The sequence below is a fragment of the Thalia democratica genome, chromosome 5 (assembly GCF_965202585.1).
Source record: "Thalia democratica chromosome 5, ktThaDemo2.hap1.1, whole genome shotgun sequence".
NCBI classification, from domain to species: Eukaryota; Metazoa; Chordata; class Thaliacea; order Salpida; family Salpidae; genus Thalia; species Thalia democratica.
In genome coordinates this window covers 47,701,151-47,762,098 of record NC_139169.1, presented here as the reverse complement: position 1 = coordinate 47,762,098, position 60,948 = coordinate 47,701,151, and the positions used below count along the sequence as shown (strand labels likewise).

General features: G+C 25.9%; 5 protein-coding genes across 6 annotated transcripts in view; 4 read left to right on the top strand and 1 right to left on the bottom strand.

Moving 5' to 3' along the window:
• The first annotated feature begins 317 nt into the window (after nucleotides 1-317).
• LOC145835670 (delta(3,5)-Delta(2,4)-dienoyl-CoA isomerase, mitochondrial-like) lies at nucleotides 318-5,542 on the top strand. Its single transcript, XM_082943361.1, has 4 exons — nucleotides 318-474; nucleotides 2,298-2,462; nucleotides 3,735-3,902; nucleotides 4,713-5,542. Exons 1-4 carry the CDS (start codon nucleotides 338-340, stop codon nucleotides 5,143-5,145), a joined length of 903 nt encoding a protein of 300 aa, XP_082799487.1. The 5' UTR covers nucleotides 318-337; the 3' UTR covers nucleotides 5,146-5,542.
• Nucleotides 5,543-5,667: 125 nt separating this feature from the next.
• On the top strand, nucleotides 5,668-16,645 carry LOC145837137 (uncharacterized). 2 transcript variants are annotated; one of them, XM_082944904.1, is made up of 10 exons: nucleotides 5,668-5,744; nucleotides 6,469-6,601; nucleotides 6,765-6,846; nucleotides 7,175-7,295; nucleotides 9,809-9,999; nucleotides 10,436-10,553; nucleotides 12,584-12,752; nucleotides 13,401-13,851; nucleotides 16,019-16,081; nucleotides 16,269-16,645. In XM_082944904.1, coding segments are annotated over exons 1-10 (1,386 nt in total). In that variant the 5' UTR covers nucleotides 5,668-5,687; the 3' UTR covers nucleotides 16,270-16,645. The 2 variants fall into 2 exon arrangements, with proteins under 2 accessions (XP_082801030.1, XP_082801031.1); XM_082944905.1 differs by having other exon boundaries at nucleotides 6,469-6,577; nucleotides 16,269-16,641.
• A 159-nt stretch (nucleotides 16,646-16,804) lies between these two features.
• LOC145837138 (ADP/ATP translocase 3-like) lies at nucleotides 16,805-20,106 on the top strand. Its single transcript, XM_082944906.1, has 5 exons — nucleotides 16,805-17,131; nucleotides 17,989-18,186; nucleotides 18,341-18,542; nucleotides 19,176-19,313; nucleotides 19,535-20,106. The coding sequence occupies exons 1-5, from the start codon at nucleotides 16,924-16,926 to the stop codon at nucleotides 19,728-19,730; spliced, it is 942 nt and encodes a 313-aa protein (XP_082801032.1). The 5' UTR covers nucleotides 16,805-16,923; the 3' UTR covers nucleotides 19,731-20,106.
• Nucleotides 20,107-32,731: 12,625 nt separating this feature from the next.
• On the top strand, nucleotides 32,732-37,814 carry LOC145836613 (zinc metalloproteinase nas-13-like). The gene is made up of 5 exons (XM_082944402.1): nucleotides 32,732-32,884; nucleotides 33,334-33,453; nucleotides 35,508-35,643; nucleotides 36,957-37,114; nucleotides 37,437-37,814. The coding sequence occupies exons 1-5, from the start codon at nucleotides 32,732-32,734 to the stop codon at nucleotides 37,812-37,814; spliced, it is 945 nt and encodes a 314-aa protein (XP_082800528.1).
• A 17,950-nt stretch (nucleotides 37,815-55,764) lies between these two features.
• The window catches only part of LOC145837182 (translesion synthesis protein REV1-like), a 25,745-nt gene continuing 20,561 nt past the window's right edge, over nucleotides 55,765-60,948 (bottom strand). The window contains exons 17-20 of the mRNA XM_082944950.1: nucleotides 57,972-58,094; nucleotides 57,465-57,630; nucleotides 56,884-57,076; nucleotides 55,765-56,544 (exon numbers count right to left, since the gene is read on the bottom strand). Of these exons, the coding sequence (XP_082801076.1) occupies nucleotides 56,313-56,544; nucleotides 56,884-57,076; nucleotides 57,465-57,630; nucleotides 57,972-58,094 (714 nt within the window). The 3' untranslated portion in view covers nucleotides 55,765-56,312. The remainder of the gene's footprint in view (nucleotides 56,545-56,883; nucleotides 57,077-57,464; nucleotides 57,631-57,971; nucleotides 58,095-60,948) is intronic.

Below are 60,948 nucleotides of genomic sequence, written 5' to 3'. Positions count from 1 at the left end.
TATGATGAATAAGTTTGATTTTTTTTATTATAAAATGTCGTTTTTAGCGTAAAATTATGGTCAAAGTAGACCTCTAATATAATATAAATTCAGTTTGATATTGGTGCAACATCATATTAGGTAATTACCAAAAGAATACAGCAACTACAACCTTAAAGTTTTAATTGCCAAAGTAAATTATTTTAAAAAGTTTTTAGCATTACCCAAAAATTCTCTTGAAATATGTTGTTTTGTTTTATTCCTATCTTATAGGTTTTTTTACTGTGTGTATAAAACTGCTTCTTAAAATTAAAAGATTGAAGCTTTGAAACAGATTGATAAGAAAGTAACTTGAAAAATGTACAAGTTAACATGTAATATGATTAGAAAAAATGGCCAATTAAGCTTCCAGAAAGCTTCAATGTCTTCTTATGACTATAAGCATTTATCAGTATCTATGCCTAAAACAAATGTTTTACATGTCAAATTTGACAGGTATGTTCTAAATAATTTATTTCCATTATCTTAGAACAAGTTAACATTTTTCAATAAGTTTGTGTAATTTATTATAGTTTACTTATTGAAACTGAACTTTAAAATTGTTAAACATCTACATCTTAAAATTATTACTCTAGCATCTAGTATTATAGTATTTACAAAATTGCTTAATTTAGTCTAAGCTTAAATAATTTTAGAAAACTAAAGTCATAAAAACAATAAAATACATATTTTTTTTTATTAGTTAGTTAGTTACTTATAAAATTTTATTTTAATTTAAACAAAATAAGCACATTACTTTAATCTTTTGTAACTAGTTTGCAAAAGAATTGCTTTAGTTTTTATATCTAAACATATCCTAACATATCCTAGGGTTTATCTAGAAAAGTATTAATTGTTTTACAAAATTTAATTAAAAACTTATTTATTAGGTTTTGTAAGCAAGTTTCAATTTTCACTATTTAGAAATGTTTCTTTTCCATATCAGTTTAAATATCTCAAGCTTAGCTAGCAGTTGCTATTTATTGATCTTGAAAATTTGAATAAGTTTTTGAGATATAAGACATAAGTGTTTAAAATAAAATAGGTCAATTATAAAAGGTTAAATTATAAATAGAAAAACAAAACTTTTTTTTTCCTTTAGTTTAAAAAATAGTTTTCATATTTTTTCAGTCTAATCTTATAAGAATCAACAGTGTTGTAAAAATAATTTCAATTTTTAAATGAAGTTTTTTTAGTTACTTTAAAAATTAAATAATTCTTCTATACTTATAGTCTTTAAATGCTAATTTTTCATGAACACTTTTTTCTCTTAAAGTTTTATCTAATGTTTTTTGATAAACTGATTATATCTCAAAAGTTGATTAAAATTTTTCTGTTTCATTAAAGTAGGTATTTACCTAGCATGATGTCGCACCAATATAAAGCTAAAATTGTATTATATTTGATGTCTTTTTTAAACATAATTTTAGACTAAAAATAAATGTTTTAAGACTAATATGTTTAGTCAAAAAAGATACTTTGTTCTAAACAAGCTATATAAATACAAAAAAAAAGTAAATTTATTTATTATAAATTAAACAAAGTTAAATACTAATCGCATTTGTTGTACAATATTGTAGTTGATATAAAGTATTGTATTGATAAAATTACTTTATTTTGTAAAATAAAAGCAATTAAATACTGAAGGTTTATTAGTTTATGAGAAATAAGTTTAGCTTTATTTATATATTTTTAAAACAGAGATTTTTAGCATAAATTTATGGATAAAAAAGACATCAAATGTAATATAATTTTAGCTTGAAATTGGTGCAACATCATGCTAGGTAATTACCTAAAAGTATTTATAGTAAATGATTTGAGTTTTCAAATAAAGCCCATTATTAATTTTTGCAAAAAAATGTTGAATCCTATTAAGATCTTAATAAAATACTAGACACTGATTTGTTTTTTTTGTCCTTCTTTGTATACTTTTTTTGTTTAGTTTTTTAGTTTTGTATTTTAATATTTTTTTTTACTTTTATGTTTGTCCATTCCTATTGTAAACACTTTCTTAAATAAATCTATTTTTATTACATGCAAATAAAATAATTCTTAATAACAAAAATTCTTGATATATTGAAACTATTTATTTAAATTTGTTATAACTAAACTTATTCATGCTTTAATATACAACTAGAAAACAGCCAATCATCATTTTAAAGCCTAAATTTTAAGCTGTTGATAACTATTTATTGACCTGGTTTAGAATGTGTAGCTAAGTAAAAAATTATTGGAAATTATGTTACTTTTGTAGCGATAATTTGTTTGATTATTTTAAGGGCGGATAAATTAAACTCAATGAATGTAGAAATGTGGGAGGAAATGTCTCAGTGTTTTAAAAAAGCATCAAATGATAGTGATGTCAGGTCTATTGTTCTCTCTGGAAAAGGAAGAATGTTTACATGTGGTCTTGATTTAATGGAAGCAGCACAGCAGCTTCCTAAGTAATTTATTTTTGCTTTGTTAAATGTTACATTCATAGCTGATATAAAAAATTTATCAGCACTGCTTTTTTTATTAGTTTTTTACTATTATTATTTTATAACTTTAAAAGAAGCAGCTTCAATACTAGATAATACTAGATTATTTAAATGTTTAAATCTATTAAAATTTGAATGTCTTCAGTACAGTATTCTTGTTAAGTAAATTTTTTTGTTTGATTTACAACAACTTTTATTAAGTTTTTTATATAGTGATAAAAATACTTGAACACGAATTTACTCTTTTCATATTAATTTATTTTTATGAATGACATATGATTTAAGTAGTTTTTAACAAATTAATAAATTTATCTTTTAAACAAAAATTTATAAATTTAGCAAATATAATATTATTTTGTTATTTTAATTAGATTGAATAATAATTCGTTTTTTTATATTACAAAATGCAGTTTTTTTTAATGTTTAATTGTTTTCTATGCTTGCTCAAATGTATCTTAATGATAGTCAAGGGAAAGATGTTAAGAAACAGCTTATAACACATATTAAGTTTCTTAAGTGAATAAAATCAACTACCATATGAAAATTATTACTGTAGAGTTTTAATTTTAAAGTTATATGTCAATAAAAAATGTTATTCATAATTCTAGGTAAATGATGTCAAGCCTTTAAAAATACTAAATTTAATTTTATTTAAATTAGATATGTTTTTATATTTAATGATTCCAAGACTAAGTAGTTTAAAAAGTCTAAGCTTTATAACAGCTAGATTTAGCAAAGCTTGGTTTTAATTGAATCTGTTTTAATCGAAAATTCACAACTGGATTTTATTTTGTGGACAAATAACAAGTGTTCTTTTAAGTTTTGATTATTGTATATTTTCTGTTAACGGTTTAAACTTAAAACGCATTAGTTACAACATTTTTATAGCTTTAAAAAAACATTATTTGTCTAAAAGTTGTGTAGAAGTATTAAGTTTGATTTTAACAGGTCTTTTACTCATTAAAAATTGTTTAAACACAGACATCATACAAGTAAATTACTAATAAATTATTTACATAAACAAAAAGAAAATTTTAAATTATGTTTTTAATTTGTCTTGATTTTTATCAATTCTTTAGAAATAATTTTGATTTTATAGGTGCCTACTCATTTTAAAATATAAATGAAGAATTAAAATATGTGTTTGCTATAAGTTGGTCATAGAAAGTTTATATATTATTTTTTTATAAAATAATTATTTAATAATAAATTAAAATAGCTGTTTTAACACTCAAGGAAACCAGATGTAGATGTTGCTAGACATGCGTTTCACTTATACAAATTTATTGAAGTAGCACAGGATAGTTGCACTCAAATTGATAAATGTGTAAAACCTGTTATCTCAGCAGTTCACGGGCCCTGCATTGGTGGTGGAGTTGATGTTGTAACTGCGTGTGATATTAGGTTTGTTTTTGTTTTTTGAAAACTGTACTGAAATTCTATAGTTAGGTTGCTTATCAAATAGGGATTGAGTATTAATTAATTTTTATTTAACTATCACTGTTACCCCTTACCCTCGGTCGGTAGCTTTTTTTTCTTTTTAATTAATTTATTTTTATTTATTTATTCATTTTTTTTGATAATAATTTTTATTAGAAATTTTATTGCTTTTATTTTTACTATCACTATTATTCCTTACCCTCGGTCAGTAACTTTTTTTTCTATTAGTTTTTTATTAATTTGTCTTATTTTTATTTTTTTTATATATTTTTATTTTTGTTTTTTTTACTCTCGTGCAAAATTGACCCTTGGTGCAAAATTGTCTTCGTACAAAAGTATCTTTGTGCAATTTAGTAACCTCGTGCAATTTTTACCCGTTCCTATTAAGTTCATTATAACTCTTATTTAAATGCCCCTACCTCCACTTAGATAACCAGCATTTACTAACTTAAAAAAAAAGTTATTAATAGTTAATGATTATATTTGTTGTTTAAGATAGTTGATAATAACACAAGTTTTTTATAGCGGTAACTATGACTTTAAGGTAAATATTTTGTAGAGAAAGATTTATGTTAAAATATTGAATTCGTCTATTTAAACAGTTATGAAGGTGACTAAAAATGTTAACTTACACTGCCTGCAATTTAAATATGTTTTAAAACTCTAGTTTGCTCATAAAGTGTTTAAGTTTGAACATGTGTTTCATTTTAACTAAAAGAAAATAAAACTTTTTTTCTTGAAATGTGTTAGCCAGTTTATAAATAAAATATACAGATACTGCACAAAAGACGCATTTTTCTCTGTCAAAGAAGTAGACGTTGGACTCGCAGCAGACTTAGGATCATTGCAAAGACTCACTAGAATAATAGGCAGTGACAGTTTGGTGAGGGAGTTGTGTTATACTGGCCGCAGAATCCACAGTGAGGAAGCGAAGGAGTGTGGGCTTGTTAGTACTGTGTACGATGATAAAGAAAAACTTTTGGAGGGAGCACTAAATCTTGCAGAGGAAATAGCAACAAAGAGTCCAGTTGCCGTTCAATCTATAAAAATAAACCTAAACTATTCAAGAGATCACACAGTTGATGAAGGTTTGCATTTCATGAGGTCTTGGAATGCATCTATGCTTCAGTCCGAAGATCTTATGAAGTCTGCCCAAGCTCTAATGATGAAAAAAAAGCCTAAAGACGTCACGTTTTCAAAATTATGAGACAAAAATATATTTTTTTAATTACAAGCATAGACTTAAGAGATTTTTTGCAATCTTCAATTAGTAGTTTAAATAGTTTTGATGCAATGAATAAGTTTACTAAAAGTTTAGACTACCTTTAAATTAAATCAATAATTTAATTATTTTTTTTAACATCCTTAAAAATTTAATTGTATCTACTTGAACTTTGCTATCTTTTGCATTGTATGTTTAAGTTGTTTTGATATGCAGCATAAATTTATGTTTAAAAAATATATCATAACAGAATTTAGCGATTATTTAGCATAAAAATCTGTATTAATTCATTTAATTTCTTTTTAGTCTACAAAAATGAAATAGTTTATATGTATTCTCTGTAATTGGACCAAAATCGTATAACTTAATATTAAAATTTTATCAGTTGAATAATTCATGGTATATGAATTACTAAATTTTACCAGTTTTATTCAGAAAAAAAATTGTTCTTTTTATTACTGAAATTTTAAAATACAATTTTATTGATAAAACAAATTCTATAGTGTCTGTTATTATTGTTAATTAAAATGGAATGGAATGAGATAGAAAAGTTAATACATCCCGAAGATTTCAATGTCTTAGAGGTAAGATGTATATAATGTATCAAAAAACAAACCAAAAAATTTTCTCAAGTATTTTGAAAATAATTTGTGATCCATTGGATTTATAAATCTGAATCAAGGTTTTGGAAAAAGACCATGTATAAATTACAATAGATCACTAGTTTAAAAAATGTTTTCTACTACTGAATTGAATTTTATCAGTTGAGTATTTTTATCTACAAAAGTAAAAATTTTTGAAATTTAAAAATTACTCTAGTTTCATATTGATAATCTCAACAGTCAAGTAAAAAAAGAAATTAGTAACTTCATTTTTTGCAAATCTTTTTTTAATCAACATGTATATTTCTAAAATTTTCTCTCTCTAGTTTAAAAGTTAAACATGTTTAGAAAAATATTAAACTTATAGCTTTTAAAAGCATTCAAATAGATAAAAAACTGCATTAGTTATATTTAAGATTTATAAAACTATAATTGAACTATTATAATAAAAAAAGTTTTTTTGTTTGTATTCAAAAATACTTTATGTGGTTAATTCATATTTCAAAATATTAAGAACTTTACAGTTTCTAAATAAAAAAAATATAACAGCACTAGAAAACAAATTTTCTTAACAGATTTAGAATATATTTTAGTTCTATGTGTTACGGAAACAATTTTTCACAACAATAATCAAGTCTAAAATTCTTATAAGTAAATGTTCAAATAATATTAGATATAAATGAGACTTATGTAATACAAACTTTAGAGCACAACCCAGTTCTCAGCTTATACGTTATCAGAAAGAACTCGAAAATCGTTCTACTATGCGTCTGGGAAAAATCCTTTTGATCACACATTGTCCTATTCATTAACAAGTATTATAGTTATTATAAGAAGTGGTGAATTAACGTTTTGTCAATTTCGTCTAGACCTTATGATTAATGTAAATAATTATAAATTGAAAGAATATAAGTAAAATATACTAAGTTATTTAATGGTTTTTGTAAAAAGTTTATTTAGTCTTTAAGTACATCATAATATTGTTTCATCATATTGTTTCAGAAGAAGCAGTTGAAACATTTCGTCGCTATGTTCCTAGAAATAATGGAAAAATTGGACCTTATTATGCTTCAAAACTAGTCAGGTTTTCACTTTTTATATTAATAAAACTTTTATTAGTATTTCAAAAGTATGCTTTCAGCACTTTTATTTGATATTAGTACACTAGTTTTATTAAGTCCGAATGAATAATATTTTTTTAAATAGTTTTTAATTTTATTTTACTTATAAACAGTACTTAAAAAAAAAAACAAATGATATGGGAACATTTGTAAATCACTGTCGTAAACAATAAGATTAATAAAATTTTATAAAAGTTCTATTTCTAGTTTTCAAAATCATCAAACTTAACTTTAAACTTACATTTAAGTTTAACAAATATTTATATATAAGTTATGATAAAATGAATTCAGGAATACATGTGTGTCTCCATGTTCTCTTTTGATGGCACTTATTTATGTTGACCGCTTGTACAAATCCAATCCAAATTATCTCACTACTGTTACTTCTTCTGAATTATTCCTTGTTTCTATGGTTCGTATTTTTCTTTGCAATGAAATTTTTCATTTTAGGTATATACATACGTAAACTTCTAAGTTTTTTTTTTCACTGCATCAGATAACCATCAACTGTTTGATAAAGTTTATTTAAACTTTGTGATTTTGTTTTAAAGTTCTTTATTCAGTTTTGTATAAATTAAATAGTTATTTTTCGTCAAGTTGATAAAATTTAAATAATAAATGTATAAACATAAAAAGGATTATAAAGAATTTAGCTAAAGATCAACAAGGCTAAAAAGGAAGTGGTATCAAAAATAAGTGATTAAAGTAGGATAAAATTTTAAAACTTAAAACAATATATTTTTCTGGAACGGGTCAAAATTGCACGAGGGGACTAAATTGCACGAAGATACTTTTGCACCAAGGGTTAATTTTGCACGAGTTACAGTTTTGCACGGAAGGTCATTTTTGCACGAGAGTAAAATAAAAGGAAAACATATACACCAAAAAAATTTAATAGATAAATTAGGAAAACAAAGAAACAAAAGTACTGACCGAGGGTAAGGGTTAGGGGTAACAGTGATAGTAAAAATAAAAATTAATAATAAAATTATTATTAAAAAAACAAGAAAAATTAATAAATAAAAATAACTTAATTAAAAAGAAAAAAAAAAGCTACCGGAAGAGGGTAAGGGTTAGGGGTAAGTAGTGATAGTAAAAAAAAAAAAAAACTAAAAAAACAACCCGGGCAAAAGCGTCTTCGTGCAATTTTGTGCCCTCGTCAGGGTTGCCACACACTCAGGGAATTCAGGGAATCTCAGGGAATTTTCAAACTGTAGAAAATCTCAGGGAAACTCAGGGAATATTGGCATTTTTCTTTTAGCTCAGGGAAACTCAGGGAAGTTTTGATTTTTTCTCTAAATTTCAGGGAAGTTTTTGAAAATCTCAGGGAAATTTTTTTCTAGATCTAGAATGAGGTTTAGTTAATCCAGTTCTAATATTTTGTTCAAAAGTAGTAATTTTTATTATTTAAGTGGTTATTTAGAATTTTTTTAGCCTTGCGGCTAGTTCTTCAATATTCTTAGTATTAACATTGTAGTTTTTTTAAGTTTTAAATTTATATTTACTTAAGTTATACTTTTTGAAAATTTTCTTTAAAAAAGTCACAGTTTAGACACCTTTTATTTTGACACACTCGATATCCCAAGCAAGTATAAAGATTTAACAAGAGTCCTTGAGGCTGTTTTTGTGCTTCACAATGGCCAGGCAAGTGTTGAACGGGGCTTTAGCTTAAATAAGGAAGTAATATCAACTAATATGGGAGAGATGACAATAAGGTCCCGAAGAATGATCAATGATCATCTATATGCAAACAGTCTAGAACCAAGCACAGTTGAACTAAGTTCTGAATTGTTAAAATTTGTAAAATCTTATAGGGCCCAATATTTGGCATATCTTGAGCAACAGGGCTTTGCTAAAAATATTCCAAATAAAGGTGATGCTTTGAGCAAGTTAGGAGAACAAAAAAGTAAACTTACAAAGCAACTCAAATGTTTGAATGAAGACTATGACAAATATACTGCAGATGCCAACAAACAGTCTGATTTAGAAGCAATGATAGAATTATTAGCAAGAGGAATAGCTGCTAAGGACAACGCAAATAAACTTGAAAATAAAATTAAAACTATTGATTTAGAAATTGCATACTTAAAAAAACAGTATTAAGATTTTTTTATTAGGTAATGTGAAATTGTTTTAAAATCAAAATTATGTTTTCAGTTATTTAAAATAGATTGTGTATGAACATCTAAAAGACATAGAAAAATTTTTAATTTTAGATAATTTTGTATCAGTTGTTAGGTATTAAGTTGTACTTTGATATGAGATATTTCTTTAGCTATTTCTTTAAACTTTCTTTTTGCAGGTTTTTTTACAATAATGTTAAGCTTTTAAGTTTTATTTACTGCATTCAGAACAGTTGCTAGGAAAGACATACAAGTCATAATGAAGTCATTATGTATGCATTTAAGTGAGTTCTTCATGTGAATTTATTATTATAGTATAATTAAATTTTGTCAATTAAAATGTCAAACAAATTAAACTTTATTCTTTTATGTAGAAAGTTAACTAACAAGTTTACACAAAGTTGTGCAAAAATTTAGTTTTTAATTTTTAATTGGTTTAAACCTTTTAAGATTGAGTTTTTGAAACCAGTTTTTTTCATAAATTTAATGCAGAAGCATACACATACAACCTTCCTTTTATTATTAAAGAAGAAAAATGAGAATGAGGTATTAATAATTTGTGTTAGAAGAGAAATTTTTTTTTTTAAGACTTGAAAAATACTCAGGGAAACTCAGGGAAATTTAAGGTTACTCAGGGAAATTTTTGGTCACTCAGGGAATATTTTTTGGCTCAAAGAGTGGCAACCCTGCCTCGTGCATTTTTTCCGCCCGTGCAATGATGACAGCTACCCATATTTTTTATGTTGTTGTCAGTTGTCAAATACTGTTACAATGAAAAATTATTGTGTTTAACAATGTACAGTTGATTGCATCCAAGTTTTTGTTTGATGAAGGAACTGAAGAGGGCACATACAACGACGAGTGGGCTGCTTCTGGTTGCCTTAGCAACAAAAAAGTTAAGGAGCTTGAAAGGCAATTTCTTGTTGCCATTAACTATAATGCATTTGTCACACGTGATCAATTTGACAAAGTGATGCAGTACATGGAGTACAAGTAAATATTATAGTATCTTAACAATTATATATATTTTTTAAAGTTTTTTACAAATCAAGTTTTAAAAATAGTTTTTAAACCATAGTTTTCATGTTTTCAACTAGACTTTTTTTAATATTTTATAAACTTAGAAACAAGTTTCTAATAGATTGAAAATAAAATTTTTTTAGACATGTTAGCATAAGTTTAAAACTTAACAAAAAACAATAAAACGTTTTCTATTTAGTTTTAAATTAAAAAAATGAAAGTATTCTTAAAAGTTATGTTTGTGTAAAAAAAAGGTTTACCCTTTAACCTTTAAAACATTTCATTAGTATACATGATTTTTGTAAATTAATTTGTGTTAGCTGTGAAACATGTAACAAAATCTTTAATGAGCTTAAGTTTTTGATTTTTTACTGATTAAAATAGTTAGGATATCTTATTAATCTTATAGAATAGCATTGAAAAACGGGTTAGATAGAGGAAAATTTACTTACACTGATCTGTATAGCTTACTACAAAGTAATTCTTTTTGTGAAAAAGTGAAGTCTGTGTTTCATCTATTTGTCCAGGTTGAAACTGTTTTAAAAGTATACAGTACTAAAATAGCATGTGTAGTTGTTGTAATTTATATAATATTATTTAGAATATATTTTACTTTATTGACAAAAAAAGTTTTATAATGACAAAGTTATATAATTGTTTTAGAACCTTGTTTATTTTAAGAATACTTCGTTTCTTTAATTAGAGTAATTTTCTTTAAATTTTTTATTTTCTTAATATTAGACTTGTAAAAACTTACTTTTATTAATTTTCTAAAGGTTATAAAAAATCTAAAGGTATAAATTAAGTTCTGTACTAAGTATAACTATAATACTTTTTTAATGGCTACTATCGATTGGTGAAACTTCTTAATTTCAAGTATAATATTTATTGCTTTCAGTTTGAAAAAATATAGTTTCTTTAGAGTTTTTACTTGGAATTCAAATTTATTGTATAATTACGAAATTGTATTTAATCTAAGCTGTAATTAATGACTCATATGGCAACAAGTTACATATAGTAGCTATTTTAAAAGTTATAAATTATAATTTTTAGATTTTCAAAGCGATAAAACTTAGAATTTTGTATTGATTTTCTTATCTGAGGTATTTTTAATCAATTAAATTAATCAATGTTAAACATTTTTTTGGAAGCTGATATCTTATGCTGTTTATAGTTTTAAAATAATATTTTTATGAGTAAAAAAATTATTCACAAAATTCAAACAAAAGAAACTATTTGAATTTTGTCTCCTAGCTCATCAGTAGCTGTTTCAAAAATAATACAAAAAATACAACGTCTTATTTATTATAATTGTTTTAATGGCCATACGTACGACAAATTTCCAATCAGTTTATTAACAAAACATAAATCAAAACATACATATTTTAATTAAAAGTTTGTAAGCAGATATCAAGTCACCAACTTAATCAGTTTTAAGCAGATACACTAGCATTGCTTGAGTGTTAAAATTATTCAAAATAAGATTTAAAAGCTTAGTTCCAATTACCGTAAAGTCCTTTTTTAAAAGCTAGGTTTCGGTTTTAGTTAAAATCTTTTATTTTCCATGTAACAATGAATACAGCCGTGTATTAAGTTAAATCTTTTTTTAATTGAGCTAAAATTTACCAACTTGCATTAACTTATACATTTTAAACTGTTAAATATCAGTTATTTTTCTAAAAAAAAAGTTATTTTTTATTATTAGAAGAACGTTTATGCCTTCTGTATTTCACTTAAACATAAAATTTTCGCTTAACACTCCCTCTGTACTCACTGTCTTTCTTACAGATGACATTTGTTAGTTAACAATAGCCATCGATTTTTTTTTGCAAATGCATTGTTTTGGTTCTTTAATTTTATCCAACAATTTACAGTTATTGCATATTATCTGGCTGTTGGCGTAAATATCGATTTTTTAACAGTTTTATTTTAGGAATTTTATGATACGTATGCCTCGCCAGAGTTTCGAAAAAAGATTTCTAGAAAGCTTTTACCTATTTTGTCTCAATTGTTAAATAATATAGTATAAAGTAAAGGATTTTGTTAATAATATTAATGTAGTAAAATGACAGCGTTGAGATATCAGAAGCTGAACTTACAAAACCAATTAACAATAATTTTTTTTTAATGTTGAATTGTTTTTGTTTTAAATAAAACATTTTATGTTTAGAAAAAAAAAACTTTAAAACTTGTATATATTTTGAAAAGAAAACATTTTTAATCCAAACTAAAAATAAGCATTATATATTTTTTTAACAAATGGTAAAAACTAAATAAAATAATAGAAATTGAGAACATCTTTTTACTCGTGTTCCCAAAAAAATTGTTTTGTTTATATAAAAAAACTTAAAAAGTAATTAACCTTTTATTAAAGTGTCTAAGTTTATTATATAATTATAATACTTTAGTGATGTGATGATCAACTAAGTCTTAATTTTTTTACATTCATTAATGAGTTTGTTTTGTGAAGCTTGCCTTGAATAACATAAACTTATTTCTTATTAAATAAAATATTAAAAATGTTTTAGAAAGAAGTAATTTATTTTTAATTATTTAGACTGTCGTCGCTCTAACGGCTGTTTATCTTACCACATTAACTGTGTGCCTCACTGCTTATATGGTGACAACTACATCGTTTAGTCAAAATGATACTGTTAATTCTTCAACTTCACTACCAGTCGTCAAGCTGCCTACTTTTGTCAACGATGTGATGCTTAAAAATCCAAGTAAACTTTTGATACTATAATTAATTTTAGGTCAAACTTTATTCTCTCAAATAAAAAAATATGTAGTTGTTTTAATAATATAGTTTTTTTACTGAATATAAAAGAAAACATAGTCATTTTCTAACTCTTTTAACAACTTCTGATCGTTTTTATTTTCATGCTTAGCTAGAATACAGGGTTGCCACTTTACCTGGAAACCTGGAATTTGACAATTTAGGCTAAATTAACCTGGAATTTGAGAAATTTTTATCAAAAAACCTGGAATTTTTAATAATTTTAACATTTTTAGTTGTGAAATTTTGATTTAACACAAAGAATCTATCATATAATTAAGATTTTTTGTTATCATCAAAAATTTTTTTTATTAAAAAACACATTTAAAGTAACTTTACAGTATCTTTCTAATATTTTTATATAATTTAACACAGTTTCTTAAATAGAAATTAATTTAAAACTAAAAATTGACCCAAAAATGTGTACTTTTAAAAACCTTGAAAAAATTTGGAAAACCTGGAAAAAAATTTGAAAAAACAAGTGGCAACCCTGTAGAATAGCACTTTCATATATAAAGCCATAAAACGTATTCTATTTCTCTTATAAGAAAAAATAAATTTTGTTAAATCCTCAAAAGTACTATTTATTTTCTAGTTGTCATGGAAAATTTTGAAATTGTTGATATTACTTTGAACAAAAACATTACCAACTCTGAAACAACTCCGGAAAAACAACAACTGAACAAGCTTAGTTACTCAAATGAGAGAAAATTACCAAAACCTACAAAAATCATTCCGACCTTATCTGAGCTTAGAATATCTGAAAATGATGTTTTAAATAGCCAAATTTCAGTTTTTACAGACATACCTTGGGAGTATAACAAAGCAACAAAAAACAAAAACTTGGTTTACCCTGAAGTAATTCCTCATAAAAGTATAAATAATCAAAATAAAAAGAATTCAATTGTTGCTGATAAAAAATCGTTAGCAAAAAGTCAGGCGAATGATTGTCCATGTTGTGTTTGCAGTATTTCAAAAAAAAGTGGTATTAGTGCATGTACTTTTTACTCTTCACATTTTTACACAAATACTTCTCTCGATGAAATGTTAGTTTATTTAGAATTTGTATATACCTATGTAAAAACAATAGTTTTACTTAACTATTTTGATTTTTTTATTTTTGCAACGAAAATAGCCATTAAATTTAACTTTTGTCGTACTAATTTTTTTAAGTTTTGATTTAATTTTAGTGAAAACTTTGAAAAGTCTTGGTTATTTTCTAAATTATTTTGTTTAGCTTTTTGAAATATATTAAAATTTGTAAAAAAAGATTGGAATTATTCTATTATTTAATTACTAAAATTGCATGGGCAGGGTTGCCACTTGGTCAGGAAAAGTCAGGAAATCAGGAAAAGTCGGGAGAAATTTAAAAAAATGACAAAAGTCAGGAAAAAATGAGGGGTTTTGAAAAAAAGTCAGAAAATTTGATAAAATTTAAAAAAAAAGTTAGATTTTGTCAGTTTAAATTTACAAAGTTCCTTGTTTTCCAAAGCCTTCAAATGGTAAAAATTAATTAAAATTCCTTTAAAGTCAGAAAAAAGTTTTAAAATTTTCCTAGAAATTTACAAAATACTTAATTTTATTTCCAATGCTTTCACCTGGTATAAATTAGTAAAATATCCTTTATAAAGCTTTTTAAAAGCTCCTTATATGTCGTTTGTTTATCTAGATACATTTTTGCTAGGAAATGCTAAAAAATTGTGTCTCTTTTCAGACAAGCTGTGTTTATAAGGTAATAATACAAGTATTTTGCTGATAGAGCTGCTTATTACAAACATCAATCATACACAGATGGTTTAAGTGATGTACTGGAAGTTTGATGATAGAATTCAGCATAAAACTGTTGTTTTTAAACTGTATTAAAATTAGATTGAAAGCTTTATATAGTTTCAAGTATTAGATTATGTATTTTAGAATAAGTTTGATTAAAGAGTTTGATTTAGAAAAGTCAGGAAAATTTTGGTAAATAGTCAAGAAAAGTCAGGAAATTTTTCTCAGCTTGATCAGTGATCAGTATGCATGGGTAATATGTTAGAAATTACATTTAATAAACAAAACAATGAAATCTGAATGCTTTGAAACTAATATCTAAGAATTTTTTAACTTCAAACTTATCTAAAGAGAGATAAAAAAATTTAATGTTGCTTCACTTAGTTTCTATTTTTTTATAGAAAAAAAAAAAAAGATTTTTATTTAAATAAATTATTGTTTTTTTTTAGTTTATTTCTATTTTATAAAATTAATGCTCAGTCGGAATTAAATTTTTAGTTTTTGACTACTTTAACTTCAAAGTTTTTTAGTATTTTATTTCAAAATAATAGGTTTTGTTGTGTATGTCGGGTTGTATCAGGCACATGCAGTTTTATACTGGGTACGCTTGAGCAAGTTTCGTTTTTTTTTTAAGTTTTACTCTACCGTATTTTATTTGTATTATGCCTAAACTTACCCTAATATTTTTATTAAAAATCCTAAACCCATTTAAGCGTATCAGTATAATGCTACATGTACCTGAAGCAACTCTGCCTACAGGAGGAAGCCCTAAAAGCAGACCATTAAAAGAATTAGAATCCTGCTATATCGGCTATCTTTACATCAAGAGCTAATTAATTCTGCAAAACCACATAATGGTCTATAAATATTTTTTAGTTCTTGCAACATATTTTTATAAAAAGATTATAATAAGCATTTTTTTAAATGTTTATTAGAAATATCTTCATTAATTAGTGAATTTAAAGTTTCTTAAAAGACTTTTTTTTTTACCAAGCAGTAAAACCATAGTCAAAGACCAAAACAAAATGGTTTATATCTCAAAAAATATTAAGTTTATATAAAAAACAAAATCACTGAATAATGAAGTCGATTCCTTAAAGAATAATTTTAAAAAATAATTAAAACATTAAGTTATTTTTTGAGATATGTTCCAAGGTCTAAAAAAAGCCAAAATGTCCCACTTTTTCTATGGGCTCTAGCACCCACCCAATTAACCCAAACTTAAAAAAAGATTATTTTATTTTAGATCTATCATTTAGCTGTTAAATTCTGTATAAAATATATATTATAACTAAATGACAAATAAATTATTGTGTTATTTATAAGTCCAGAAAAATGACTCAAAATTCTCCTTATTTTAGAATGATTGTCGTGAATATAACGTCAAAAATATTTTTTTGCTTATTTTTCGGCATATTTACTAACTAATTTAAACCTTTTCAGAGTTAAAGATAGCTTGGAATCAAAAAACTTTATGTTTGCTTTCAATGAACTAAAGATAACATAGTAAGTCGAAAACAAAGCTAATGAGAGGGTTATAGTCAAATATATACTAATATATTCAAAAATATTTAATGCAAATTGTTAAAACAAGTTAAATCAATTCAATAAACTAATTAGTATGCATAAAAAAGCTAGATCTTTTTGATTTAAAAGTAAGTAGCAATTATAAATAAATATAAACTATTTATAGATCATTTCGTTGGACAAACCATTTTGCATAGCGAAGAAGATAACAAAATCCTATAATCTCAAAACAACACTCTATGAAATGTTTTAGACGTTTTATTTGTTTTCATTTCGTTTTTAAAAACTAAAATGCTTTCGAAATCAATTTTTGTAATTTTTTAAACATACGTTTCCGTAATTTTTGTTCTCATCCCAATGTGCTTTCAAAATTATTAGTGTGTGCTTACACATCATTGAATAAAACTTTATTATGACTAAGATCGAAACTGAAATATTTTCATTATAAATAAAATTGATTTTTTAAAGTTATTAATAAAAAAAGTGAATATATTACTAAAATTTCGAAAAAAGTTTTCAGCTTTTACTTTTATTGATGTTTTAAACTAAATAAACAGTTATTTATAATTAGATTGTTTTAGTTTAATTAATGTCTTAGCAACGACTGTTTTTTTTTTTGTGATAATACTTTTGATTAAATTTTTATTTTTTATATGAATTTTCAGCTGGTTTCTTATTTTGAAAATATATAAATACAATTCTGTTTACATATGTTTAAACTTTAAATAAATCCTAAAAAATCTGTTTAGAAACAAATAGTTAAACCTTAGTTTGTTACACATTAACCTTTTTCTATTCTAATTTCCCGTCTAAAATACACAATGGATCGGTCCGACCAAACATCAATGTCGTCGCCAATCAATAAGCAGCCTCTTCATTCACGCATGAACAATTTCGGAAGAGACATGATGATGGCTGGAGTTGGCGCTTCCATTGCTAAGACAATAACAAGCCCAGTAGAAAGAGTGAAACTTCTGCTTCAATTGCAAGCCACCTCCACTCAAATTGCTAAAGATAAGCAGTACAAAGGTAAATTTTTCGCAACTTTTTATTTTTCGTTTGTCATGATTCTTTTAAAATAGAAAAACTAAGTTCTAGTTATTTCAAATATTCTTTTATGTAATGGTATAGTTATTTTGTTAGAATATAGTATAGTTAATTTAATTCCACTAGTTTTAATTAGTTTGAAGTTTTGAACAAATTTTATATGATTAAAGTCAAAGTTGTTCATAAAACAACATTTTGTTTTATAAAGATGAATCTTAATCTATTTTTTTTTTCATCATTGGATATGCATTACCAAAATTGTAAAGAAAGACGAGTCAACTTAGTTTTAGTTAGTGTTTCTGAAATGTAAAATCTTTAATATTTATAGCAGGGACTACAGCTTTTTATGAGGACCGTGTTAGATTTACTGAAAACATTTTTTGAGCGCAATATTAAAACGAAAATTTCTTTGCCGTTCTTTTTAATTTTTAAATGCTTTATCTTAGGAATAAAACGAATAGTTAAAAAAAGCAAATACGTACTGAAATAAGCAAAAATAGGCAGCACAGTTTATTCACAAGCAAAAACAGAGCATATTCTTTTATTATGAAAATGCTTAAACTTGCTTGTTTCTAATACCTATGATTTTTTAAAGTTAAAAAGTATGTCTCAGGCCAGATACTTTTGCTTTACGGCTTGCAGTTTCCAAACCTCCAATTTACAGTATGATACTTTTATTTTCAAATGAAATATTCTGCTTTTTTGTTAATTTTTTTGTAAATCATGAGTTTTAGTATCATAAAGTCATTTAATAGGGATAAAAGTATGTTTTTTTTGTGGATTAGTTTATTAAAATTATTCTTATGCTTGAATGCAATTTATCTAAAATAAATTTACAGGTATACTAGACTGTTTTAGAAGAGTTCCTAATGAGCAGGGGTTCCTTAGTTTTTGGCGTGGTAATCTGACAAATATTTACAGATATTTTCTTGCCCAAGCCTTCAACTTTGCTTTTAAGGAAGCTTACAAACCTTATTTAGGAAACATTACCAATAAAACAGACTGGAAATCAATATTAGCAGCAAATCTTGTTACTGGTAAATATTTTTAACCTTGTGGTGAAAGTTTTATCTTAACTAATGTTTGAATTGTTTAAATGACTTATAAAAAAGTTTATATTTAGAAACATTGTACTTGCAACTTTTTTCCACTTATTTTTTTATAAATACCAAAGATTGTTTTCATATCTAGGATCAGCAGCAGGTGTTACTTCCATAGTAATAACATACCCGCTCGATTTTGCTAGAACGAGGTTAACAGCGGATGTTGGAAGGGGAGAAAGCAGGCAGTTCCGAGGCTTGTACCACTGCATGAGCTCCATTGTTAAATCTGATGGAGTTAGGGGTCTTTACTTTGGTCTTTCTTTGAGCATTCCCACTGTTATTTTATACAGGTAAGATTGTAGCATGGTATATTTATATACATAGTGATTTTATATAATATATTTTTGATTAAAAATAAAGGGTACTATTATATTACTCGTATTGATAATTTTCTAGTGTAAGAAATTAGCTTTAATTATTTTTAACTTAATATAACCTTGCTAAATATTTTGCTTTAGAAGTATGAATATTTTTCAGAAAATCCTGTTCAGTGTATTATATTTAAGTTTTACTTAGAAATGTTTTTATTTCATTCTTTAGTTATTAAGTACAACTTAAGTTTTAAAACTTATAATCCTGTTTTTTTTTTGATAAAAAGTATGTGGTTTTATAATAGTTATTTTAGTTTAAGCCTTCGTTTAATGAAAATTCAATAAGAAATGTAAAGTTTAAAGTTGAAACTTTAAACAAAACAGATTGATAAGAAAAATGTTAAGCTAATTTTTATACTTTATAGTTAAGTTTTTTATATGCTCCTAAACCTGTAGTTTAGTACCTTTTAGCATGTTATGTAACTTTTATATATCTTAGTTTAAAAAAATTAACTACAGTAAGTAGTTGGAAGTTTACCTTTTGAAATAAAGTTATATACACAATATTTTTATCACCAAACAACTTTAACACGACACTAATCCTATTCACAGAGGTGTGTACTTCGGTGTGTATGACACTTTAAACCAACAAGTACCAACTAACTCTCTTTTTGTTAAATGGTTGTATGCCCAGTCCACGACAACTATGGCTGGTCTTATATGTTATCCGATGGACACTGTCAGAAGAAGGTAATTTTTAATATTTTTAATGTGTTTCATTGTGTGTAATAGTTTAAATAATAAAACAATGTTAGAATTAAGTACAGTAAGTTTATTTATAAGGTACAAACTTTGAACTTGGCAAAAGTGCGTACTTTTTAGTTTTGAGAGAAATTTAAACGTGCCACTCGAAACAATAGCTTGCCTAATATAAAACTAAAATTTAAACGATAATTAAAATTCAACAAAAGGTTGGTCATGCAAGGTGGAAGAAAAATAACAGAACGGCATTACAGCGGTTACGCGGATTGTGTTAGGAAAATATATTTGAGAGAAGGCGGGATGGGAGCGTTTTACAAGGGTGCACTCTCCAATGTTTTGCGGGGATTTGGAGGTGCCATAGTTTTAGTTATGTATGACGAATTGAAGAGACTAGATGGCAGGTGAAGCGGTCCGTAAAATATCATAAGTATCTATGTACAATTTACAATGTTTACAATGGTGTAAACAGGACATATGTGTTCTATTTGTTGGCATGAAAACGAGTATTTTTTAGGCAAATTTAGTTTTAGTTGAAATCAATTGCTTAATTTTTTTTTTTAATTTAGGTTGAGATTTTATTTTTTAGAATTTATTATATTACTTATTGAATTTTTTTAAGTTACATTAATAAGTTACTGAATAGTAATATACTTAAGTAAATAAAATTGTCTACAAAAACTATGTTATGAATGAAATTGTTGTTTTATTTATGTGTGTACGTTAGTATTTCACTATAAAATATTTGTTGGCGCATAAATCATAATTAGTTTTGATAAAGCCGAATAGGAAATTAAAGCTATAAAAAATATGTGTATGTATTCAACATTTTTTGTATAAAAAAATAAACAATTAAATTTATTTATGATTTTTTACATGCTTTCTCATTTGAAAAAGTTTAAATTTTTTTAAAGTATAAACTTATTTTACCTAAATAAAAAGCTGTTTTTTACTACTTAATTGTAAATGCTTATATAATATTATTATAGAATTCGAATGTTGTTGAAGTGTTGTGCAATTAAAGTTTAAATATCTGAACAGCTTTTTCCAGTGCATAAGTTATTTAAAAAATATAACAAAACACATTTCATTTTTTCTTAAATTTATTTGAGTACTTTCGAAGTAAGTCTTGTCAAAAATTGTGTCTTACTAAATTAAACTGAATTTAAATTAAAATAAAATTATACTGTAGTTTAAAGTTTTAAAATATACAATAATTTAATAATTAAATGTAAAAATTAACTAAATGCTTATATTATAGAACTTTGCTGTACTAATAAAACTTGTTAGATTAAAATCAAACTAAAATAAATCAGCGATAAAAACTAGAATAAAACTACACTTTTAGAAATTTTACAAGAATCTCATTACTTTCAAATTACTTAGTATAAGGATTTGAAAAGTCTAGTTTGGTAACTTTATGTCAGCAAAAAAACTTCGTATACCAAACTAGACTTTTTAAATCCTTATATTAAGTAATTTTAAGGTAATTAATTTATCATAAAATTTTTAAAAGTGTAGTTTTATTTTCATTTTTTGTAGGTTGCTCGTAAGTTACTTAAAATATACAATAGGATTGTAGGTTCCTTAAATAACAACTTATATGGTTATAGTGTTGTGTACAACCACACTATAAACCATAATTAAATTTGAACTTAACTTATCTAAATGATACTTAAATCTATTCTATACTACTTAAAAAAGCTAGGTATAACAAATTCGTATTTATTGTATTATAAAAGAACATATGAAAACTAATAAATATAAAGAACCATGCAAAATATAAACACTTTATACATTATTTTGAGTTTTATTAAAACCTTTTAACACAGTTTAAATATAAAATAGCTATACTTTGAGAATGTTTAAATTAGAATGAGAATTAACCGCTTGAACTTAAATTTATAAAAATACTTATGGGAAGAAAACATTCTTAAATAAAAACTTTTCATAAAACAATCAAACAATATAAATGACTGTTCTGGAATTACATTTTTACTGTGGCTCGAATCCCTGCTCCAACTGATAAGTATTTATATATGGCTGTAGTATGCAAAATTGCATTAGCAAAACACGCGAGCTTTCTCTTAAACTCTTGGATGAACAAGTTATTTCTCAAAATCTCCATCAAATTAAAACGGTTATCAAATGCATTTTGGTATCCCGTTACAAATATGTTTTTACTGTATTTAATATTATTATTGTTTAACTTTGGACCGAGGTATTAGGATGCATCTGCTTCCCCGACCCTCAAAATAATTTTTAAGCGTAGCAAGTCATGTAAAAAAGCAGCACAAAAAATAAGATTTTATCAAAAATGAGCTACTGACATTTGAAAACTTCGTTATTTTTATAAACTTAAATAAAGTGGGTTATTTTCATTTTTTCAAAAATTAGTTTTATTTTATAGAGTTTTGTCCAAGCTATAAGTTGCTTTTAAGAGTTACTTTATGATAATTTATTTTTAAAATATAAACTTTCAAAGTTATGAAATTCGATTGGTTTCTTGGGTAAAAAGTAAATTAAAACAGTTTTTTTCTTCCTAGAAGATAGTAGAGCAGTAAGTATCTAAAATATTACTAATAAAAAAAATCTGCATATGTTTTACTTTTGTTCATATGTGATAATCTATTTTTCTTTATAAAATTCTAAATAACAAAATCTTTAAAAAACACAGTTCTGAATTTTTTGACTGATTTTGCTGCGAGTCGTATTAAATTATTAAAGTGAAAAGCAGATAAACTGGTATTGTACAAAAGGTATATCTAAAAAAGCTCGTTATTAAAACATTTTTTGTATTTTGATACTACTGTGACAATTACTATAAAAAGTACTCCTTAAAGAACATTGATAAATATCTTTAAGGTTTTGACTGTTGCTGTTTTCGTTGCACTTTTAAAATAGGAAACTTTACTTTTATTGATGAACAAAATACTTAAACATAAATGACAAAACATTAAGTTATATTTACTTTTGTCTTAAAAAGATCTATCTAATTAAAACTGTATCAATGATAAACAGTTTTGTACTTCGAAGAACATATTTGCAATCTATAATTAAAGAGCAAAATATATGTCCTGTATATAATAAATAAATATTAATTAAGAAAACAATTAATCTTTTTTTAATTGATTTAAATATAATCATGGAAACAAACAATAAATTTAAGATAGAAAAAAAACAGGCTAGTATGTTTGACAGAGTTGCTGCCCACGAAGAAGTCTTTACACCATTCCAGTTTGCTTTTTTTCAAACAAAGGTAAAAAATATCAAACTCTATAGCTAAAATCTGTCAAAGTTACCAATATATCTGTAGACCAGGGGCGTGTCTAGACTTTTTTTTAAAGGGGGTTCACAATTTTTTTGTTCTTAATTTGCCACTTAAGTACGCATTTCTTTGGTATGAATTGCCAGTTAAGTACGCAATATTTAGACAAAAAACTCTGAGTTTAAAATACTTTTTTCTGCTTAAGAAAAAAAAAACATATAAGTAGTAATAGAAAAGTATTGATATTTTTTGTTTATTACTCTGTATTAAATTTGGATAAATTAAGTAACCAGAAAAAGTTATGAACTTACAAATTGTATATCAAAATTCAAATCTGTTATTTAAAACAAACATATTACATACAGTTTATTTAATTAACGAAAATAACAATTATTGTATTGTGACTAATATAGGTAATTAAAGACCAAAACTTGCAGGTAGTCTTAGTATATTATAATCATTCGTTTAGATAAAAAAAAAATAAATAATACTTTATAAATCTATTGTAAAGTACAAAACTCAATAAAAAATCTTTAGAAGTTGTCGAAAACAAAATTGCAAGCCAGTTAAATAAAAAAATTGAGAACATAATTTTTACGAGCATTATCAATTATTTTCATATTTTGTTTGGAACACAATTAATAAAAATCACAGCTGGAATGTAAATTCCTAAGGTAAATAAAAACTTTTGAACTTTAAACAATCTAAAAATACCAGTAAAGCAGAGTGTAAAATCTTGATAGTAAATATTTTTTTAGTTTTTAGTAAAATATAAACCTAAGTTCTGTGCTGTTGTTATATATTAACAATTTTTCCTTACGTTATGGATCTAACGTGTGAAATGAAAACTTTTTTACTTAAGATACTAAAAACAAAGAATTATTTAAAATTAGTAATAAACTTGTCTTAATAGTAGAAAAGTATGCTCAATGATATGTAAACAAATTACCTAGTTAAATAGTTCCAGTCAAAACAATCAAGCTAATAATTATAATGAGAGCGAATAAAAAATAAATAAAAATTAACATTAACAAACTAAGCCAAGTTCTAAACTTGTTACTACTTAAAGATTTATTTTATAAAAATGCATCTGTAAGAAAACCAAATTTCTTAAAACTTACTAAAACTTGTAAAATAAACTCAATTAAAATATTAGAAATAAAAGCCTTACTACTTTTTAGCTAAACGGAGTTAAGTAACAAACACAAAGTAAAATTCTGAAGAATATATGTGCAAATTTATGTAGAAACATTAAATTAATACTTCTTGATGCTTCTCAAAAGATTAACTATTAATATTTTAACTTTAATTTACGGTTTTTAGAATTAATAAAATGGTTAATCCCGGAAATGTCCTGGAAATGACGTTAAACTGTTCTGATGTATGAATCGATAACCGAAAGGTTTTTTCGTGCACCAGGTCCTTTGACCAAGCTTTTTAGCGTTTTTTTGTCGTTCAATAAAAAATAATCACTTCATCTTTAAATGATGAAAATTCTTGTGTAATTGTTTTATTACAAGAAAGAACAGCTAAACTATTTAACTTGTTTTTATTCAAGGTATTTGTTAAATAATCTTTAATTATTTTCAAAGATGAGAAACATCTTTCACCAGCACAGGTTGTTAACAATATTGTGTTCATAATTTTATCTACTACTGTAATTTCCTCAAATATTTTATCTAAATCATAAGCTAACAGAACTGAAAGTAGTTCCTTACAGTTATTAAAATCAGGAATATCTACCCTTTGGTAAAATTCAGTTAAGTCACTTATTAATTTTTCACTTTTTATTAAAGGATAAACAGCTTTAACACTGCTTACTAAACTTTTTGGAAAACTATTTTTATACAAACTAAATTTTTCTCTAGTAAGAAGCTGGTGTATTAACAAATGCCCTGTAAACGTAAACCTTGAAGAAACTCTCACCAGTATATTGTCAAAAACCTTTTTAGCCTGTTGAGACAAAGAATCTAATTGAGAAAAAGTATGATTGGAGTATCTAATTATCTGCATTTGAGACTTAAAACTTTCAATGCAACTTTTCGTTTCATCAACGGTTAAATTAAGTTTTTGCATTTTTAAGAATAAAACATTTACTGAAATTAAATATAATAAAACAAACTTAACCAAAAAGTAAATTTATTACTTTTTAATATTTTTAAAAAGCCTGAAGTTCTTGATAGTGTTTCTTGAGAAAAACTTCCAGTTTGAAGGTTTGACAGAGCTAAAATAATTTCCTTATATTTATATATATTTTTTTAATTGAACGGTGCTTGAAATTCCATCTTGTCCCAGAATTTCTAGGCAACTGTTCAGAAAAACTTTCAAGTAAAATATTTGATCTTTGTGGTGACTTAAAAAAAAGTTAGTTAAGCCTTCTTCATTAGAAAAGAACAACGAGCACCTTTATTACAATTACAAGAATTAGCTACTATAAGATTTACTTGGTGAGCATGACAATGAACAAACCAAGCACAATGATATTTTTCCTTATCTTTGACTGTACACCTTGATCTTTTCCAGACATAACTGATGCTCCGTCATATGTCTGACAAATTAATTTATTTACATTGTTACCTAAAACTAAATTTAACTCTTTAAGTATACAACCGGAAATTCCTGAAGCTTTCTGGTTTTCTGGTAAGAAAAAACCCCAAAATCTTTCCTTAACTTTATCTTTTAATAAATACCTAAACACAATGACAGTTTGCCAACTTTCTGAATAGGCAGTTGTATCATCTGCTTAAACGGATACAAATGATTTTTCTTTTATTTCATAAATGATCAAATTTTTATAATCATTTAAACAGCTTGATAACAAATCATCTTCTATTGTATTGCTGTTCACCTTGATTGCTCTCTTTTGCATATCTTCATCCTTAGTTGAAGCAAATTCCAGAAAGCTTCTAAATACTTCGGGATTGGCTGATTCATCATGACCTCTTAATGAAAGCTCTAGACGACCAAATAGAAGTATTGCATCAAGAATGATGCTTAATACCTTCCTGTTATTTTTTTTACTTCCTTTTTGTGTTCTTCTATACTTTTTTATAAGCTTCACTCAAATGAGTCCTAATGCTTATCTGTAAAATGATCTCAAGTGTTTACTGCGAGGCAAAGCTATTGCAATGAAATATAAAACAAATAGTTTAAGGTATAAAAAGCTTTTAAAATGTTATAACCATAACAAAAAGGTGTTTCACAGTTTGTTATTGAAAAAATTTGAAAAAAAAAAAAAAAAATAATGAAAACTTCACAAACATTTATTTTTCCTAAGAGTGCCAACGAAGCTAAGTTCCCAATGTGCTTATCTGTACATTCATGTCTTTTTGTTGCATCAGTTAACTTGGAAAGAGAGTCAAATCTAATTTACACAAAAAAATAGTTGTAATTGTAAAATGAAAGTATTCTTTAATTTACACAGAGAAATAGTAAATAAACATAATATTTAGAATATCTTACTTTTTTCTGTAAATAATTATTTTTATAAAGTTTGTTTTAGTTAACCTACAATTATTTAAATTTACTGTACTATCTGTATAAATATAAAAAACAAAAAACCTTACAATTAAACTTATTATATAAACCTAATTGTTTTCATATAGTAAATTGCTTGTTTCAAAATTAAAATAAAATACCTACTTAAGTAGTTAAAACCTCAGCAATAAAAACAACTTACTTATCTTTTGACCAAATACTTTGATCTTTAAACAGAAGAAATGGGAAGCAAAAAAGTTTTTTTTCTGATAGGGTAAGCTGTCAACCAGCTTTTTCTGTTTTCAACCAAATGTTCTTGAATTTTCTTACCTTGAGTTTATCTGTTTTTTTTTACTAGGTTAATTTATTCAATTTTATATTGAAAAAATTTGTTTCTGATTTAACTGAATATTCCATTCTAAAATTGTTACATTAGCAGTAGATAGAAACTATCTAACTGTGCAAACTAAATATATAAGTTATTTATATCAGAAAAAACTATATTAATAGATAGTCTTATTTTCTATTTTATACATATTTAATGAGATATTGTAGACGCTTTTTTAAAAGTTTCAGTATAAATCATGACAGTTACAATAATATACCTTTAGTATAAATAAAGATTATTTGTATAGATAATTTAAACCTCTTTTTATAAAACTTTATAAGCCAATTGGTTTAAGTTTAACCTTGACTTAAACCACTAACTTTTTTTTTAAAGTTGTTATCTTATATTTAACCATTTTTTAAAACAATATAAATTTAAACTTCCCAATATTTTTATAAACTTTAATGTTTACTTTTTTTATTTATGAATTAATGAAATGTTTTTATTTTTATTTTAGTAACAAATCATACTGGAAACTGTTATAAAAATATACAAATCTTTTTCTTTGGTTGTTTGAGTAATTTCAACATTAGGAGTTGCTCTTCCTATCATCTTTATTTGATTTTTTTTTATTCCAATGAAAGGTTTGAAATACAAATGTTTTTTATTTCTTCAACTGTTACAGTCATAACTAACTTACTCTATAAAAAATTAACCATTTTATCAGGAAACAATATTATAAAGTAATTAAAACTAGAATAAGTTTTTATAAAGAGAATATCAATTTTAATTTAAATGTTAGTATAGATGGAGTTCTTACAAAATATTCTTTTATTTTTTAAACTCTTTAAATTTATATATATATTTAAAATAAAAATATTTCTTCAAGTAATTGAATCTATAAAAGTTGAAATTTCACAAAAAAAATGTTTAGACTTGTAGAATTAAATTAAAATATCTTAAAACTGTAATTAAATGTTTGCCTGATGGTGCAGGGATTCTAATGATGGTTTCAAAATCTCTCTGAGTTGAAAATTGAAACAAAATAGAGAATCAACTTTGTGGCCAACAGATACACAAAAATAAAACAACTTAAATAAAAATATTAAAATACCATTGAATGATAAAAGAATAAATTACCAAGTGGTGTAGTGGTCTAAAGATGATTTTGAAAACTCTCTAAATTGAACTTTTTAAGGTTTAAACCCAGTTGGTTGATACATAAACAAAAATAAAATTGTTAAAGAACATAAGCTTCACACAAAAATATTATATACAATCAAGTAAGTAAAATAAAATTTAAGTGATTATAATGGAAATTTTTTAAGTAAAATTGTACAATACTAAATACAAAAACAAAATTAATAGATATACAAAAACAATACTTAATCAAAAGTTATTTACACTAAGTAACAGTCTATAATGGGAACTAAGAGCATCTTAGTAAAAAGTTTCCCTTAAAAAAATTCTACTTTAAATTTTTACCTATTATGACGTCACAATTAAAATTTTATTTAATATATATTTTAGCTGGGCAAAAACGAGCATTTTTTGTTACTGCAACTTATAATCTTTCAGTGTTATAAATTCAACATTCATTATTCAAAGTTTATCAAATAACCAAAACAAAATTAGCAAACAAAGTTTTAAGTGATATTCTAAGAATATTTTTTTCTTTTCTTTTTTTTCAGGGGGTTCACAGGAAACAGGAAACCAATCAAAACACGCCCTGCAGTAAACTAGCACTTCTACATCGTCAGGAGCATGTAGATAATATGTCCTGTAAGCTGTATCTTAAAAAAATGGTCGTAAATTAATACAAACCATAATAACATGTGCACCTTAAGCAACCTGAAAAGACTCCATATAGCTCTAGCAGACAAAGAAAAACCCTAAACAAAATAAACAAACTGATAATTAAATGTCCGTATAATTTGAATGAATATTTATAGGTTATAGTTTATATAAGTGAAAATTTGTTAAGATATTAAATAGTTTGTGCAATCATTATAGCATTTTCAGTTTAAAATTATTATTATTTTTATAAAATTAAGTTATTAGTAGTTTTTGTTTTTCATGGGTGTATCTTAACTAAAAGTTTATGTTTTTGTTTTTTTAATTTGATTTAACATTCTAAATACAACATACAACACTACTATCCTTTCCTCAATAAGCATTTTTCATAAAAAACCATTTTATTCTACATAATAACATTGCATAATTATCTTTACCATATCAGCAATGTTTACAACTCAAAATATTTTTTTTATTGTTTACCCCTATTATTTTGTTTTTAATTTCATTAAACAATAATATATTATAATTTAATCATAGGTACAAGGTGTTTCATATCTAATTAATTTCGAACTCCACAGTTTTATAATTTTTTGTTTTTTAATTTAGTTTCAATGCCATTTAGTTTCAATACCTGACTGTATAATTGTTCAATTGTTTGTCTTTACCTGCTTATAGATTGTAACTTTTTTTTAAAGGTTTTATAGCATTAATATTTTTCTTAATATTTATTAATTTTTTAAAGTTTTCTTAACTTATATCTTAATTCGCATAAATTTCATATTATTTGTCGTTTTTAGCGTTATAGTTTTATCTATACTTATTTTAACAGTTTATAACTAACAAAACAATGTTTCACTCCTATGTGTATAGGAGATCCTCAGTTGTTGTAAACAAATCTGAAAAAAAAAATTGACAAAATAAATGGAAGTAAAACAAAATTAGAAAAAAAATATTGAGCTAATATTGAGCTTAAAAGCGTAACATAAGCATTAAATTTTTACTTAAATTGTAGTATATTTTAGTTTTATTTTTGTTGTTAAACTATTAGCTCAATATTTTGTTTTACTTCCATTTATTTTGTTCAAAAAAATTTTTTTAGACCTGTTTACAACAACTGAGGATCTCCTATATACATAGGAGTGAAACATTGTTTTGTTAGTAATAAACTATTAAAATAAATATTGATAAAAATCTCCTCAAAGACATTTAAGTCGAGAACTTTAAATTGTTACAATTAAACAAGTTACAACATTATGTTATAGTTTTATTAAAGATTTCAATTTTAAAATCCGCTTTGCTGTGGAATAGTGTAATTGTGTTTCTTAAAATAATAAGATTTTAATTTCAATCTCCTTCTTGGATAGATTACTCTGTCAGTTTTTTTAAATTCAATAACTAAATAACGAGTTCTACATAACAATCAAAGTGTTAACATAACTAAAATAAATGGCAAATGTTTAGATTAGGAGAATTTTTATTAAAACATTACCTCAAAACGTTTATAGAGTATTTTAGAAAAATTATTGTACAACATTTTAACTACTAACATACACATTACACAATTTATAATGTCAAATAATTGAAATATAGTACAATTCTAGAAGAATTAACAAACTTATGTGTAAACTTTTGTTTAGTATAGGGGTGGGCAACTTACCAGAAAAATTCTTTCACGTAATTTCTAGAAATTGCATCACAAAACTTAATATAAACTCTTTAATAGTAAAGTTTCAATCAAGTTATCACTAAACAAGCACTATTGTGTAACAAAAAAGAAATTAAAAGCGCAGTTTAAAGTACTTACTTAAACAAATTCCTTTTTTTTTCATTTAGTTCCATTTTTTATTCTGTGTTTTTGTCTTATGATGTTTTCAAGCTGAAAATACGTCGCCGTACAGGCCGTACGTTTTCCCCCGTAATAATTAACGTGTAAGGTCTTATCTAATGTTTGAAAACAACAAACTTTGTTTTAGACTGGGAGTTGGCAAATTGCGGCAATGCAATTTTAAGTTAAAAACATTATAGAAAAAAAAATTGTGTTCTACACAGTAAATTATTCTAATAAAGTTATTTTGAAAAGGTGCGGCCTGCGAAAGACTTCTTACTATAATTTTCTTTAAGAAAATTGACCTGCGACTTATAAAATGCTCCTGATAACTGTTTTCGACCTTTTCAAGTTACGCAGTCGTAATCTTTTTTAGATTTTATTAATTCAAAAAAAAAATCTCAGCTTTAAGTTGTTTATAACTTTTATGAAAAACTAAAAAATTAAGCAATTTGTTTTTAATCAAGTTCTTATAAATATCTATATGACGTAACAATATAAAATGTACATGTTTTTTCGAATGCGTATCTACTCTTTAACTAATTAAACAACCTGTTAATAAATTCTATATAAACTAAAAAATGAAAGCATTTGTTTTTATACAAATTTGCACTGTCTTAGGACTTATTAATGGTGAGTTGTGAAATTGTTTAATACCAAAGTTATTTTATTCTTATTGTATGGTTCCTTAGGTAAAGAAGACCAAGTAGTTTTATTTTTAAAATTCAAATATCAAGAAATTAAACTATCTATTTAATGTCTTATACTTGTAAACACTAATTTTGAAGTACATTAATTTACTCAAAAAATTTTATAAAAAGTTTTAATTACAAAAAACACAGATCAACACTTTTGAAAAATTAAAAATGTCGAACTTAATAGCCTTGAATTTGACGAGTGTAGAATTATAATTTTTAAGACTTTACTTTTACTAAACGAATAACAAAAAAGCCTAACGGTAGTTGTTCAAAATTTTGATCAAGTTATTCAGCTTTTCAAGTAATAACTTTGCTAGTCAAGTGTAATTAAATTCAAAAAAAGTGCTACTACACAATTTTACAAAAACAAAAAAGTTAAAAAATTTAAATAAAGTCAAAAGTTTTAAAGAAAAAAATATTTATGACGAGAACTATTTAAAAAAAAACTGTTTGCCATTAATTTAGTACATAACACCTTTTATTAAAATAATAAACGTTGTGATTCATGTATACTGTATAATTTCTAAACGTTGATTAAATACGTAATTGTAATTTTAGCAGTTATCTTTGTGGCATAATTAATGAAAGGAAAATTAAATAAATAAATATATATATATATACCAACAGTTGAACATGTGATCAATTTTAATCAGTATAGTTTATATATTTAAAATTCACGTAGTTGATTCAGTTTTTTATCAGCTAGACCATTTAAGAAATTTAACGCCTCTATCGAGGAAAACTCAAGATCTAAAAGACAATTAGCAGAACTAGCAGTTAAAAAGTTTGATTTTTATCCAAGTGGTGACAATTATGAAATACCTTACGAGTATACTGAAGACTTAAACGGTTAACATCCTAAGTAATACAAACTTTTTTTGCTTTTTACTAATAGTTAGCAAAAATTATCATAACTAAACTCTTATTTTAAGCTAGAAAAAAAAACATTTTATCATACATGTGGCTTTTTAAACCATGGTTGAAAGTAAATATAGATTGCTTTTGTATATTTCAGAAAGCTAAAAGCAAAAGTTAACTAAACTTAAGTATGCAACTACTGACGAACTATATCTATGCACATTTTAATAACCAGTACAGTATTCTTCCTCTGAGCTTGCACATTTTTAGTTCGCACTTTTTACTCAAAAAATGTTGTGTTTAAAGTTAAAATTTCATTTTTAAAACTTTATTTGAATAACTGTATTAATAACTTTATATTAATGAAAATAATTTTTGTTAAAAGTTTACCATATTTAATAAAATTAAGTGAAAAACAAAAAGAAAATATTCAAAAATTCTATTAAAAATCCAGTAAAATCAATAAAGAAATAAAGAAAATTGTAGTTTACTTCTAATAAGAGTAATTTTGCCATTAAGTATCAGTTAGCCGTGAAAAACTAATCTTTAAATTGTTTTAATGAAAAAGTTTTTAAAAACTAACGTAATCTCAAAACTAAAGTGCTTTTTTTTCTTAAAGCTTTAATACTACAGACTATAGTTTAATGTTTAAAAGTTCTTTATTTAGTTGTTCAGACAATCATTTATCAAACTAAAAGTTAGGAATTAAAGAACATAAAGAATTGTTATATATTTAAATATTTTATTTTATATGTAATTTAATAGTTAAATGTACTTGCTAGCCTCAAACAAAAGAATGTTTTCAATGATTTTGTATTTGTTTTAGGGAATTCATGTCTCTTCATAACATTATTAGCTTTTAAAGTATAATCAATTTTTAAAAAGTATTATGATTTGTTGGGTTTGTACTTCCCGTTCATTTCGCACTTTTCGGCTTTGTTTAAAGTATCAACTCAAGGGAAAAAGTTCTGTATACAAAAAACTCTAGTGATGTTATTATTATGTAAGTCGCCTTTATTATTTTTGTTATATCTACGAAGTAGTGACAAAAATTAATTCATTATACCTAACAATTTTTTGTAAAGATAAAATACGTATAAGCTTTTACGTACACAACAATGAAAATAAAAGTAAATTTATTCATACGACCCCGCTCATATGTACTGTACATCGGTGGCGTTGCGTGGTATTTTTCTTAGTTGGTGCAAAAAAAATGCCGAGTTCCCCGTGCACAAGTTGCTTGTGTTCGAGTTGCATCTAATCGAGTTGCCTCTGCTCGAGTTGCTAGTGCTTGAGTTGCCTCTGCTGGAGGTGCCTCTGCTCTGCTTAGATTTATTTTAATTTTTTGTTTACAATAGCTTGTGGAATGATACTTCTGCCTGTACTATTTTAGGGATTTTTTAACTTAGCTTACTTACCGCAAGATATTGATTTTGCGGTAATTTTTGAAAAAAAATTGATTTTTTGGTTTCATTTGCGGCAGGCAGCTAAGAGTTTGCGGTCCTTGTAAAAATTGAAGTTTTATAAAAGATTTTATTCTAAAAAATGAATAAAACGTTTTAGGTTCTTAATTTTATCTTACAAAATTTAAAGGTATTGCAATTGCGGCAGTTCAACATCCCACGCGACGTCCCTGTTGTACACTATTTAATAAACCTCTCTAAATTGAAACCACTAGGCGGTATACATGAAACAGCTGTAAGTTTTGACAAAAATTATTAGAATCAGAGTTTATTTCAAACTTTAATGATGCAAAAGAGGATTTCGAGTTGAACACTTGCATCAGATTAATTCAACGAACCACACAAGAACGTTATATCAGGTATTACTACGGAACTTACTGCAGCTCCCCCATTGGTGCAGGAACAAATGTCATTAAGGTAAAAATGTATTTATAATTTTAAAAATGGTAAAAAATGTTTTTACTATATTTTTTAATTAGAAATAATCTAGTCCCAGTACTTAATGAATTTCAAAATAAACTTTTTTTTATTTCTTATATTTAAGAGATTAAGATAAAACTTTGAAACTAAATATAGTAGCATTTAGTTACTTTAAAATTCAAATTAAATCACCAAAATATTTGAGACTTTTGTAACTAACTACTTTATAAATAAGCTTTTGGTTCTTCAGAAGGCAGATAAATCATCATATAAATTAATTAACATAAATTAACCAACTTTAAAAATGAAGCAAATTAAAATTTAGAATTTATTTAGTATTAAAAATATTTATGCTGTCTAATAAAAAAAAAAAAACTTTAAGTTTAATACAATTATTTAGTTTTATTAAACTTTTATAAAGTTTGTTTTTATTTTAATCTCAATATCGAGTTGTTAAAAAAAACAGTTTAATTATATTAATTTTTTTCGCTAACTATTATTGTTTACTGAACGATAAAAAAAGCGCTCAAAAAGTTTGGTCTAAGGACCTGGTGTACAAAGGAACCTTTCGTTTATCGAGTCGTACACCACATGCTTATAAAGTTTCTTACGAACTATTACACATAGTTTTTTTATCATTTAAAAATTTAGATCTATAGTAATGAACCATCAATTAAACGAAAAGAAAAATTAATTAATATAAAACTAAACGAAAATTAACTGAATTTTGGGTTTAATAAGGTACTATGAATCTTGTTAAGTAACATATGAACTAAAAAATATACATACCACTTTAAATTAACTTTCAAAAGTAGATAAACAACACTAATAACAAACGTGTGAATACTTGAATTTTAGTTTACAACTTCTTTATAGAAAGTAAAATGTAATACGCTGAAATTTTTTACAAATTTTTTTTATATAAGTATGTTTGTTAAAAAGGTAATTTTTATTTTATTTAATAATTTAATTGAACAGTAAAAACAATTTTACATTTGAATAGTTAAATAAACTATTGTAATTTTTTTTAAAGAAATTTAAAGAAGTGATTTTTACAATAACTGAACTTAACTTTTATAAAATATGAAAATAAATACTGAAGTATTTATGCTTTTATTAAGAAAAAATATATTAAGAATAATAATATTAACAACAACAAATTTCCTTCTATTTTAAGATATTATTTCAATTTAATTTGAATACTTTTCCAAGTCTAAAACTGTAATAATAGAAAGCAAGCAAAATTTGCAAACATAAAAAGAAATTTTTTTTCTTAAATTTTCTCAAAAAAACCAAAAAAAAAAAAAACTAAGTTTGCTTGGAACAGTTATCTTAGCCTACTACTACAGAACAGCTATCTTTATTTTCGGCTAAAGTAAAAATATCTATAACTACTATTTTACATTTGTATACTTAAAAAGAAAAAAAAATTGTAAGCATAAAAAAAAAAAATTTAAGTGTTCTGAAATTAATTCAAAACATTAATCTTAAAGAATAATCTTAAAATATAACCGGATAGAAAATTCTAAAACCTAGACTAAACCAATGTTAATGTAACCAAACAAATCAACTTCCGAACAAAAAAACAAAAGTATAAAAAATAAATAAAGTTTTGGATATTAAATGACAAATACTATTTACTCTTTAAACAAAGTAAAAAGACGAGTAGAGGTATGATCACTTATGACCTTGAGAATCACTATTTAAATGATAACTTTTAAGTTCATCCTGGAACTTTCCAAAATGGCTTATATTTTTTAGATATAATGGTAGCTTAATTCATAACTTACTTCCTTGGTAGGATAGCGATTTATGACCTAATGTGCTGTTGAATCTAGGTAATAGTTTTAAACTAATAGTAAACTAATAGGTAATTTATTAAAGTTAGGCTGTCTTAAAAGTAAGTATTAAAGTCTTAATTAGTATATTTTTTAGCATTTTAATAACTAATATTATAAAAGTAAATATTTAATGCTAGCACGTTTTGTTAAAATTAAAAACAGAATACTTAACAACAGTTACTCAACAAATATTGTTAAAACTCTTTGAAGGTATCATTAGGAGATGGTTGCTGGACGAAAGGCACGATAATCCATGAAACAATGCATGCTTTGGGGTTTTTTCACGAACAAACAAGACCAGACCGTGATAACTACGTAAATATCGTTGAAGATAATATAGCTCCTGGTAAGACTTACTTGAGTTAAAGTCTTATTTGTCAAATTTCTTCATATAGGGTAGCGTTAAAAATTTGTTCTTCTTTAGGTCAATGTTTTAATAGGCCTTGCTATATAAGAAAACTTTAATTACAAGTTTAATGATGATTTAATAATAAGCGTTGCTGTTATTTAAATAAAAACATTTAGTTCTAAAAGTATAGAAATTAAAAACTATTTTTAAATATATTAAAAGTTAAAGATAGTTTATGGTAAGTATAAAAAAAATTAGTTTTGTCTTAAATTAATTTTTTATAGCTTTTATACTTTTAAACAAATTATTAAAACTGCATGTACAAATTATATAAAAGTACAGTTTGTTGGGAAGGTAAAAGTATTCTAACTGTATAAAAAATAATTAATATCCGGTAATTAAAAGCACAACTGCAGTTTTGTCGTTTAAAGATTATTTTGTTGTTGTAGTGTTGTCAGGATAAACAAGATAAACAAGTTAAACTAAATATTATAAAATAGTTAAACTAAGTATTATAAAATAATTAAACTTAAAACCTAAACTTCGAGTAAATACTCGTTTAATTTTTGGGAATGCGTTATGATCAAAACTAGATAAAAACAGTATTTGTAACTTCTTTAATAGCTTACAATTGACTTTTGTTTTGTAAGAATTTTGTGTTTTTACTTTAAAAAATTGGATGTTGTTAGTTATTTCTAACTTAGCAACTTTTCAGTTTGACACAAACACTTTATTAAATGTAAAAAAAATAACAATATTAGTATTACCAACCATGTTTCAAAAACTAAAAAAGAGGTTTTATTGTAGTATTTCTTTTATTGATATAAACTGGTTTATTAATTAAGTTGAGTTATAAAGTATTTAACAAAAAATAAATACAGCTTATGATATTCTCGGCTGAAAGTTTTAAATTGGTGTGCGAAGTTTGAGTTTTCTACACACAAGTCTTAAAACTAACGTTCCACTTCGAATAAAAACGACTTGCTGTGCGTAGAAATACTACGAATTCTAATTTTATCTCATTCTTTAGCTCACGTCTACTACCTCACAGTTCAACGAAAACTGTTCTCATACTGATCTACAGTTCATCCTTCCGGCCTCGAAGCCTTACGAGAGCTATATTTGTCTAACAACATTTCAAGTCTTAATCCCACAAAAATCCAACTAGATAACTCCTTTGAGCTCCCACGAAGGAAGAGTTGTCCTTTTTGCCAGAGTTTAAAGTTTATATACTAAAGTTGCTAAGTTTTCCGTAAACTTTTTATGTAAAATATGTCTCGTTATAAAATGTAATTCATTAATATTCACAGCTGATATGACTCAATTTAGTAAGTATTCTGAGGACCCGGACAAAATACCAGAAGAACCGTATGACTTTTGGTCAATAATGCATTACGGTAGTTACTATCTCAGTTCAAACGGAGGCCCAACTATGACTGATATTGATGGAAATGTGTTTATTACTCAAGTTAGTACAAACATAAATAATAAAATAAAAGTAGTATATATTTTTTTAATTTCAATTTTTACTGTTAGTAGTTTGTCAAATTATATTTTTTTATGTTAAGATATTTTGATTTTATAAGTTGATAAACTTTGTTACTAAAACTAACATATTTTTCTTACAAAATATTATTTATTATGCTGAAATGTTGTTGCATCTTAAATTTTAAGTTAATATAATATTAAAAACATTAGCTATTATAAGCTTTTAAATTATTCTATAAAAAAATTAATATGAAGTTATTACAGTAAATTATCAATAAATCAAGTACAATATTTGTCATCAGAACGATGGATTTTCAAAACTAGACGTCACACGAATAAATCGAATGTACGAATGCAGTCCTCTTATTACTGGAAGTGGTGGATCTGAACCTCCAAAAGAAATTATTTGCGAAGATACAGTCTCACTTTTTAATTGCGCATATTGGAAGTCTATAGACTATTGCATAACACGACCTGGTTATATGTTGGAGCGTTGTTGTGCCACTTGTGCTGACGTGACGACTCCTCTCATGACAACTACAACGAATCATCCCGACTGTGTTGATAAAAGCACTATATGCTCGCTTTATGCTTCTTTGGGACAGTGTGAAAACTTAGGTTTTGCACTGGAAAACTGTTGTGAAACATGTCGTGTTGGTCACTTAATCACAGGTGATTAGTTTTGTTTTCAAGTTTTTTTTTGTTACGTTAGAATAAATCATTGTTATTAGTTACAGAGCTCATTTATAGATGTAACTTTATACAAGCATACATAAATAACATATATAGATATAACTTTAAACGTGATAAAATTTAAAATTTAATTCTAGTTTGTATAAAGGTTTGTTTTATCGTTTATCAACTGAGCTGTTGTGTATTTAATATTTAGTATGTTTAAAACCTAGTTTGTTTTACTCTATTTGTAAAACGACGTTTTGCTGAAAAAAAGAACTTTAGATATAAAAAAAGTTGAAAAACAAATACATAACGATAAAATAAAACTAAAAATGATAATATACATAGGCCTTCACGTTTTGTTAAAATAAGCTATAGTAGTTTTAAGTGAGACATAATAAACAAAATCTGTAACAATTTTTAAGTGAGAAAAAGAAATTAAGAGTAAAATTTAAACAACTGTTTTATAAATTACAAGTTTTAATACACATTTCTCTAGTACATTAATTTATAACTTTTTATATTTTATTTTTCTAGTTGTTTGTAACAGAAGTATGTAATATTGACTTATACTTTTACAAAGTCAGTGTGAAGATAGCATTTTAGTCAATTAAGAAAACATTGTAAAATATAATATAAAACAGTATATAACAAGTTTTGTACATATAGTTTCGACCCGTCAAAGCTCTCGGTAGACTAAGACCCGGGTTTCGTTCTTAATGAAATGTTTAAGCTAGTCGTAACCGAAGAAACCTATAGTCTTCAAAATACAAACGGTTGTGACGTTTCACCATAAAGCTATCGTTTGTTGATCGAGATCTTTAGTCTTATGATCGAGGTGATAAGATAAATATTTTTGAATAAAAATACTAAGTTTGTCTCACAGCACTTAAAATTCCAGGTGTTAGCTCTTATAACTTTATCCGATGTTTTACTTTTGATATAAATACATAAATAGTAGAATTCCAGTTAGTATATATTTTTAACAGAGCCTAAAAGTGTGTACTCGACAGGAAATAAAATGTTAAGTCTAAATGGAAAGTTGCTATCTGAACACAAGTTTTTTGGCTAAAAAATGTGTGCACAAAAGTAACTGTGTACCTACCTAAGAAAAGCGTACTCAAGAGTAAGACTTTAAAATTAACTTCATAAATTAATTCATGTAAGTCAGGGTTCCCAAAATCGTTTTTATAAACGTCTCCTTGGCAAAAATTCTAAAAACAATAATCGCCTCCTTTAACTCAACATCGCGCCAACAAGTTATATTACTCATATTATTTTTTGATTTTTTCACTAACTTTTGCCCCTTTTGAAAAACCCTGATGTCAACAGACGCAGAAGAAAAATGCAACCTATTTTAGTCATATACTAATTTCTTTAAAAAGAAAAAATAAATCTAAAAACAAATTATTATACTATTATCTATATGCTTTAAAAGTGTTTTTAGATAATCAACTAACTATTCAACTTTCGAAAAATTACTATATCGATGACTTTATAAGTTTACTTATTTAAAAGAAGTATTAACTATTAAATGAATTTTTTTATAACTAAATTCTGAAATATATTCTAGATTAAACGAATTTCATTAGAACCCAATCTACATACTCAGTAAAAACTGTCTCAAATAGAAAATGTTTATCAATAAACTCAAACAGCATAACTAAATGATAACCGCATCAAACACATGTGCACTCTTTTCAATTAATTATGCTTCTAGTAAAAATCATCTAGTCTAGATCAACCTGGAACCTTCCAAGATTTCCCAGCCTTTTAAGTTATTAGGAATTTTAGTCCACAGTTTACTACACAGATGAGCTAGAGATAGTCGTCCATGTTTATTATTAAGTTTTATTAACACATTCCATTGAATTGTTATTAAATTTCTAGGTAGTTTATGTACATTTTTAAAAATAACACTTTGTATCAACTAAAAGATATTTAATTTAAAATGTGTACCTGAATAAGTCTTACTCATAGTTTTATTTGTCTAATGTTCTTTTTATTATTTTTAGGTTTCTTACACTTCCAAACAACTGCTTTTTTAATAATTACTTTGATTCTAATTTTTTTTTTACTATTAAAACACAACAAACCGTACCTAATGTGACTCATGTACAATGAATTAAAGATTAAATACAGATTTTTGTAAACTTAAAAAATACCGTGTTTCATATAAACTACCAAATACTTTTACAGTTTAGTTTTAAATTTTTCTATTGTTATCTCCGATTAAGATTACTAACTATTGTAGCATCCAAGTAGTTTTTTTCTTTTTTTACCAATCTCTATAGTAAAACTTATGGTGTTTCTAATTTTTTTACTAAAATATAAACCATTTTGTTTTAATAACACTAAATCTAAGTCTGCTTGCAATAAGCCAGTCTGAAATTTCAAAACTAGGTTGGCACTATGTGTGTTTTTTATGTGTTTTGTTAAATGTTGTTTATAATATTGAGAGATCTTCGAAGTTATAAACCCTTAATATATTTTGGCAAATTATTAATATATTAAAAAAAGATTCCTAATACTGAACTCCACCATCAATTATTTTTTTCTAACCATACCCCGAGATTTACAAACTGTTTCCTTTCAGTTAGATATGATAGCAACAACTTTTTTTTTCTAACAGAGCATTCTAAATTGTTTAGCGAAGTTATTTTATCTACACTATCAAAAGGTTAATTTAAACTAAGTAAGACTGCAAATACTACTTTACTCTTATTAAATATAGACAAAGCTCTTCTACAAGCTTTAAGAAAGCTTAGTTGTTAGCCTGACCTTCTCTGAAACCAATTTGGAAATGTTTAAAATATTTTAACTATTAAAAGTAACTATATCTACGGATGTAAATTAATTTTTTATTTGTTTTATATAAATTAGATAAAATTGAAATTAGTCTATATTTTCCTTAGCTAGGTTTATTTATGTATTAATTTAAAAAAATGACACTTGCCAGTTGATTTTAAGTGTTGTCTATAAAATATAAACAAGCTATTAGACATTTAATAAAACCTTTTAAGCAAAACAAATTTTAACCGAGATTCAATAATAATTATAGATAAAAATCTTTAGCAAAAACCTACGCAAATAAATTGAACTGAGCTATTTATAAAAAAAGTTTTTAAGTTTGCTGTTAACTTGATGTGCACTTTTATGCTTTTTTAAAGGTTATTTGAATGCAGTATTGGCTTTAAAGATAGTTTTGAAACTGTTATAGTGCTGTTAATATTCAAAATTACTTGTCCCTTTAAAGCTTTTCGTTCACTAGTCTGGCCCACGAAAGAATAATTGTGACAAATGTACCACGCTGACTAGAAAAGTTGCTCACTGGTAGTTTGAATGATATCTTAAAATGCAATTTGCTTGTACTTTGGTTGGTGGTGGTATACATTTTAATGCAGTCTATTCTAGTTAAACTATCTCAATGAAATTTATAACACAAAAGTTTTTAAACCAACAAAGTTAATAACTTTATTGGTAGTTGATAATCAATCTTGCTTAATAATGCAGCGGTTTTAAAGTCTATTGCTTGGATCTTTTGTACCTCATAAAATAATGTACTAGTTTTTTTATTTATTTACAAAAATGTGTTTATCAACAAAATTATGTTGCAGTTTAAGTATATCTCAATATGTTCGAAAAACAAGTAAGTAAATTTAACGTACCGAAAATGTTACATAGGCTTTTGATTATTAAAAGTTTAGAATTTTAAGTTTTTAATTAAGACTTTTATAAAAGTTTTTTTTTGGCTCAACTTTTTTTAGATAAAAGGATTATATAACTTATAAAAAAATTAAATAAAAAATATCTGTTTAAAATAAAAAAAAAGTATTTACCAAGAAACACTTATAAACTTCTCTTATTTTCGCAATATTTATTATATCCTCTATACATATAAATTAAAATTAAAATTTTGTATTAATTGAGAGAAAACGACAACAGAAGCACCGGAATCATCAACGACAACCACTACAATAGCGCCCACAACAACCACTACAATAGCGCCCACAACAACGACTACAATAGCGCCCACAACAACGACGACAAAAGCACCCACAACAACGACTACAACAGCGCCTACAACAACAACGACAAAAGCACCCACAACAACGACTACAACAGCGCCTACAACAACAACGACGAAAGCACCCACAACAACGACTACAATAGCGCCCACAACAACGACGACAAAAGCACCCACAACAACGACTACAACAGCGCCTACAACAACAACGACAAAAGCACCCACAACAACGACTACAACAGCGCCTACAACAACAACGACAAAAGCACCCACAACAACGACTACAACAGCGCCTACAACAACAACGACAAAAGCACCCACAACAACGACTACAACAGCGCCTACAACAACAACGACAAAAGCACCCACAACAACGACTACAACAGCGCCTACAACAACAACGACAAAAGCACCCACAACAACGACTACAACAGCGCCTACAACAACAACGACAAAAGCACCCACAACAACGACTACAACAGCGCCTACAACAACGACTACAAAAGCACCCACAACAACGACTACAACAGCGCCTACAACAACAACGACAAAAGCACCCACAACAACGACTACAACAGCGCCTACAACAACAACTACAAAAGCACCCACAACTGCCTCTACCATAGCACCCACAACAACCACTACAAAAGCGCTCACAACAAGTACTACAATAGCACCTGCAACAACCACTACAATAGCGCCCACAACAACGACTACAATAACACCTACAACAACGACTACAACAGCGCCTACAACAACAACTACAACAGCGCCCACAACAACGACGACAAAAGCACCTACAACAACGACGACAAAAGCACCTACAACAACGACTACAAAAGCACCTACAACAACGACGACAAAAGCACCCACGACAACAACGACAAAAGCACCCACAACAACGACTACAACAGCGCCCACAACAACGACTACAATAACACCTACAACAACGACTACAACAGCGCCTACAACAACTACAACAGCGCCCACAACAACGACGACAAAAGCACCTACAACAACGACGACAAAAGCACCTACAACAACGACGACAAAAACACCTACAACAACGACGACAAAAGCACCTACAACAACGACGACAAAAGCACCCACAACAACAACGACAAAAGCACCCACAACAACGACTACAACAGCGCCCACAACAACGACTACAATAACACCTACAACAACGACTACAACAGCGCCTACAACAACAACTACAACAGCGCCCACAACAACGACGACAAAAGCACCTACAACAACGACGACAAAAGCACCTACAACAACGACTACAAAAGCGCCTACAACAATGACTACAATAGCACCCACAACAAGTACTACAATAGCATCCACAACAACCACTACAAAAGCGCCCACAACAACAACTACAATAGCATCTACAACAACGACTACAGTAGCACCCACAACAAGTACTACAATAGCACCTACAACAACGACTACAACAGCACCTACAACAACGACGACAAAAAAACTTACTACAACGACAACAATAACACCCACTTCAACGACGACAATAGCACCTACAACAACGACGACAATAGCACCCTCAACAACCACTACAATAGCACCCACAACAACGACTACAAAAGCGCCCACAACAACAACTACAAAAGCACCCACAACAACAACTACAAAAGCACCCACAACAACGACGACAAAAGCACCTACAACAACGACTACAACAGCGCCTACAACAACAACTACAAAAGCACCCACAACTGCCACTACCATAGCACCCACAACAACCACTACAAAAGCGCTCACAACAAGTACTACAATAGCACCTGCAACAACCACTACAATATCACCTACAACAACGACGACAAAAAAACTTACTACAACGACAACAATAACACCCACTTTAACGAAAACAACAGTAGAACCTGCAACAACAATGTCAACAAATGAAGTCATGATTAAGCAGACATCAAAAGAGTCCACAACCACGAACACAACAAATAAACCTACCACAACAAAGACTTTAAAACAATTTTCAACGATAAGAGAAGATTATACAACAACAGAAATAACTACCATGGCAACAAAAAAACTTCCTACAAAAACAGCGACAACAGCAGAACCTATTACACTGGAAAAAACTCCAGAAACTATTAAAACGAAAAATGTAACAGGTATGTTGCACCAATAAATTTAAAATTTAAACAAAGTTATATTATATGTTCATAGATACTCAGATCGTAAACTTACTTTTTTTTTGATATGAATTGTTTTTTTTTGTAGTTAACAGCTTAAGCGTATCTAATTATTTGAAACTATAGTCAGCAAATTCTTGTATTATAAATAAAAAAAAATCTTTAAAAAATAATAGGGCGTCTTATTGAAAGTCTGTATTTTTGCAATCTTGTCTTTATTTTTTGAACTTTTAACTACTTTATTCAAAAACGACGGTCAAAAAAAGTTTTTTTTTCAGATTTTTGGTTTTAAAATAACCTTAATTCAAGTCAAAAAAGTAATTCTTTTAAATATACATATTAACACTTTTGTTAGAGCATTCTCTTACGATTAGTAAAAATTGCGTAAAAATTAGTATGGGTGTCTTTTTCAAGGTCTATAGTTTTGCAACTCAGTCTTTGACTTTTATTTTTGTTTATTTATAAACGATGTCACAAAAAAGTACTTTTTTCTTAAAAATTTTTTGTCAGAAAAATTTCTTTTAAAAAGTCAAAATTAGTCGTTACATATGATATGGGCGTCACCTTAAGATTTGTATTTTTTTATTCAGTCTTTAGTTCATTTTCAATAAATTTTTTCTTAATAAGGTTTTCAAAAGTATTTATAAAGTTTAAAATCATTAACCTGGTGCGCACGAAGTTCGTATTTAAACTATTAAATGTATACAGGTTTTAAAACTTCAATAATGGCTTATCCAGCAGTTAAAAATTTAGGCTAATTTATCTACCAAACATAAACAATACGTCAAGTACTTATTTTTAGATATAGTTACTAAAAACAAAAATTTAATTTAATTTAAATAAATTTAACGACATTAGTTATGATTATATTAAAATTATAAATATGTATTTAGTATAAAACTTACTACAATACAATGTGATTGTAATTAATTTTTAGAAGTTTATTTTATTTTACTTACATTGTATAGCTGTGCTAACTTAATAATAAAGTTTTAAAGAGATATAAATCTTAATGAAAAAAATTCCTAATTAATCGATGAAAAGTGTTTTGTAATATGTCTGTCCTTGATATTCAATTTAAGACGTTTTTACGATGTTCTCATATCTATGTTAACTGGAAAGTTTGTTTTCTGTCAATTTTTCTAATAAAAAAGCTTAAAAGCGATGTATAAACCACACTTTGTTAGTGATGAACTAATTTTTTTATTTATGACAATTTAACGGTGTTTTTATGTTTATTTTAGCTAAAATTCACATTACTTGTCTATTTTCTACTATAACAGCTCCAAAAACTATTTTTTCATTATTTATTATCCTTAATATACCAAAATGAACTCTAGCTAGGACGATATTTTAATGTTTCAACTTAAAAAATAATTTATTGTCATTTTTAGTTTTAAAAACTGCCTAAATCACCATGATTTAATTATTTTTGTCGTTAACGTACGCCGTACGTATAAGATGGTTTTTAGGAAATTTCAAGTTTATTTTTATGACTTTTTAGTTAAGAAAACGTATATATTTTTCTTTCTGCTATCAAAATTCTCAGAAGTTCATGTATTAATTGTTTTAGTCTCTTAAATCCTAAAAAAAAAGTCTGTTAAGGAAGGAATCGCGATGTTTTCATTCTATCTTAAGTTAAAATTTAATTTATGATCAACTTTTCTATAAATACTTTTTTTTTAAAACTATCTTTTAAGATGTTTTAAGTTTAATTTGTGTAATAAAATGCTTAATTAGTACGTTGTTGCGTTGTTTTTGTATGTTTTTTGTTTTTGACTAAAAAATATTTTTTGTTTGTTTTTTAAAACTGCCACATGAACTATGTTTTCACTACTTGTTGTCATTTATAAACTAAAAAGAACTTGAATTTGTCGGAGCTCGAATTGTCTTGTATTGAATCCTCGTGCACCCCGTTTTTCTATAATTATAAAAGTAATAACAAGGTCAAGGTAACACGAAAATTGTAGGTATTGTTACTTATAATTGACTTGCTTTTCTTTTTTATGATTATCGACCTAAATAAAATAACTAAATCAATCTAATGATTTTTTTGCTACTGTATTAGTTATCTGTGTGTTTCTTTAACGTCATCGATTTACAAGACTGTAAAATTTAAAAGTATACTTTTAAATAAACGAAACTTGGGTTTTAGTCTACTGAAAATTTGTGGTCTGATGACTTAATAGATATGATCAAACCTTTATGTTAACTTGAGATTGTCTTAAGGCATACGAAAGTCTAGGCTTAGGCTCTTTTAGACTTTCGCAGATGTTTTCTCTGAAAGTATTTAAAACAAGCGTACCAGCTGTCTTGCCTAGTGGACAATGTATTAAACGTTGCACGGCAAAGAGACAAAGCTGACATTACTGATCATACTAACAGACGGTAACTTTATGGTTAAGTAACATAAACCGTTTGTAGATTAAAAAATTCAGTTTTTTTTGTGGCGACTAACTGACAAGTTTTACCAAACTTGATAACAGACTTACAAGTTAAATATTTTCTTATGTTGTCACTTATTTGTGATTTTGTAGTTTTTAGTTGTTTACTTCAAACTAAGTTGGATTTTTCACTGATGTGCGCCTTGTACAAAGTTAATAATTACGCCATAACGTTTGTTTTTTGTGTTATATGTTTACTGCTATAATGTACAATCGAGTCATTTTGAATTGAAACAGCTGAGGATTATAGCAATAAGCTGTAAAAACAACTGTACTGCTTTTTTTATTTTACTTTTTTTTAATAATCATAAACTAGCACCATATAAACATGTTTATTTTGTTTAGTTTGTAATATAAATGTATGTATATATATTTAATGTTTTGTTTATCTGCTTATTTTAAAAATATAACTTAAACTTAAAAAAACAAATATGTTTGTATGGTGCTAGTTCTACTGAGCTAAACAAATTATTTTTCAGAGTCAGCCACGAATTCAAAAATTAATTCAAATTGTAGTTCGAAAACTGAGGAAATCAGCACAACAAAAAGATTAGAAAATAATTTAAACTCAACATTAATAATTACTTCCGTAAATTATACGAGTGTTAATTTGTCTACTACTACTGTAACCATTACTAACTTTTCGAACTTCGAAGTCAACGTGACTACAAATATGCCAACTTTTCCTTCAGGCATTAGATCTACTAAAATAGGAGACAATTTTACAGGTATAATGATAGCTTCTTTTCTTTTATTTTTTTAGACAAAAAAAACTTTTATGTATAAAAATGTTACTATATTTACATTATTTTTTTGCTAAAGCTTCTTTGAAAAGTAAAGTTTGAAATATATAGCTATAAAGTTTGGAATAAAATTTACAGACAGCATGTTAGCTCCGATAAGCAGTCATTACTTTATAAAATCAGGTTGGTTCTATGTCAACTAGTAGAATTCAAAGAATTTAATATCATGTATTAATGCCTTAATTTAAACAATTTCTAACATTAAAAAGTACAACTAATTTTAAAATATTTACTAAATAACATTAAAAAAATATTTCAGGACTTCATTGGATTTCAATTGGAACTTATCTATTATTACCATTTTAGTATATTACGTATGAGACCATACTTTAAGTAGCAATAAATTTTATTATTTCTTTTTTAGACTTTTATTGATGTTTTTCTTAAGCCATATAATTTAAGCAAAACAACTTAAAGTCATACTCTAAGTATTATAAAAACAAAAAAAAAACGAACTTTGAATGTATCTTAGCTTGATAAAATTTAATTAAAACAATGTTTTCTTACTTATTAAAACGATAAAAAATAACATAGTATCAGTTACTCATAAAGAAAGTTTATAAAAGCTTAAAATAAATATTTTAATGAGTATACTCTTCTTTTCAATCAATATTAAGTTAGTATAATGAATACACAACTGGAAAGGTTATTTATTCGGACATTGACAATTTAGTGATTATATAACAGAAAACAAAAGCAATATTATACAGTATAGGGTATAAGTAAATTTCTTGTTTTCTTTAATTTTCAGGTATTAAAGAGGCTAAGCAAGTTTCAGTAAAATAATGATCTACCGGATCCAAGATCCATATCCGGCCGGATCTGGCTTTTTTTTTAGCTTGGATCCAAATTCGGCTGGAACCTAAATTTAAAAAGAAAAAAAAGATCTCGAACCGGTTCCGGCCGGGTATGGATCCAGTTTATTGGAAAAGTTTAGTATCCGCGATTAGCTTCGTTCAGTTTTATATTTAAATAAGTGTCTTTTTGCTAATACTTTTTTTTAATGTAAGTATTTACTGCTCTTTACCGCTTTTAAAGTTTATCAAATCCATAAAGATTGTTGTTTTCGTTTCAGAATTAATTGTTTATAAGTATTTAATTCAAAGAATAATGTATTATGAAATGACAATATATTAACTAATAAGACACAGTAATTTATCCACAGGGGAGGATGTTAATTAATAATTTATTACTTTCGAGAAAAACAATTACTAAGTTTCACCGCAGAGCGGATTTTTCAAATTGTAGATCTGTGGTAATATAAAAATGGTAAAAATGACAAACAATTAAAACATGGTTTGAATTAAGTTTTTTGTTGACAAAATTAAAATTTAAAAAAAAGAAAGAAAAAAATCACTTATAATTATATTAGTATTAAAAAACCTTTAATTTAAAAAGTAATAAATAGTAATCTATAACAAAAACTATAGAACTATGGTATATAGTGAGGTATTGAAATCTAATGGATTTAAAAAACAAAATTTTATAAAGTTAGAAACTATAAAGTTGTAAACTAGGGGTGGGCAACGTACGGCCCGCGGGCCGGATCCGGCCCGCGAAGTGAAAATGACCGGCCCCCAAACCTTTTTAAATTTAAATGGAATCCAGCCCGCGGACAAAATTGATCCGGCCCGCGAGTGGATGATCCGGCCCGCTAAGAATTTTCAAAATTTATATGAAATCCGGCCAACCAATGTAAATATTACAAAATTTGTAAAAAACCTTTTTAGAATTATTTTAATAAAACAAAAATGTAAGACTTTGACCCTGAAAACGTTTGTAAAATTGGCTTTTTATTTTTGTGGTGATAAAAACACTGTTTTGTTAAAGTATTTTTTTTTCTGTTTCGAGTCAGTTAAAGTAATGCTTTCTCAAATTATCCAAAAACAATTGTTTGCTGAACTAACTTTGATGATCTTACCTACCATAATGACTTTCATAAAAAATGGACGTCTTAAAAATTGTCTTTCCCAGATGTGAAGTGAGTTGTTCTTATACTTGTTTAGAAAAGTAAAAAAAATCTTTTTAAGCATTGACAATTATTTTATGTCAAACTACTCAACATTAAATTTTAATAAAATATTATAAGTTTAGACTACAATTTCCACTCTTTTTTGCTATTGATTTTTTATTTTTGACTTTTTGATTAATTATATGGTTAAGTTTAGTGATAAGCAATTGATGACAATAGTTTCACTTGATAATGAGTTTGGTCGTCGTTTTTCAGACTTTCAACAACTAATAGAATGATTTGATATTGTGTCATCATAGTTGACGTTTGACACCGAAAATGCACCTAGTATTTTACGGTTAGAACTGCTTAACTTCAATGTGACAGTACACTAAAAAAAATTCAAACCTTAAAAGTTTGACAGATTTTACGCCCTACTTAACAAGTCAAAGTTTGTTAATTTAAAAAAGATGGCAATGAAGTTACTTGTTCTGTTTGGGTCTACATATATTTGCGAACAAACATTCTTAACAATGTATATAAACAAAAGTTAGCTGCGTTCAAATCTTACTGATACCAATCTGCAGTCATTACTGAGAATATCTACTTCGAATATACTTCCAGATTTTAAACAACTTGTTAAAAACTTTGATGATCCACAAATGTCTCATTGACTTCTTTTTAGTGTAATCATTCTTGCTAAACTTTTTAATCTTACATTTAAAATATAATATGACAGTATTATATGTTAGTTTTTCGTTTAGTACTATTTTCATTAGTGAAACTTATCTTAATCCAAAAGTCTATTAAATTAATATGGTTATCATGTTTAATTATTAATTAATCTCTTTTTTATTTTAGTATTTCAGTACTTTATGTTATACTTTTATAAAAGTATTTTAGATGAATTGTTTAACAATATTATTTTTCGAGTACAGAACTTAGTTAAGTTTCATAAGTTGATTCATTATTGATATTTTGAAAGTAAAAGTACAAGAATTTTAAGCCAAAGTAGTTTTTTATCTAGGTTTAACTGTTTTTTAATATGTTGATATGAAAATTTAAATCAAATATATAATTTTTGTTGCTTTTAGTAGATTTTTAGATATATTTTTATGTATTATTGAACGAGCCAAAGTTTGTCAACTTCAAAATATGACTATGAAACTAGTTGTTTTGTTCGAGACTTCATACATTTGAAAACAAACATAACCGACCATAAACATTTAAAAAGGATTAGCTAATTTCAAAACTAATCGGTATTTCAGTGCACTTGCAGAATTTCCCAAACCGTCATGCAACTAGATTTAAACAACTGTAATATATGATTTACCTTAAGTGTTTCATCGAGACTTTTTAATTTAATTTTTTTGCTTTTTATGGTAAAACTGTTTATTATATCAGAATTATTTGTTGTTTGGTTTCTTTTATACGTGCAAAAATATGTAATGAATCTTTATTAGTTTGTTAAATTATAAGTTAATAGTTTAATTTTGTAATATTAGTTAACTTCTAAATATTATTATTAATATAAACTCCAGCCAAGGATTGGCAAAATTAGATAATTTCGGATAGTTAACAATTTTTCAATGTTTTAGCTAATAATATTAGGCTCGAGTATTTTTTAGTAAGTAAGCTATTGTTTTTGTAAGACTAACTAGTATTAATTCGGTCCAGACTTATAATAAATATAGAGTTATGAATACTTAATAAAAATTTACACAAAGTTTCATGCTTGAGAACCTTGGTACTTAAAATATTAATTCAAAATTCTGAAATACCCGATCAATTAGCATCCAGCCGGATCGAAATCTTTTTCAAATTAGCTTCCAATCGGATCCGGATCTCTTTTTTTTAAATAAGTGTTTAGCCGGATCAGGATAATATTTTCAAATAAGGATCCGGATCTAAAAAAGGATCCAGCTGAATCCGGTAGATCACTAACTCGAAATGCTCCGGCCCGCTGAGGACTTTTTTTTTTTTTGGATCCGGCCCGTCAACTATTTACGTTGCCCACCCCTATTGTAAACCAATATTAAACACATTGTTCCTATGGTTAATTTATAATAACAATGTTTAAAATAAAACCAGGGGGTGAGCATTACAAAAAAACTTTTGAAAGCATTGTTGTTGTTGTTAACTCAGTTATATTATGATATAGGAAAAAAGTGCTTTTTGTGAAAAATGTTTGTTAAGCGAATGATAGAATTAGGGTTAAATTTAAAATATTAAATTTAAAAAAACTGCCTTTAAACTACAACAAGACTTTATCAAAATGTAACTGAGATAACAACAACAATGCTTAAAAAAAAATTTTGTAATGTTCACCCCCTGGTTTTATTTTAATGTTGTTATAGATTACTATTTATTACTTTTTAAATTATAGGTTTTTTAGTACTAACTTAATTATCATTGATTTTTTTCTTTCTTTTTTTTAAATTTTAATTTTATTAACAAAAAACTTAATTCAAACCATGTTTTAATTATTTGTCATTTTACCATTTTTATATTACCACAGATCTACAATTTGAAAATCCGCTCTGCGGTGAAACTTAGTAATTGTTTTTCTCGAAAGTAATAAAATATTAATGATATTGTATTGCAAAGAATTCGATAATAAAAAATTAACATTTAATGTTTATTGAAATATTATTGAAATTAAGAGCTGTGAAGTTTTATAAAAGTTTTTTAATTACCGATTTTTTAAAAAGAAAATAAAAAGAAAGATTTTTATATTTAAGTATATAATTTCTAAATTTAATTTGGCCTGAAAATTTTGGCTTTGAAAACATTAGAAAAATAAAAAATAGTGTCTATTACTACGTGATTTACAATAAATTTGATTCCAATTACATTGTTACAGCTGTAGAATAGCAACTTGTTGGCCACGTTAGATTTAACCTTTTTACATTTTAAAGCAGCAATGTAGTAGAAACAACGCATTACTGTCAAGTGTATCTCTGCATGCAGAAGTACTGATTTTTTTGTTTTAAAGCGAGTAGTCCGCCAGGTCAAAGTGGTTCTGCAACCTTGGCAGAAAATTAGAAAAAGCTTTTAAAAGATGGTTTTATGTTACAAATGACAGCTCACACTTAAACCTTCATGATAACAGCTTGTTGTTAGTCAAAACAGCTGTTGATCCACTGTATCGACTTCATCTTTTTTTCTTCCTAATCTCAAACATGATGTTAGAAGGCTGTGAAAATTAGGAGTAAAAATAAAAAGTAAAAAAGCATATTTACAGTGGAGCCTGGTCAAAGTAATCACTTTTCTCTAATCACGCCTAATAATCCTAAAACATAACTATAAAAAATAATGTTCCTTAGATTTTATATTTTTCTACTCCACGGTTGAAGCATAATTAAGTACAGCCACTCATGAAAGCGAGCAACAAGATTCATTTGATCAAGAGATTGAAACAGACATTTAGGTTACTTTTTATGAAGAAAATTTAATTTGACAGATAAGCTGAAGTCTTGGTGGGAGTCAAAAAAAAACCATATCTCGACAGGTTTGCAAAGAAGTATCTTTCGACATTTCCATCTTCTATTTATTCTGAAAGGTTATTTTTCTGAAGCTGGTAATTTATACGAGCCAAAGCAAAGTCGATTGCATCCAAATACTGGCAACTTTTTTTTCTTCATTTTATGTTTGAAAACTAAGAATGGGTTTCTTTTTAGCTTAAAATCGTGAAAATGAGTAAATGTTATTAACTAAATTGCATACTTTTGTATATCTAAACAGTTGTCAAAGATGTTAACTTCATCTTTTAATTCGAACTTTTTAATAAAAAAATTTAATTTAAGTTTATCACATGAAAAGCTTATTAAAGCTCGTTTTTTATGATCAATTAAAAACTCAATTTTTTTCATCATACAAGGTAAAAAAATCTTATAAGTAGCTTGAAATCATGTCTTAAAATTTAAACTGAGATCTCGTATAGTTTAAAAAAAAATTTCTTTTGTTTGTACGACGTTTAATTTTTTTTGCTAGTGTTAGTAATAAAATAGTAACAGTAACATTGTGTTTCTTTTTTAACAAAATATATGATTTAACATTTTTTTCACCTATTGGTATCAAATTAATAATTTTTGTAAGTTTGTTCTCTATTGACACTACATAGATCTTAAAATATTTAGGATCCAGATCCCAATTTTCAAAATATCCGGATGCGGTAGATCTTAGTTTAAAATAATAAAAAAAAATATCATAACTTGTATCAAAATTTCATGTATAATCTGGTTAAAAGTACTTAAATTACTTTTTTTTAAACATATAAAAAATATTACTTAGTGGTTTTCAGAAAAGTTCTTGAAAAATTCAAATTTTTAGAAAATTTTTTATAACTAAAAAAAGATATGTTTCAAAAAAAAAAGGGTTAATAGGCTTAAAAAAGACATATCTCCATCGAGACAACTTAAAATTTAGTTTTAGCTTTCTTACTGTATGTGCTCTAGCCGGGGAAAAATAGGTTAGCTTTGACTTTTAAAACCCTTAATATACATTTAATATATTGTTGAAAAACACTTTTTCGAGATTTGTAAAAAAAAATTAACGAGCTAAAATAAGAAATATATCAAAACTTTGACTTTTCTAACTATTAATCATACTTTTTAAAAACTCAAAACCAGATGAAATAAAAGTAGTTAAAAAGTATGTTTTAATGTGTAGACTAATCCGGTCTTATTTCTGACGTAAAGTTGTGGAAGTTTCTGGATAATTTTAAAATTATAAAACAAAAAAAAGATCACACATCAGCTTACGAAACTCTTAAAATACAAGCAAAATGAGTTTTTCAAACAAAAAGTCCAAATATTTTTAACTATGAATAACACTTGATTTGATTTTCTAATCACCAAATAGTAAATGTCCGCTTGCCTGTCCTTTGTAAAATACATTGATTGTTTTTATCGTGCATAGACTCCCTAAGTTATCAAATAAATAAAAAACAATGAGGCTTTAAATGTTTTTTAAATAAAATTTTAAGTTTTTACAGAAAAACAAGTTAAATAAATTAGTAGAAAAGTGTAACAAATAATCCATTTACATCAAGTTGTTTGAAGGATAGAAATTTAAATGTCTAGATCGAGAAAACTAGGATCGGTAAACTTCGGTCTGCGAGGTACTTTTCAACTAAGAACATCTTTTTAAAAATAATAAAAAAATGTTTATGTAGAAACACCTTACAATTAGACTTTTTTTTTAAGTATTGCCTTTTTATTTTTAGAGTAGTGTTATTTTTATTGGTACTACAACTATCAAAGATTTTCTTGTAAAATGCAGTACAGCAAATAATTTTTTCTAAGGAAAACTGGCACTTTACTTGTAGAAGGCTACCAATTCTAGCCTAAAACTTAATTGAAACATTAAAAATGTAAAACTTTTATAAAAATTTATATATTATTAGTTGATCTTACAGTTTTTGAAAAATTCCATCGAACAGTTGTTTTTTTATAACTTTTTACAAAAAAAAATATTTTTATATTTAATTATTTTATTTCACAATACTTGACAATTATAAAAAAAAAAGCTATCTTCTAGAATCTTAAACTTGTACTAACTAATTAGCTGAGTTTATTTACTAACAGTTTCGAGTTGACATACGAATTCCTATACTTTCAATGTAAACCTTCTTTACATTTACTAAATCTAAAGAACAAACCAATCAACATCATGATTTAAAACTGTTTTTCAGGGTTTATAGTACATATATTAACAGCATAAACTTTTACGATTTTTAAGATACTGGTGAGTTTGATTAAATTCATACAATCACGTTTTTTTTTTACTTCAGTTATACATGTCAATAGAAAATACTTTAAAAAACTTAATTGGTTGAGTTCTAAAAACTTTATATTTTTAAAGACTAAAAATTTTTAAATAAACTTTTCTTATAAACTTATTTATAATCTAAGTTTTCTATAATAAGCAACTTAAAATAATATATGATATGCATATATAACAAAATTATAAACATTTTTACCAATAAAATATTTAGTTTGCTTTATGTGAGCTAAAATGTTATCAAAATGAAAAACATATATGTATCGTTTATATAAGGTTTTTATTTGAAGAAACTTATAAACTGTTACACATATAAAAATAAACTTAAAAAATGTCGTATAAATTTTTAAAACGCTACTTATAGAAATCATTAGACAATAAAAATAAAATTTGAAATTTATAAAAAAATATTTTGTTGAGACTGATTTGCAAAAAAAAAATGTTATAAAGTAAAATAAAAAAATCAATCAATTATATAAGTTCATCTCGTTTATATAACTTAAATATTTTTTCTTGTAAAGACTACACTAGTATTGCAATTTTATACTTCTAATAAAAAGAAGTGACATGATGATATGATAATTAGCTCTAATATAATATAAAATATAAGTTAGTAAACAAAATGATAAAAATATTACAATCTATTCAATAAATTGAGTAAATAATTTTTTTATATAAAATTAAACCTTTCATATATAGATACATATCAAATACTACAATGTTAAAATTAACAAAACTCCTATAGAAAAAATCAAAGTGTTCTAATAAAATTTTACAAAGAAAAAGGTTATATATAAAGTAAAAATTTAATTATTTTCAAAGAGTATTACATATGATAGAAAAATAAAAAAATGGTTTGTATTCTTTTAGTTAGCTAAAAAACAATTAAATTAATCCAGTTGTTTTTACAATCAGCATAGTATAGCAAAACCAGGGATGTAGTTTGAGGAAATCTGCAGTCTTTCAATCTCCTTAAAATACTACTTTTTATCTCACGTAATAAAAGCAACCTATTTTTATATCAAAATTATAAAAAAAAAAGTATTATGTGACGAAAATTGACGGTCTACAGACCCATTCAAGCTACGTCCCCGGTAACAACTAAAACAAAATATATCTGTCATAATTCTTGGGTACAAAAACACACTAGGTAAAAATAAAGCTTAGTACAACAAAACTAAGGTTTTGGTTTTCCAAAAAAAAATATTTGCAAAGACTTGCAAAAATGCACTTTACTTAGTAAACTCATTTTGTTATTTTTTGATTACATTTTTATCATTATTCCTTAATTATTCTCTCAATGCAAACACATAGCCAAATCAATCACAGTGTAGGTAAATCAAGAATAGTCTTTGGAAGTCTTCTGTCTAAAGATGCTTGTATTGTATTAACTATATTTCTGTACGCATCAACCCAGCTGATGTGATCAGTATTATTATCAATATTGGTCGACACGGTGTGAGGAATCATGTTGTTTATGTATCGATGTAGCGTTTTCAAAGACTTCGATACTACATCTAAGTTTTCCTTCTCTAAAACCATCTTTGAGAAAAATCTGCAGAAAAATGTTTTAGACCAGCTGCAAGTTGAAATTTATATAACAATTTAAAAAATTGAGACAAAATTAAGTTTGCTTGTTGTGATGTCAAAAACAGGATTGGCTTTATTCAATCAAAGAAATTGTTTACTAAAGTATAAAAAGACATAAACTTAATTACCAAAAAAGAGTTATAATTAATAAATTAAGCTTTCAGTACAAAAATATCAAGTTAATAGACAAAAAACAGTACATCATATTTATCATTCAACACCTTTATAATAAATAACTGACTTTTTAAATAATTAAACAATTGAGATTAAAAGGGAAACTTAGAAATTAAAGAAACCAACTAACAGAGAAACATTGTTAACGTCGCTTAGAAAAGGCATACCTTCGGTACAACTACAAACCCAATTTCTCAAAGTATTTCTAATTTCATTTAAATTCTTTTTTTTGCCATAAGTTGACTGTTGCTTGTCGGCAAGTTTTTTAGGTGGCTTAATGTCTTCATCAAGAGGTTTTAAATTGATACAATATTCTGGCTCACCTAGAAATCAATACATTATTTGTTTAAAATTCAGTTTACTTTACAATTAAGGAAAATTAAACTTTAATAAAAAATATTTACAAATAAGGCCTAAAAAACATATCATAATATATGATCGTTTTAAATTTACGAATTTATTATTTTAAAAGTTAATAGGTTGTCAAAAATATATTAAACAACTATGTTTTTGTTATGAAAAAAAAACGTCTAAAATCTAACCATTGATGCATTGATCAAAATAGTATCTAATTTAATAAGTTAATAAAAAGTAAGTTAAACATATTCAAAAAAAAACAAAAATAAAACAAAACACAAAACAAACTAAGTACATATTTCTTCAAAATCCTTACATGAATACAAAGTATTATTTAAAAATCTTAAAAAGTACTTTTTTGTGAGGATGAAAGTTCACTTTCGACATCCGAGTCAATCTTGTCAAATATTTGGTTTATGCGCATGTTTGTCCTTAACTGTCTTTTTAATTTCAAATTTCTCCGTTTTCTTCTCGGTTTTTTTATTTTATTAACCATTGTAGTGGTCGTTGTTGGGCCGTGCTGATGTTAAAAGTTTGACATGTTTTAAACCATTTTTTTTAGAGTTTTTTTCTATTAGAGTTTTAAAACTTACAAAAAAAATTCTTACCTATTTACAATATATTCTACTAATTAGATTGTACTAATAATTAGAATGATTTAACAAAAAAAAAATGAAACAACTTTCATTTAATTTTACGTCCCTAAAAATAAGTACTGTTTAAAGTCGTTTAAACAAAGTTACGAAAACGTTTAAAACGTTTTAAAGTTCATATTTATTTTTTTAATAACTTTATTTATCAAAAAAATGTAAATTTAAAATGTTTGTAACTTTTAAAAGCTAAACTTTTAAAAATAAATACCATAACAATTAAATCTCTTTGTTGCTGGTCAAGGTTTTCAATAACTTCCATTCTAATGTCTTCAGGTAGTTTAGTCAGAAAGCTATCATTTAAATCTACTTTTGGTAAAGTTTCTCTAGGTTTCTGTTTTAAAATGTAATACATTTAGAAACTATTCAAATTAACATGTTTGACTAGATTTATTTTTAAGTAATTTGGTTTTGGTTCATTTTCGTAAATCAGTAAAGAAAGGATTATAATAGGAGTCATTAAAAATACCATAGATACTCTGTAATTTTAGAATAATTAAAGAAGATAAATTATAAACAAAAATAATTTATTAATACTATTTTATAAATGCTTTTAATCTAAGCAGAAAGTGTGTAACGTTCTTAAGGTACTGACAAAAAATATTAGAAAAGCATAAAACTAATTCTAATAAATCTTATAAAAGCTACTATTTAAAAACATTTTGGCATAATTAGAAAAACAGGGTAGGTGTCAGAATAGCAGAGATACACTTTAGCACGGAGTATAACTTTTGCATGTAGCTTTAGTTAAGCAAGATCAATATTTTTTGGCTGATAAACTTAATACAGTAACCTGCCTCCCTAGTTACGCACTGCCAGTATGGTATGTACTTTTTAACCGAAAAAACGCTGCGTTAAATTTGCAATTTCTTTTCTCTTAAAAAAACAGACCTTAAAGTAGCAATTATATTTAAAAATTAATTATATTGCATTAAATTTAAATAAATTAAAACTAAAGGAACCAGAAAATAAGTTATGAACCTAGAAATTAAATATCAAATCCAAAACTAAAATAAACATACTACAGTTTATTTATTCAACAGACAGTGCAATTTTGATTTGCTTACCCCATAATAAACAAATAAAAAATAGTTAAAAAGTCATACAAGTTTTAGACAAACAAAAACAATTAACAGTGTAATTAAGATTTACATACCCAATGATTGAAACATAAATGTAAAAAGCGTATAAAAAACAAATATTAACGAAAACCACAGTAAACCTCATCATTTCCTTTTAAGAGCACCACCCTATTTTATCCTTAACTATTGTGTTTTATACCAAAACAACTAGTTAAAATGCAAAAGTTACTACATAATAATTAAGCAAGAGTAAAACTTTATAAGCCTAAAGTAAATTATTTGAATAAATACAACTTTATAAAATGTTGATCATTGTTTATAGTAATCTTTATTTATTCAAAACTAGTAATTAATTATATGTGCTATGTAAACTTTTAAGGTACAAAGAATTACAACATATATTTAAAAACTTTCTGAGTTGAATATAAATATAAATATACACAAGTAAATACATATACTAAATAAATAGTCAAGACTTCTTATAACATTTATATGTTTTGTTTTTATAATGAAAGTTTTTCTTATAGGGAATTTCACTTTAATAGTCATTTGTAAACTTTAGATATTTTTAACATGTTTGTATTAGGCTTGATATAGGTAATTAAAAACTAAAATTTTCTAAGACAAACTTTCAATTGGGCAAGCACTTTTGCGCTGTGTTCAAAGTTTGTGCTTAGGTAGCAGTTTACTGTATTTATTAAAACTATATTGAATAAAATGTTTACAATTGAACTTAATACAGTAAATATCTTCTTAATACAGGAACTTCGAGAGAAAGAATACTTACCAATTATTTAAAATTATAAACAAGTAATAAGGAAATTATAATTCAAAGCTCGGCAACCTTTTTTAAAAGAATACCATATATACTAAGAGAAGTCACTCGCAGGTACCAAAAAGTTAGAATACATCCTTTGTAGGCTCTACATTATAATAAAAATATTCACTACAATATAAAAAATTTGGTAAATTTAATGTTTATTCAATTATTCAATACTGTATTTAAGATTAATTTAAAAATAACTTGTAGTCTAACTCAAACACGAAGTTTTGGTCAAAGCTTAAACTTGTAACACTAACTTATAGTTTACATTTCTCATAGTTCGTCTTATTTCAGTAAAAACATTAACTATTTTACAAAACTTGATTAAACTTCTATAAAAGTTATTTGCCATATTCTACTCTTAAATATATATTTATATTAGTGATCTACTAGATCCGAATATACTTTTTTAATCAAGATCCAGCCAGAACTAGATCTTTTTTTAAATCGAGATTCAGTTAAATCCGAAAGGGGATCCACAAGATTAAAAATAGTAAAACAATTTTTGCATATAGTATAGTTAAAAATATGTAGTTAGCTCATATAAGCCGTTGATGAACGGAGACAGGTCAAATATGCACGAAAATACTTTTGCACAAAGGATCATTTTTTGCATGACAAAAAAAAATACAATAAATAAAATTACCAACCAAGGGTAAGGGTTAGGGGTAACAGTGGTAGTAAAAATGAAAAAATAAAATAAACTAAAATATGATAAGAAGAAAACAAAATAACTGACCAAGTGTAAGGGTTAGAACTAATTAATCAAAAAGAAAAAAAATATCGACAAGGGTTGGGAGTAAAAGTGATAGTAAAAAAAGTGAAAAATTAATTTACTAAATAAATAAAAGTTCAACTTATGCAAAAGTTACCCCTCGTGCAAAAAAAAACTTTGTGCAAAAATGACCTTTCGTGCAAAGTGTCCTTTCGTGCATATTTGACATCTACCCTTGGTGAACAACGTGAAAAACTAAAACCAGAGTAAGTGAGTTATTTCATAAAGCTAAAGAGCTAAGAGTTGAATAGTTAGTAGATATTGAAAAATAAGGCGTGTAAGAAGATGGAGACAAACTCAGTGACAAACTTATAAGATAAAACGTAGGTATGATAGATGCAGAAGATCAACAATAAATTCGGGCTTGTAGGCCATAACAATTGTCGCTCTAAACAAAGGAAAGGCGTTCTTAGAGATACTGTCAGGGTTGCTAAAGAATTATTGTAAAACTCTTCCAGGTTTTCTGGTTTTCTGAATTTCTTCCAGGGTTTTAAAAAACAAGTTTTTT

Coding starts and splice junctions, on each gene's coding strand:
- LOC145835670 (XM_082943361.1), top strand. CDS start 338: ATGTACAAGTTAACATGTAATATGATTAGAAAAAATGGCCAATTAAGC. Junction 475..2,297: donor TTACATGTCAAATTTGACAG/GTATGTTCTAAA, acceptor GATTATTTTAAG/GGCGGATAAATTAAACTCAA. Junction 2,463..3,734: donor GCAGCACAGCAGCTTCCTAA/GTAATTTATTTT, acceptor TTAACACTCAAG/GAAACCAGATGTAGATGTTG.
- LOC145837137 (XM_082944904.1), top strand. CDS start 5,688: ATGGAATGGAATGAGATAGAAAAGTTAATACATCCCGAAGATTTCAAT. Junction 7,296..9,808: donor AATTATTCCTTGTTTCTATG/GTTCGTATTTTT, acceptor AACAATGTACAG/TTGATTGCATCCAAGTTTTT. Junction 10,000..10,435: donor ATGCAGTACATGGAGTACAA/GTAAATATTATA, acceptor TTAATCTTATAG/AATAGCATTGAAAAACGGGT.
- LOC145837138 (XM_082944906.1), top strand. CDS start 16,924: ATGGATCGGTCCGACCAAACATCAATGTCGTCGCCAATCAATAAGCAG. Junction 17,132..17,988: donor TAAAGATAAGCAGTACAAAG/GTAAATTTTTCG, acceptor ATAAATTTACAG/GTATACTAGACTGTTTTAGA. Junction 18,543..19,175: donor CCCACTGTTATTTTATACAG/GTAAGATTGTAG, acceptor TCCTATTCACAG/AGGTGTGTACTTCGGTGTGT.
- LOC145836613 (XM_082944402.1), top strand. CDS start 32,732: ATGTACTGTACATCGGTGGCGTTGCGTGGTATTTTTCTTAGTTGGTGC. Junction 35,644..36,956: donor TGAAGATAATATAGCTCCTG/GTAAGACTTACT, acceptor TAATATTCACAG/CTGATATGACTCAATTTAGT. Junction 37,115..37,436: donor GAAATGTGTTTATTACTCAA/GTTAGTACAAAC, acceptor ATTTGTCATCAG/AACGATGGATTTTCAAAACT.